At 46.7% G+C, this 71,413-nt stretch overlaps 1 protein-coding gene across 3 annotated transcripts; it reads left to right on the top strand.

The window, feature by feature from the left end:
• The first annotated feature begins 12,382 nt into the window (after window positions 1-12,382).
• LOC115643877 (antigen WC1.1-like) lies at window positions 12,383-54,087 on the top strand. Of its 3 annotated transcripts, XM_030547867.1 has the most exons (16): window positions 12,383-12,466; window positions 19,696-20,010; window positions 30,564-30,878; window positions 31,303-31,608; window positions 36,457-36,774; window positions 36,854-37,168; window positions 42,029-42,343; window positions 42,892-42,954; window positions 43,038-43,352; window positions 43,766-43,801; window positions 44,183-44,320; window positions 47,832-47,927; window positions 49,302-49,385; window positions 50,379-50,468; window positions 51,445-51,582; window positions 53,630-54,087. In XM_030547867.1, the coding sequence occupies exons 1-16, from the start codon at window positions 12,403-12,405 to the stop codon at window positions 53,755-53,757; spliced, it is 3,036 nt and encodes a 1,011-aa protein (XP_030403727.1). In that variant the 5' UTR covers window positions 12,383-12,402; the 3' UTR covers window positions 53,758-54,087. The 3 variants fall into 3 exon arrangements, with proteins under 3 accessions (XP_030403727.1, XP_030403729.1, XP_030403728.1); XM_030547869.1 differs by lacking the exon at window positions 19,696-20,010; XM_030547868.1 differs by lacking the exon at window positions 50,379-50,468.
• The last annotated feature ends 17,326 nt before the right edge of the window (window positions 54,088-71,413 follow it).

Genomic DNA, 71,413 nt, shown 5'->3' with positions numbered 1-71,413 from the left:
AAAAAACATAGGTATTGAATTTATTTCTACCACTTTAAAAACAAAACAAAACAACAACAGCAACAACCCACAAACATTATTAAAATCACATCTCATTTTGCAGAATAAAACCAAATTGCTTTAAAAACCAACTTTTAAAATCCATTTTAAAACACAATTTTGCAAAGAAACCCCTATTCGTTTGAAACATACCAAACCAACAGTGTGCAGCCATATACTTTTTTTAAAAAAAACCAAAAAAACCCCACCTATGTTTTGCGCGCGCGCGCACGCGCACACACACACACACACACACACACCCCAGTTTAAAACACCAAACAAACAATTTGCAACAAAATACTTTTTAAAACACCCACATTTCTCTCTAGCTTACGCCCCTGAATCACTAACAATTTAAACATTAAAGCCAACTCTTTTAAGAGGACAAATAACCTCTTTAAAAAAATCTATTTTTTTCTTGCAGAATAAAAACCAAACTGCTTTTAAAAATTGTTTAAAAACCATTTTGCACAGAAAATGTTAGTTTGAAACACACCATACCATCACTTTGCAGCCATAAAACTCCAGCAGTTTAAAACCAACAGTTTGCAACAAAATACTTTTCAATAAACCCACATGCATTTAAAAGCCAATTGCAGAAAGTTACCTTCTACCACAGGATATAGGGTTGCTGGCACATAGCTGTTTTGTTTCCCCCCATGTGTGTTTGGGCCTCTAGGTTAAAGAACAAGCAAAAAAAAATAGTTAGCATTAGTCCCTAAATTGATCAAACTCCTATACAATCTGTATGATATCTGACTTTTTTTTATTTTATTTTAACAGTATTAAGCACAGATATAGTTTAAAATGGGTTTTGGTTTTTACCTTGGCCTGGTGGTGAAATGCAGCTTAAAGATACTGGTTCCTTGCTAAATAGATCACAATGCAAGGAAGAGAGGTACCATTATTTAGTAAAGACAGCATGGCCAAAGGGTGACATTACATAACATGTATTTTCAGAGTTGAAAACAGGGAGCATATCTCCTCTTGCAGTCCAGCAGCAATTCAATTCAAGATCGTTTCTGTTGAAAGAGGATTGTGTCCAAAAAAACTGAGGTTTTTATACCATCCTGTTGGTGTCACTAGGCATAAATTAGGCCTCAGTGAACCAAAGCTTCTCCATGTTGAACTCTACTTGATCTAGAAAGCTAGCAGCTGAGAAATTAAATGTGTAACAGTAAGTTATCAGTTGCAGCACAGCTAAAACCGGTCTAAAGCAGTAGTGATAAGGCCTGTGCACCTTTAGCAGAAGGACAAGATAACTTGCAGAAGAAAAACTTACTAATGAGCTGCCGGGGCCAAGATTTCTTAATGCACCTGCTCTTACGTAACTGCTACAGGGGATGGAAGGAGGAAGAGAGGGGAAGAAAAAAACGTATAAAAAGGGAAAAGCCGCTTGTGTAGGGGTGCATGATTTGAGGCGTTAGTCTCCTTGCACCGCTTTGAGATCTCAAATAAACTTTGTTTGCTTCTCCACCCTGGTGTGTGTTCATTGGCGCTTCACACTCTGGGCAACGAACCACTGTTTCTTGCTTCGGGCACCTTCTGTGTCGGCAACAGTTCTTGGCGTCCCTGGGTGGGCTCGAGGCTAAAATTAGCCTTGCCCGGATCCCTCCTGGTGGTCAACGGATCGTAGCGACGAACGATTCTCAGTGCACACCAGTGACTTCACCAGGGGCGTTGGCAGAGATGCAGTTCGACCGACCTCGGAGGGCACAACGGTGCAACTGTGCAATGGTGAGGAACCAGTCCCTTGGATAAGGTAGGAACACTCCGGTTGTCTGGACTTTCTCTGTTAGGACCTGGGGACACCCAGTGTCTTCCTGCGGCATGGGCAGGGACAGAGCAAGGTGGGGAAGGCACGCTGTACCCCCCATGAATGCATTCTAGAAAACTGGAAGGTGTTTGGATCTGATCCGATGACCAAAAGTAGGTTACAAAGGTTTTGTACAGTAGACTGGCCTCAGTACCAATTAGAGGGTCAGGAAAGGTGGCCACCTGAAGGAGGATCATACTCTAATTTACTGATCCAATTACTCCTGTTTTGTCAGTGAACGGGTAGCTTCTGAAGCTGTTTGTATGGAGAGCTCTTGTAAAAATCCCCCACCATGGCTCCTGTTCTTCCCCCTGTCTGGCAGAGTGCAAGGATTCAAAAGCAGGTTAGGGATAGCGCAGGGACAAAGGAGGGACCTGTCTAGAAAGGGGAGACCTTGTGTCCTAGTACACTCTCTCCCTCTTGTAGCCAAAAAGCAAGATCAGATGCAGAATGGTACTGGGGGCCAGTGTGAGTGACTGTTACTGGAAGACACCCAGAGTACCCTGTGAAGCAAAAGCTCATGACCAGGACTACTCTAATGCAAGCCTGGTAACTAGAGGATCTTTAAGAGGTCCGACCCATGGTGGGCTGACTTGGCCTGGCATCATCCGATGAGGAAGCTACCTGAGTCTAGGAGAGTGTGTACCATCTTTCCCTCCTCCTTTCCTTTCTGTGTGGGCTACTGACAGTCTGATCATCTCACTGGATGCAATCAGAGTAAGCGGCACCGTTTCCCAGAGACTAACTGACGCTCTTTGCTGAAGGGAGGTGTAGGAGGGTCGTGGCCATCCTCGTTAGCCTTTCCTGTGTGAGTACCCTGTAGGGAAAAATCCTTAGTTTATGAGCCACTAGTGCGGACAGGGCACCCTCCCTGTGTGTGTAAGTGGAAAATGGGTGGGGGAACAGTCTAAACATTCCACCTCACCCCCTAAGGGTACCCCCGCATATTACATGTACGTACATTATGGTTCAACAACCTGCAGGGATTTAGAAAATTGAAATATTTACATGCGTGAAAATCCATCTAAACAATGCCCACTAGAAGGTACTTCAATCTAGATAAGATCATACATCTAAGAGGAGCGTTTAATCACCAAAAAGCCCTGACACAGCATGAGCAAATTTGTCTATTGAGGAAAGGAACGGGTTAATTTGAAATTCAGCTTGGCCCAGGGATAAAAAGAAAGTTGCTCTGCATTCAAGGTCAAGAATCAAAGCAGACTATGCTAAGTACAAAGAAAAACTGCTTTCGGCCCCAGCTGGCTGTGGAAAAAGGAAAATTGACAGAGGCAAACCAAAGGCAATATAAGTTACAGAAGTGAGATTACATTTGCAAAGCTTAACTGTCCAGTAAGATCCAACAGTGTGCCTTTGTGACCCCGGAGCCGGTGTGGCTTGGTAACACCAAAGAAGCCACAGGCAGCCGACCTGGACTGGAATCTCTGAAAGAGACGCCGCAGGAGATTCCAGGCTGTAAAAGAACAGCCCTCCCAAGAGCGGAAGCATGTTGGAAATTCTGGACAATCTGTATACAGGATAATCTCCCGTCCACCTCTCCCCCTTCTCTGAACATTATACACAGAAGTGGCCAGTCTGGACGTATGTGTGTAAGTACGAAATGGGTTTGGGGCATTAATGTTTTCCTGAGTGATGTGGGAGCTTTCCCAACATTTTCCGTTGTTGTTTTATTATTTTATTAATGGAGCTTTAAAAATTCAATTATATCTTCCCCCAATGATTCTGTAGTGTCAGCCTGATCACCTGACACAAGGGATAGATTGGTAACAGAAATTTGTCACAGTTTGGTGAACAATTAAAAAGGGGGGAGCCCTGCAGAATTTACACCATCTATTTGTTTTACCCTTGTTATTTTATGTTTGCTTTGCTTGGTACTATTGGTGTTATATGTTGAGAACTGCATGAGTAAAAGTGAGCCCTAATAGGATAAGGAAACGCTATCTGGTTCTGGTTCTGTTCTGATTAACCGGTTACTGTTGTTTTTCTGCTCTGTTCATTTGGGCGTTAGCAGTGTGCGCGGAACTGAACTTCTCGTTCATAATTCCTCAGAGTGGAAGCCATGCGTGCAAGGAAGCTCTGAGGTCAAAGTGAAATCCTTCTGTCCCGTCCTCTGTAGCGGTCAGTGTATAGAAGTGGGAAAGCCTGGCTTAGACTGTAAGTTCCTCTGCTCTGTGTAATTCTCTTTTCTGTTTAAGTGTCAGCAGACAGATGGATGGGTCTCTGGGTAAACCCTCTAAAGGGGGGTTGGATTATATGTTAACTAAATGGCCTTTGCCCAATGGACCATGTGTTTTTGTCCAGGTGACAAGCCTCATGAGGGAGGACTCGGATAGTCTTGTGAGTAAGAATGTTTAAGGGAAAAGACCAGGAGGGGTGGGGGCTAGTTGAGAAGCCCACCCTCCTAGCTAAACTGGTAGTGAAACAAGTTGGTGCCTGTGGGAGGGACGGTTCGGCAAGAAAAGCAGGATCGGGCCCAGGCGGGCAGGCAACAGACAGAGATTGCAAAACAGATTGGAAAACTTTAAGGGTGTAGTGGAAGGAAGGAATCAGTAAGTGTAAGCATGGGGATTTCAGATACCCAGGACTTACTTGAAATGGTGAGTTAAGTTGATAAAAGTGGCTGTTGGGAGACAAGCAAGTGATTTAAGGGAGAGTAAGAAGTTAACTCTGTAGTTGCTGGAGGGAACAGCAGTTGAACTTTGTAAAAATGCTAAAGAAGAAAGTTCTTGGTGTCTGTAAAATGTCTGTAAATAAATTCAGGCAAAGAAATTATTGGATTGCAATCATTTGGTTTGGCTATGAACAATTTAGTTAAATTAGCTGAAGAATGTATACAGTGTTATGTAATTGAAAACCTGGGCTGCCTATGAAACAAATTCAAGAAAAAATATGGGATAATTCCTCTGTTTTGCCTGAAGTCAACAAGTGTATTTGTATATTTTAAGCAATGATTGTCTGCCCAGAAGGGGTAAACTTCTGTTTTTTTATGTCTTTCAGATAACCAGAGAATACCGATGCCAGCTGAACAGCATTCAACGTTCCATGCATTTACTGGCAGAATAGAAATTATGTTTTGTGTTCTATGTTCTGTCTTGTGGTGTTTGTCTTGTGGCCGGAATTGTTGTGTTTAATATTTTTATAGAATAGTCTAGTTTAAAATCAAACAAAAAGGTTAAATTAAATGCAGATACTTGTCTTGTTCAACTTTAAATACAAAGTGTTTGGATAAATCAGGAGAATGTGATATACTAAAGTCTAATGCATTTCCTTAAGTAAGAAAAAGAAACTTCATTGGCCAAATTGTTAATTGCAAAAATTGTTGTTAAAATTTGCATACCAACAGTCTTTGAAAGCAAAGACATGAAAAGTTAACCCACTCCCCATATTGTACATGGGATCTTTCTGGCTACCTCAGATTTCTAGCCAGGGGGCTGGGGATGGTGGAAAGCTGTTGGACTAGAGGTTGAATTAAATGAACTCCTCAAAGGGGGTGTGCTTGTTCTAGCTTGTTGCTTCAAAGTTCTGTAATAAGGTTATTTTAGTAAAAGGGTATGTGTGGCATATATTAAATAATAAGACTAATGTACTGTATAATGACAATGTTTATGTGTTCATTGTTGGGAGAAAGGTGTATAAGTGAAAAGTGGAAGTTTCCTTTGCAGGTTAAAAGACGCCAAGAAGGGGAAAAGGACAAAGAACAGAATGAGTTAATGAAAAAAAAATTAGCTAGCAAACTCAGGCTATAAATAAGACACTGACTCCATTCAAGGACACTGCTCACAGCTAAAACAACCAGGAAAAGGAGGGCTTAAATTTGCCTACGCAGCTATAAGGTTTGTAAAACACTGCCAGGCACTAATGAAATGTGTTAGGTTTCTTTTCTCACAGGTAAGAAAGTGCTACCCAAAGACCCTAGCAGCCCTGCCACTCCTTGGAACCAGGAAACTGGATTGATGTAAAGGTCCACCAACAAAAGACTGCTTTGGTTCCATGCTGAAAAGGCCCTTATTAAGCCCTGCTAACTACCAACACCGCTGTGAAGTGCCAAAGGCTGACTGCTTGGACCCATGATTCTCACTGCAAAAAGACCCCTCCACCTCGGAAGAATTCTCCTATTAATGCTTAGCCTATTTCTCCTTCTAGCTCCACTGTGCCTTCTGGACAATGGGGAAAAAGTACAAGGTAAAGTGCTAGTAACCTCTCCCTTGTCCACTAACAAATCTACTGTGCCTTTGAATTTTTCTAGAAAAATCAAAACCATTACAGGGTAACGTGCTGGTAACCTCTCCCCTGTAGAATGCTGAACCGCGACTGTTTCGGGGAAAAAGAAGAAACACTCAGAAATTGCCAAAGTCCAGGAATTTCTGACTAAAAAGGACATTAAAAACTGACCCTGGTGAAAAAACAAAAAATTATACACTGGCGGGAGGACATTTGTGGGACCTGTGCTTGGGAATGTTGTATTAATTGAAGCTTGGGGTTTATTCTACAGGCTGCACCCTGTGTCCTGGAAAGTGACTAATAATGTAACCCCCCCTCCTATGCTATTAATGTCGATGCCTTTTAAAGTACCTGAAAATAGTTAAATAACAGGTGTATTATAGTACTACACCAAAAAAAGATAGTACTGAATATCACTGAGGCTGGAAAGGCATTGCAGTGGGATCTAATATGTTTAGGAATTCGAGATTTCCTGAAGGACCAGCTAATGGCCATTCGGAGTGATCTTAAGTACCAAACTTGGCCCACTGCCCTTACAGATGCATCAAAAATAACATCTGATCTGTGATCATGGAGACATACGTGGACACTTCCTGAGTGGAAGTGTGGCTTCCTAGGGCGGGGTGTGCGTCCTTATAGGGAATAAATGCTGTACTTATGTCCCAAAAAATGCACAGGATATTAACAAGCACATCTTGTCAGCCAAACAGGCTTTTGAACAGTGGAAGGCCTAAAAAGGGGAACCCACTATTTTCGTTTCCCTCTGGGACTGGTTACCCAACCTGGGGGGACTAGGGGGAGGCATTGTTCGCCTCCTGCCTACTGGTGTGGTGTTGTGTATCATTACTCTCCTTTTGTTTGCTTTCTGTAAAGCACTCCTACATAGAATTTGTACCTCCCATTCCCCAGGAAATCCTGCTATACTCCCTCATTAATAACCCCAGCTCCCTAGCGCTTAATCACTTTTGGTCCTCAAAGTATGAGAAAACTCAGCCAAAAGTTTGAGTAGTCTCAAAGGAGGGAGTTGTTGGTGTCACTAGGCATAAATCTAGGCCTCAGTGAACCAAAGCTCCTCCATGTTGAACTCTACTTGATCTAGAAAGCTAGCAGCTGTGAAATTAAATGTGTAACAGTAAGTTATCAGTTGCAGCACAGCTAAAACCGGTCTAAAGCAGTGGTGATAAGGCCTGTGCACCTTTAGCAGAAGGACAAGTTAACTTGCAGAATAAAAACTTACTAATGAGCTGCTGCGGCCAAGATTTCTTAATGCACCTGCGCTTACGTAACTGCTACAGGGGGAGGAAGGATGAGGAGTGAGGGGGAAGAAAAAAAACGTATAAAAAGGGAAAAGCCGCTTGTGTAGGGGTGCATGATTTGAGGCGTTCGTCTCCTTGCACCGCTTTGAGATCTCAAATAAACTTTGTTTGCTTCTCCACCCTGGTGTGTGTTCATTGGGCAACGAATCACTGTTGCTTGCCTCGGGCAACCTCTGTGTCAGCAACAATCCTTACTCTTTGTTTCAAGCAGACTTAAAAATGCGCTGTAACTTTGGAAATGTACACGTAACCTCAGTTTCAAACAGACTTCAAAAGTCTGTAGTTACCAGGTTGATTCAATCACCACAACTCTGAATTAATAGATACTTAAGGACTTTAGGCACCTCTCCCCTAACATTGCCTTTTGTGAGCTGGGATGGCGGAATTAAGTTGTCTGCACAACTTGGCTGCTTTTGTCTAATTTTTTTCTTTTAGTTAAAATACAGATTTTTATTTCAATGAAAAAACAGTAACTCACGATACACAACAATTCTTAATGTTCCCGTACCCCCATTCCCAAGTGGGGGCACCTTGCAGATATCAATGAATGTTTGAGGCATATTTGTTTGTTTGTTAAGCATGTTTCTTTCATGCTTAAAGTTTGAGAGTTGTTTTTGAAATAAAATGGGTGTAACACAACCATAGTAAGCACTCTACAAATACCCAGAACTTTTAAATTTTTGATTGTCTTTGGAGCAAATGCTTGTTCTAAAGTCTGGCCAAGGTTTGTAAACCCTTGAAAATTTCAGTTTTGGGTTAGACCCTTGTTTATTTTTGTAAATATATTACTGTAATGACTTTGAGTTGCTAGAAAGAATGATCCCTAGTGTTCAACCTACTCCTGGGTTACATTTAAACTATCCAATAGCATTCAGCCAACTCCTGGGTTACATTTAAACTGTCCAATAGAGTTCTACCAACTCCTGTGGTTGTATTTAAACTGTTCAATAGCATCTGTGAGCTCACAGATTCATGAATTCTAGATTCATAGATTCTAGGACTGGAAAAGACCTCGAGAGGTCATTGAGTCCAGTCCCCTGCCCTCATGGCAGGACTAAATACTGTATAGACCATCCCAGATAGACATTTATCTAATCTACTCTTAAATATCTCCAGAGATGGAGATTCCACAACCTCTCTAGGCAATTTATTCCAGTATTTAACCATCCTGAAAGTTAGGAACTTTTTCCTAATGTCCAACCTAAACCTCCCTTGCTGCAGTTTAAGCCCATTGCTTCTTGTTCTATCCTTAGAGGCTAAGGTGAACAAGCTTTCTCCCTCCTCCTTATGACACTCTCTTAGATACCTGAAAACTGCTATCATGTCTCCTCTCAGTCTTCTGTTTTCCAAACTAAACAAACCCAATTCTTTCAGCCTTCATTCATAGGTCATGTTCTCAAGACCATTAATCATTCTTGTTGCTCTTCTCTGAATCTTCTCCTATTTCTCCACACATTTCTTGAAATGTAGTGCCCAGAACTGGACATAATACTCCAGTTGAGGCCTAACCAGCGCAGAGTAGAGTGAAGAATGACTTATCGTGTCTTGCTCACAACACACTTGTTAATGCATCCCAGAATCATATTTGCTTTTTTTGCAACAGCATCACACTGTTGACTCATATTTAGCTTGTGGTCCACTATAACCCCTAGATCCCTTTCTGCTGTACTCCTTCTTAGACAGTCTCTTCCCATTTTGTATGTGTGAAACTGATTTTTCCTTCCTTAGTGGAGCACTTTGCACTTGTCTTTGTTAAACTTCATCCTGTTTACCCCAGACCATTTCTCCAATTTGTCCAGATCATTTTGAATTATGACCCTGTCCTCCAAAGCAGTTGCAATCCCTCCAAGTTTGGTATTATCTGCAAACTTAATACCTGTATTTTCTATGCCAATATCAAAGTCGTTGATGAAGATATTGAACAGAGCCGGTCCCAAAACAGACCCCTGCGGAACCCCACTTGTTATACCTTTCCAGCAGGATTGGGAACCATTAATAACTACTCTCTGAGTACGGTCATCCAGCCAGTTATGCACCCACCTTATAGTAGCCCCATCTAAATTGTATTTGCCTAGTTTATCAATAAGAATATCATGCAAGACTGTATCAAATGCCTTACTTAAGTCTAGGTATACCACATTCGTCGCTTCTCCCTTATCCACAAGACTCATTATCATATCAAAGAAAGTTAGCAGATTTGTTTGACACGATTTGTTCTTTACAAATCCATGCTGGCTATTCCCTATCATCTTACCACCTTCCAAGTGTTTGCAGATGATTTCCTTAATTACTTGCTCCATTATCTTCCCTGGCACAGAAGTTAAACTAACTGCTCTGTAGTTTCCTGGATTGTTTTTATTTCCTTTTTTATAGATGGGCACTATATTTGCCCTTTTCCAGTCTTCTGAAATCTCTTCTGTCTCCCATGATTTTCCAAAGATAATAGCTAGAAGCTCAGATATCTCCTCTATTAGCTCCTTCAGTATTCTAGGATACACACACACACACACACACACACACACACACACAGTCTAATGTTACTTCTAAATCGTTTATTTACCTGAGTAACATCTTTTCTGTTCACCTTGTCGGCGGTGACTCCCCTGCGCTGCATTCTCCTTCCTCCTCCTGGGGGAGTGGAGGACGAGAGGTCGGCATGCTCATTGTAGTGTCTCATGAGCAATTGGGTTTCGGGGTTGGGTTCCAGCTTATCCATCAACAGCTGGGCCAAAGGGCTCCCCATAGCCACTCCCTCCTCTTCCTTGGAACTGTCGTTGATGTAGCGATTTCCATGCGAATTGTTGAAGTCCCTCAGGGCTAAACAAAGTCTTAAGTTTTCATGGGGAGTTGAAGGAGTCCATGTTTCCTCTCAGCATTTCCACAATTTCTAAACATGCGTTCTTGGTCAGAGATGGCTTCTTCTGCCCAGAGCTGGGACTTATGGGGTGGTGGTGCTCCACTCTGATTGGGATCACATCACCCTTTTCTGAGCAGTTCATCCTGCCCCAGAAACTGCCCTATTTTGGTCAAATATGTTCTCAGGGCAGTCCTCTTTGGCCAAAATCTATCCCAATTAGTAGAGGATATTAAGAGGAGTTCTTAGAGGGGTCACATGAATCACTTCCGGATGGGTCACCCCACCTCAGAACTCCCCCAATAGTCAGATATCCTCTCCGGGGTGGTCCCCAGCAGTTGAAACCCCTCCTGATTGATAGCGGGTGGTGGGAGGAGTTGTTAGAGTGGTCACATGACTCACTTCCGGACAGGTCAGCCTGTCCTGGAACTCCCCACGATTGGTCAAATCAACTCTCGGGGAAGTCCTACTGCGGCAAAATCCATCCTAATTGGTAGAGGGCAGTGGGAGGAGTTATTAAAGGGGGTCACATGACACACCTTGCTTCCGGTCATGTGTCTGGCTTGAACCTGGAAGTAATACCACCAGGGGCGGGACTTTCGGTGACAGGTGGACAGTGCTTAATGGCTAAAGGGGCAGGGTTAATGTTTGATTGATGGAGGGGCCTTTATATTACATTAGTGCAATTTCCTGTTTTGTCTTTACTGTTTGTTTAAGTAATGGAAGGGCAGAGTGAGAGGGAATGGCAGGATTGGGGCAAAGAGATTGGTAAAATTAAGGCGTGGGTAGGAAGGGAAAGAGGCACAGCCACACCTCCTCCCCTGCCAACCTAGTCACTCACTGTCAAGTGCTTTCTTCTGGAATCACAACAGAGCAGAGTCTCAAGGAGGGATTCAAAGGAGGATCAGATGTGGGTTGCACAGATTTTCTCAGAGAATTTTCTCCATACAGAAAAGGCAGCATAGGAGAAAATGCAAAGGTAAAGAGTTAAAGACGTTTCCCTTAATCCAAGTACTTGTAACAGTTCTCTTGAGGAAGAGCAGGAAGTAGGTGTGGTGCCAGCCAGTCATTGTTCTGTGCTGTATGCCCCTTGCCTTGTGCCTGTTCCTTGAATTGTCTGTGTCCCATGAATCAAGTAAACTTGTTTCCAAGGAGCCCTCTTCCTGCTGACAGCACTGATGGGCATAGTGTGTGCAGCACATCCTATTACTACAAGAGAGGGTCATGACCTACTCAGGAAGCCGTAAGCTCTGCCTGTATCACTAAGAATCATGGTCTCGACAGGAACTCCAAGGCTGGGGTGAAAGTAACATTAAGCACTTACCAGTACAAGGGCCTGACTCTGTTCCCCTGGAAGGGACAGGGCCTTGTCCAGAAGGGGCTAAGGGTTAGCAGCCGGGGAGGAGAGAGGAAATGATGTTAGCAGTATGGCAGCACTTTAACATCGGCTGTGTATGGGCCAGGACTGGCAGCCACTTTTTACCACTACATCGTACCGGTCCACTTTCACCTCTGCCTCAAGGTCTATTAGTAGAAGAATTGTTAATATTTCAGATTCTGCTGAGTAATTCTTCTCCTATAAAGCTGATCTGAGTGACACAACCTGGTTCTAGTGCATTGTCCTTGTCTACAGTTGAGCATGTCCTATACTGGGAATTGATCTTGTAATGATCACCTTTGCACAAGGGATTTCTTTCTTTCTTTGTAAAATAACCAGCTTCTAATGTCTCCCAGTTCATGTTTAATATGATATAGAATCTATCAGGGTGAGAAACAGCACAGATATAGTTTGTACAGAACTTTTCCTTCCATCTCTGGAGATTGGGGGTTACCCGATGATCTGAGGCTGTGGTAAACCTGACATCAGGAGGGGACTCATCACTCATATATGGTGATTTTTGTTGCTTTCAAGTTTTATTGGCTGTTTTAGCTGCATAAAGTCACAGATAAAACCACTGATAAGAACTAAAAAGGCAGAAGGGTTTTCTATTGGTTCCTTCCCACAGCTGATGCCAGCCTCTGAATCTATATATTTCCCTTCAACTGCTTTGTTGTCACTTGTCAGACACAGAGAAGCCCTGGCAGGTGCTTAGGTGCAGCCAGTGCAGTGAGAGGAGGGACAGCAAGTCAGGCTGGCAATGAAGGGACATCTCTCCACTCTGGTGCTGTGGCTTCTTCTCCTCACAATTCAGGACATAACAGGTAAGTCTCCTCTGTGTTTCATCAGGGGAACTGGGTTAACTGGAAGTAGGGTGGTAACTTCTGCAGTCAGCTTTTTAGCATCCGTGCCTGGCTAGGAGTTTGTGACTTTTCCTTTTGGGATTGGACCTTGCCACTGTTACTGAGGCTTTTGTTACCTTGAGACTGGTCTATTCAAATGACCCTAATGTGGGGCTGCACCTTAGAACCATTCAGAGAATAGAGCTGGTGCAAATGGCAGCGACTCACTAATCAGCATATCTTGCTGGGAGCTTGTTAGAGCTGTGCTGCAGGGTCCGCACTGGCTCCCCATCTCTGCCACAGCTGTGGTTAGCAGTGGAGCCTGAGTTGGTTCTCCCTTTTTCTAAAGGAGAGGAGTGGCTGGCAGGGTGTTCTCTGTGAGGCCTCCAGGACTCTGAAACTTCTTGCCCTGTTTGGGCCAAAATAGCCCAAATATGGTTATCTTCTGGGCACACAGCAAAAGACACTTGGTTGGGGATGGGGTTGAGGGTGGGAAGGACCCAGGCTGTGTGTCACATAATGAGAAATTGGTGGAAAGGAGTTTGTGTAGGTGGCTGGCTGGCGGAGTTCCTGTTGAAATGGTCACTTGATGCTGCAGGGATTTGAGTGTGTTATCAATGTCGTCCAGGTGCCAACAGTCTTGGCTGGGCATCGCTTTAGTGATTTAAATCCCAATAAATACATCAATAATTTGGGATCTAACAGAAATGTCTGTTTGGTCCAGAATCCAACAGCTCCAAGGGCCAAGTCCTGGCTCCTCACTCCCCCAGTCACTCACTGAAGCATGTAGAAGTTTTGCAAGTTTGAAGTGAGCAGGATTTATCCAAATAAACCCAGAGCTGATTCCTCCCTGAGAAAGGATGTGTGCATGTGTTGAGGTGCAGTGTGCAATGCCCTGTGCCCATGAGGTACCGGACGCTCTGCCAGCAGGAAGATTTATCCTGCAGGAGCCCTTCCTCCCTCTCTTAGAGTTTCTGCTGGAGCAGAGAAACTTTGAATCCTAGCTGGAGTCTAGAGAAGCCCAGCCAGCAAAAGCTGTATCAGTGCATCTCACGGCCACATTGGTTCCATTCCCTCAAGGCCGCCCCTGCCCAGTTTGAGGGCTGCTCTCATTCCTCCAGCACAGAGGAGGCTGCAGGCTCCTTGCCATGCAGTGTCCCAACTCCAGGCAGACTTAACAGCAATGATGTGGGGGGACGGAGACCATGAGATACATCAGCAAGTGCTGGTGCATCTTAGAGAGTTAATCTGGCCCAAAGATTCCAAAACTGCTTAAAAATAGGATAAAAATTGAATGTGGGTCTCAGATATGATTCAAATAATACAATGTTTGGAATCTGTTGGACTGGTGTTAGCAGCATGATAATGATCCATGTGACTGGCAGGGCAGTTAACTCCATAGCAATAGCTGGTTCATGGGACCCCGATGTGCTGCTGCACTAGCCTGAGAAACTGACCCTGAAGATGATAATCAGAAATGTCAGTCTAAGTCAAGGGTTGGCAACGTTTCAGAAGTGGTGTGCCAAGTTCACCGTAATTTAAGGTTTTGCGTGTCAGTAATACATTTTAATGTTTTTAGAAGGTCTCTTTCTATAAATCTATATTATATAAATAAACTATTGTTGTATTTAAAGTAAATACGGTTTTTAAAATATTTAAGAAACTTCATTTAAAATGAAATTAAAATGCAGATCTTATCCGTTTAGTGTGATCCTTGCCCTCGCTTTTCCTTGCTGAGTTTTCCAATGTGGGCTACAGCAGGGGATGACTGAAGAGCGCTGGGTCGAGGCCAGGAACAGAACCCTGGGCTGGCTGCTGGTACCCCAGGCTGGCAGTGGGCTGAGTGGGGCCAGTGGTCAGAACTTCAGATCAGCAGCAGGATGAGCAGCCCGGCCCACTGCTGGCTCTGCTCAGTCCGCTGCTGGTCTGGGGTTCTAGCAGGGGTGAAAGTAACTTTAATTTCTTACAGATCCTGTCATATTGCAATCCCCCTTGTGGGGAGAAGCTCAGGGGCTGGGGATGTGTGGGTGTGGGGGGAGAACTCAGGACAGGGGTTGGGATGCGAGGGGCTCAGGGCAGGGGTTGGGGATGTGGATGGTGTAGGAGTCAGGGCTGGAAGCATGGGGGGGTGCAGGAGTCAGGGCTGGGTGGCATGAGGGGCTCACGGCAGGGGGTAGGGTTGTGTGTGTAGAGGGGAAGTCCTGGGGGTGCAGGGGTGCAGGGCTGGCCTGGGATAGTCCTGGTTGCAGCCAGGTTACCTGAATGGGTCCCTGTCCCACACTGTTCCTGTTCCTGCCAAGGGAGTTGTGGCCTAGCTGTGTAGGGGCACTGCATCTACAGACAAATGGGGGGCGGTGGCAGAAAAACCCCTGGCCTGCCCCTCCCTTCCTCTTGCCCCCAGGGGCCACAGCTGTCCACGCCACAGGGATGGCATGTGCCTGCAGTGCCCTGGTATCCAGGCACAGTGGCAAGAGAGAGGCAGCAGGAGAGGCTGGGATGCGAACACCTCCACCACACCTCCCTCCGGCCCCTTTTACTTGCCTGACTGCCTGCTGCTTAGTCCGGTGCATGGGGCCACCAGTGCCAGCCTGCTGGAGAGTTCTGGCAGCCAGCAGGACCCCAGCTGAGAACACGCCATGCCCAGTGCCTCCAGCTACAGCAGAGCGTGCCAGCATCATCTGGCTCCGAGCGTGCACGCTCTGCCTTACTTTCACTTCTAGGTTCTGACTGCTGGCCCCTTGCCAGTTGGGGTCCTAGTGGCCAGGACCCCAGCTGGCAAGGAGCTGGTAGCCAAAAACCCAGAGGAGTGGTGGGCTGAGTGGGTCCAGTGGCCGGGACCCTAAAGTGGCACCTGGCTGAGCGGCTCGGCCCACTGCTGGTCTGGAGTTCCATCCACTGGCTCCTGCCAACCGAGATTCCAGCCGCTGTCCCCACTCAACCCGATGCCGGCCCAGGGTTTCATCCATCCAGGTCAGCAGTGGGCTGAGTGGGACCTCAGCATGCCATTAAAAATTGCATGCTGTAGGTTGCCGACCCCTGGTCTAAATTATTGTCTTAGAATAAAACATGCTCTAATGTATATTTCACAGCTCAGTAACTGTGGTGAGTAGGGGGCTGGTACCCAGAAAATCCTGATAAAACCAAACTGTATAGCAGGTTACTTGGAGTTTATATTTCAGATTCCCAAGAAGTTCAAATATAACGTGCTAGGGTTAGAGCCCTTGACACAGCTGTACATTACCAAAAAGCAGGGAATTCGATGGTGACTTCTGGGCAATCAGACTGATGTTATATGGGATGGACAATTATTATCACATGAGGGATAAATTACTGCATGATTGTGAGATGTCATGCAGTGATGCCAAGCAGATGTTCAGCTCAGTGTATTTTTGTTGGATTTATGAGCAAATGTTTATAGCCCCTGAATATTTATTATTTTCCATGAGAAATTTGACTGCTTCACATGATGCAGACACAATGATGTGAGGGAGCATAAAATATTCTCCAGTTATTTGTGGGATAGCGTCATACAGTGATGCCAAGCACATACTCAGCTCAATGTATTTTTGTTGGATTGATGAAGAATTGTGCATCATTCCTTTGATATTTTTTTATTTTCTATGGGAAATTTGAGTTTGCTTCATATGACACAAACACAGTGACATGAGAGAGTTTAAAATATAGGGGATATCACCGTGTAGCTACTTTTCCCTTTCCTTCAGTGCCCCAATTCTCCTCCCTGAGTAGACGCCAGGTCAGTCTTTGCCAGAAGATCATGTTTCACAATTATTGACCTATTTATATTGTGCAGGAAAACAAATTTGTAAAATAATGTGGGGTCCAGGCAAACAAATGAGAAAATATCAGGGGTGGATCAAAGCTGCAGGTTTCACTCCCGGACCCAGATCTGAACTTCCCCAACTTTTAGAGTGCTGGGTGGGGTCATTATTCCAAGTTGGGTCACAGAAGTGGAGCCAGCATATGATAGATAAATATGATTGTTGTCCTGAAAGGTGCTGATGGCTGCCATCCAGGAATCTTTGGTCCTAAGACAATCACAGACCTCATGAAAGCCACTGGCAGGGCGAGAACTCTCTTTTAGGCTCAAAAGATGGAGCAATCAAAATCCTTTATGGAGTAAAAACATCTGCAGACAGTGGGGACTACTGCCAAAGGCACTAGGCATGTGGTCAAGGCAGAGCTAAGCCAGGGGGTTCCACTGTTGCCAATGCAGGGGCCAGGATACTGGCGTCAGACTGTGTCTGTTGGAGGGAGAAGCCAGGAGAAGGAGCTGTGACCAGAGTCTTGGAAGAAGAAAAGAAACAAAGCCAGTTGGAGCTCACTGGAGGGGCAGGCTGGGGGATTTCTGAACAAGGAAACTGCCGGCTGTTCTTAGTTTCTACTGTGTGCAGGAAAACAGAACTGTGTGTGCACTTAGCTAGAGCAGTGTTACAGCCTTGGGTCCTGCCATGACTGAACACCACTGAGTTAACTCCACTTTAAAAAAGCTCCTGTTTTTCTTAGCGCAGATCATGCCCCATGGCTTGGCTGTGGGACTGCACTGAAGTGAGCCGTACCTGAAAAAATGACCCTGTGGATTGCACCAAAGTGGCATTTTATATTTGCTTGGCATTAAAGGAGCAGCATGGTCTGACCATGTACTGGTGTGAACTGCATTGTCCCTGAGCTCCACGGAGGATCCATAAACATGCCGTCCCCGGCTCAGCCATCCACTGCTGCAACCAGCCTTTTCCAGGGGTCATAGTTGAACTCTGTATGTAACCGTAACTCATGGGCATTGTAATGATGCCCGTACTTACTCCCAGTGTCAGGGACAGTCCTGGCTTTTCACACCCTGTCCTGGGGGCCAGTTCTCCCAGGCAATATCCAAGGACTCTGTGGCAGGCAGTGGCCACTCCTCACATTCTCTGTGAACTGCCTCTCTCCCAGCAGCAGCTTTGTCTCTCCACAACCCCCAGAAATGCAAACAGCTGTAGAAACAAGTGGGGGTAGGGAGTGGAATTCAGAGCTACTGGAAGAAGAGTAGCTCTCAGAGAGTGGGGGCAGAGTCTGCTCCTCATCTGGGGAAGAAGCAGCTTGTACATGCAGGGCAGAGAAGTCAAGTAGAAAGGGGAGAAAAGGAGAGGGAACCAGCCAGGAGAGGAGGGTGGGAGACCGGTGGGAGACCAGTGGAAGAGGGAAATGTGTGGGGCAAGTGGGAAGAGGAAACTCCTGTGGGGAGCACAAGGCTGTAGTACCAAGTGCCACAGAACAAAAATTACAAAGTTATAAAAACCATCCAGTAATGTTATTCAGTCTGTCTACGGACTTTAGAACCCCCTTCTACTCTTCTGCCAGAGTAGGAGTGAGAATCACAGGCTGAAAAGTGACCGTTTAGTGCACCCAAATGGCATGACAGCCCCTGGCTGCTCAGCTGGAGACTGTGCTTACCCTCCCCTCACCCCTGAGACAGGAACTGCCGCCCATTGCCCAGCACTGCCTTCGCTCTCCCCTCTTGGGTCAGTTCCTCTGACAGACAAAGGGCTGGCTGGGAGCTAGCTTGACAACCACTGAGCTAATCAATGCAGCATGGTTCACACTCACACACAGAAATTTTATTATTGTTGGGAGGTGAGTTACAGACAGAGACACTGGAGATGTTCACTGTAATCTGATATTAACCATTTACAGAAATTATGTCACCATCACAAGACAGGTTTGGTTTAGCCTTTTGCAAACAACAACACTTCTCTGACTTCCTCCTCCCCACACTGCCCCTGCATCTTCTCCACCTGAGACTGGGAAACACTGCCCCTGTTCTAAAATCTCCTTCACCTTCCTCTCCATCTCTCCTTCCCTGCTGCCCCCTCCCAAAACTTCCTTCTGTCCCCCTGCTCCAGAAACCTTCCCCTACCTCCTGTCCACTGGCACCAGACCCCCTACTCCATCCCCACTTCTCCATCCTCCCCAATACTCCCTCATGTGCCCTTGCTCCAGGCTACCTCCCCTTCCTCCCATCCTCTTTTCCACACACCTCCCCTCCTCACCCTCTTGCTGCCCTGCTGCAGGCCCCCTCACTCCTTCCCCACAAGTTCACCCTTCCTCACCTCTCCCTCCTCCTTCCCCACTTATAAGACACCTCTTCTCCCCATGTCTCCTTCTGCCCCCTCTACTCTTTCCTCCTTCTCATCTCTCTCCTGCCTGGTTTCTCGCTTCTTACTCCTGTCCTCCACCCCAGGCCCCCTCCTCTCTCCATGCAGACCCCCTTCTCTAAATCCCCATTCCCACTCCCTGCTGCTCCCTTCTCAATAACCCCCTCCAGCCCCATGCTCCCTGCTCCCCCACCCAGACCACCCTGTGCTCCATCTCCACTCCTCCCTCCTGCCCCAATTTCAAATCCCTGTTCCCTCCTCTCCCTTCTGACTCTCTCTCCTGCCTCCCTGTTAACCCCCACTGCAGATACTCATCCCCTTCCCACTTCTCCTTCCTGCCCCCTCTTTCCAACCTCCTTCCCACCTCATTTCCAGACCCACCTCCCCTCTGTCCCTCCTGCTTCCTGCTACAGACTCTCCCTTCCCCACCCTCTTTCCCCCCCCTTGCTCCAGAAGCTCCCCTCACCTCTCCCTCTGGCCGACTCATCATATTTACGCCATTCCCTTGCAGGCCTTGAATCTGCCTCCTGTCCTCCGAGGGTCCTGCTCCCCTCACTCTCCCCATCCTCCTTTCACTGGGTCTCTGCTGCCCATCATGGTCTCGGGGTCCTCTCCAGCCCCCTCAACTACACAGAGACAGCCATGTTCCCCACAGGTTTTAGTGGAAGTGGCAGCCATTTTTATTCAGGGCGGCCACACGCCCACCTGCCGACAGACTGTAGGGAGGTGGTGGCATCTCGCCGGCTTCAGCCCCAGTGACAGTGACAGGAGATGGCGCCTTTTGGAATAAGGGAAACTCCGTGAGTTGGTGCCTTTCATCATGTTCTCATGAGACAGGTAAAAACGCCCCAAATCGCCAGAGCGGAGATAAAATGGCGAGAGCTGGAGCACTGACAGCCCTGAGATGTGAGAAGGTGGAGCCTTGAGGCAGCTCTGGGCATGTCCTATTCTCCTGGCTCTGGGCGTGGATCCCCTGCTGCTGGGCGCAGACTCTGCTGTGATAGTGCTGGGGAGAGGGCTCCCTACTCGCTCTGACTTGCTCTGTGTCTCTCTTTGAAGGTGCCGAGGAGCTGAGGCTGGCAGATGGAGGCAGCCCCTGTGCTGGGAGAGTGGAAGTTAAACACCAGGATCAGTGGGGGACAGTGTGTAGCAATGAGTGGGACAAGGCAGATGCTGGAGTTATCTGTAAGCAGTTGGGATGTGGAGCTGCTGTCAGTGCCCCCCGCTGGGGTCATTTTGGACCAGGATCTGGACCAATTTGGCTGGATAGAGTTGCCTGCGTTGGTACTGAGTCTGCTCTTTGGCACTGCAGGAACAGAGGATGGAATGTGCATGACTGTTATCATGGGTGGGATGCTGGAGTGACCTGTTCAGGTAAGAATCAGTCACCTCTGTCCTGAAAGGCAAATCCCCTGAGACAAAAGGGCTTGAACTCAGGGGACGTCATGTGCCTGTGACCCTAACCAGACATGAACAAAAACCAGAGCAAGTCCTGTAATGATTGTAATTACTGAGCTGTAATTATTACTGTTCATGTCACTGGCCACTGAGGATCCCCCAGTGTGACTGTGAAGCGTTTTCATTTCCAGTTGTTTCAGTGCCACGTCTTCCCTTTCTTTTTCCACCTGAATGTGTCTAAAAATGCAGACAGGCGAGAAAATGGAAAAGGAAAATGTCACTGAGGCTCCTAAGTTGCTGAGTCACTTTTGAAAATGTTACACTCATGCCAAAATCCAGGTGCAGACACTCAACCACAGAGGTACAGAGGGTGGGGTATTTGTGTAGCCCCTTTGCCATCCTCACAGAGTTACCGAGGAATGGGCAGATTCTCTCAGCTTGGCCACAATTAGATTTAGCCAAGAGTACTCCTCTCCCTGTTCTGCTATTTCTCAGATTTTGGACCAACCAATAATAGAAAATTTCAAAATCTCGCATGCCCTGTAGATCTAACATAGCATAGAGAGCTCAGACAAAAACATACTTCAACCCTACACAGCACAGGAATATCATATTATGGAGGCCCATGAGGACAGTGTGGCTGTACACTCAGGCCTTGTCTACACTACTGCTTAAGTTGATGTAAGTTACATTGCTCAGGGCTGTGGAAACATCCCCCGCAACACCAAGCAATGTAACTTATATTGACTTAAACCAGTGTCTGTATCACACTATGTCAGTGGGAGATGCTCTCCTGCCAGCAGAGCTTCTGCCTCTCAATGAGGTGGACTAATTATGTAGACAAGAGAGCTCTCTCCCATTGACGTCATGTGTCTTCACCTGAATGGGGGTTCCAAAGAGGATGGAGCTAGGCTGTTCTCTATGGTGGTAGATGTCAGAATAAGAAGCAATGGTCTCAAGTTGCAGTGAGGGAGTTCTAGGTTGGATATTAGGAAACACTATTTCACTAGGAGAGTGGTGAAGCAGTGGAATGGGTTACCTAGGGAGGTGGTAGAATCTCCATCTTTATAGGTTTTTAAGACTTGGCTTGACAAAGCCCTAGCTGAGATGATTTAGTTGGTGTTGGTCCTGCTTTGAGCAGGGGGTTGGACTAGATGACCTCCTGAGATCTCTTCCAACCCTAATATTCTATGATTCTATGACTAATTATGCGGACAGGAGAGCACTCTCCCATCAACGTCTTGCATCTTCATTAGACATGTTAACTCGGCGCCGCTACATCAATACAGTGGCACTGATTTAGTGTGGTAGCAAAGAGAAGCCCTAATAGTTCCCTTGTGTGCATTGATCTATCCCATTTCCAAGCACTAGGGAAATGTTAGTGCACAGCAGCAGGCTTCACACGGACACTCAGTGTGCAGCAGGCTAGTGTGAGGTAAATTTACACCCCAGTTTGCCACAAACTAAGTGTGTGTAGAGAGAAACCCTGAGACTGGATGAGGCATCTAGGGAGGGACACTGGGGCTTGGGACAGACAGGACAACTTAAGGCAAAGGTAAGTGTGAGAAACAGATCAGCTGAGGACCCCAGAGGAGAGGGACAGCACAGAAAACCGGGGGGAATTCGGACTTGGCTGGGGAAGCCAGATGTGAAGTCTAGGACTGGCTTGGCAAGGAGATTGGGACTGGGGAAGAGAAGCTTGAGGAGTGGAGTGTGGAACGAGGTAGACAAGGAGAATGGGACTGGGACACCGAGCAAAGGATGGGGAAGAGAGAGGAGTTAGGCTTGGGAGATCAGAGGAAGAAGGATCTGTCATTACCCGAGCATACATCTCTCCAGAGCCTGGAATGGTACCCAGTATCCCTGAGTTTTGCCATTCCCCTGCTGTCAGCAAATATCTGTCAAACCCTCCAACATAATTTTCTGATCTCCCTCTAGTGCTGGTCCACAAAAAGGATGACAACTGTGATAGGGCAAGGCCAGATGGCCTTGGTAAAGTAGTGGGGAACAGGTATGTTTGCCACAGGCTAAACAAATCCCTGGTACCATGGTAACCAAATGGCAGTTGCTCCAGGTTAATCAAGACACTTGGGGCGGCCAATTAAGATCTTTCTAGAAGGCAGTGGAGATAGATACATTGATTGAGACACCTGAAGCCGATCAAAGGCTGTCTGTAACTAGTTTAAAGCCTCCCAGTTAGTCAGTGAGGTATGCATGTGAGAAGCTGGGAGCAAGAGGTGTAAGAAGCTGAGAGTGAGAGGGTGTGATGCTGGAGGACCGAGGAGTACAAGTGTTATCAGACACCAGTAGGAAGGTCCTGTGGTGAGGAGAAGGTGTTTGGAGGAGGCCATGGGGAAGTAGCCCAGGGAGTTGTAGCAGTCATGCAGCTGTTACAAGAGGCTCTATAGACAGCTGCAATCCACTCGGAGTAGAGGGCGGGCCTGGGTTCCCCCCAAACCTCCCAACTCCTGATCAGACACAGGAGGAGTTGACCCAGACTGTGGGTTCCTCCAGAAGGGAAGATCACTGAGGTGAACAAATCAGCCAAAAAGTGCAAGACTCACCAAGGTAGAGGAGGAACTTTGTCACACAACCTACTACTACTGTCATTTACTCTATTAGCTCAAGTGGTTTCTGTGGTGGATCTAAAAGTTCCATTCCTGCTGATGAGTTGCCATCTTTCTAATGGCTGGTAGTCAGATTCTCAAGGCTTTACCCCTTGCTCTGCCTCTTCTTCCAAAGGCCTCACTCTTCTCCACCTCTTCCCTCAAGGCCCTACTTCTCCTCCACCTCTTTCCTTCACCCTCCAGCTTCTTTGTCTCTTTCCCTCCCCTCATCACTCTCCGGATCTTCTCAAGGAGCCTGCCTGCAGGTACGAAGTGGCCCTGGCTGAGCAGGGGCTGGCAAAGATTTATGACCTGGTGCCTCCCACACCCTGTGAAAACCAGACTTTTGGTTCAGGTGCCATTTAGGTCCTTTTTTAACTGGACTTTCCAGTAGAAAACCAGGCACTTGGCAACCCTAAATGGCACCCAGACACAGAAGCCAAAAAACAGACTGTCAGGGTAAAACCGAGATGGGAGGCAACCCGAGAGTGGCAACATGATTCTGCATCTTGGAACTTCTGACTTTTCAGTTTGCTTTTTTAAAAACCTGGGAAATTATGCACAAAGCTTTACTTATGAGGTACATTAAGTTTGCAAAGTTGAGCAGTAAAAAAACAAGGAAATGGCAGAATTAAAGTTGTCTTTGTAACTTTATTTTGGCCCACTTGTACGTATGCGTAAGATACCATCTTTAATTACATGATAACAAGGTATGTTCTCCATGAGACCCCTGCCTCAGTGCACAGGATAGACAGCATGGGCATAGTTTGGGAGGGTGCAGGGGGGCATTGGCAGAGGCAAGGTGGGGGGATGTGGGGTGGGGGGATGTGGGGTTGGTGCAGAGAGCAGAGGGGGAGGGATGGAGCCGCTTTTCCAGAGGCTGAGACTAGCTGCTCTGGGTTGCCACCTCTGCAGCTGGACACTGCTTCCTGGGTCCTAGTGCCTTCCCATTTCCTGTAGAAGGCTGAGTGCCTGCACCGGGGCAAGGGACAGTGGGAAAGGGGGATGGGAGGGGCAAGAGACAATGGGGAGAGGAAGGGGGAGGTGATGGGGCATGGAGCAGTGAGAAGGGGGATGGGATGGGAAAGAGAAGGAGATACAAGAATGGGAGCCGGGAGCCAGGAGCAGGAGCCTGGCATGTGGTGCCCCCTCCGCAGCAGCATCCCCAGCAGGGAGACGGCTGCAACAGCCCTGGGAGGTACCAGAGCAGCAACATCTCTGAAACAGCCCATGTAGAGTGTCTGCAGCTCCCAAGCTCAGGTTACTGCAGCAGACAGCAGAAGCTGGGGCTCATCCATTAAGCCATCCTTCCTCTCTCCCCACCGCACCAGTAGCCCAGGGACCACTCCAGGCACAGGGAGAGAGTCAGTGAACCAAGGGAACTGGCTTCAGCATGTGTGTGTGCTCTATCCCCCATAGCCCAAGTATAGCAGTCACACTAGGCCAATGCTAGACATTGCTCTGAATCAGAGTTGTGACATGAAGGAGGCTGTTCTGTGTGGGCCCCTGCCTCACTGGTTGCAGAAACTGTGAAGTGTGCAGTGTGTGAAGCAGGGGGTCGCAGAAAGAGAAAGGAGGGTCTCTTGTTAAGGCAGTTGAATGCTGCCCTAGAGAATTGGATTCTATCCCTACCTCTGCTACAGAGTTCCTATGTGATGCTTGGCAAGTCAATTAAACCAAAAGTTTCACAGGTGGCCATTAATTGTGTGTTCCTCATTCCTGGCCCATTTTTAACAGTGAGGGTCTGGTCTGAAGAAGTGCTGAGCGCTCACTGCTGTAAATGGAAGACAGTAAGTGCTGTGCTCTGAACGTACTAAGTGCTGTAAATGCTAAGGACTCTGAAAAATCAGGACTTGGTGTCTCAAGTTGGGCACCCAAAATCAGTCGACACTTTTGATCATTTTGTCCATAGTGTTCCTGGGCTTCAGTTCCCCATGTGTAAAATGGAGATAACAAAACTTCCCTGCCTCCCAGGGTGTTGTGAAGAGAAATTCTTTAATGTTTGTGAAGCACTCAGCAACTATAGAAATGAGCTCCATAGAAAAGCCCATGAGAAATGAACAATTCTGTTTTGGGAGTTCAGCTTGGATGATGTGCAGTACAGAACGGCTGGGGCCACACACTGAACAGGAAGTATAAAAAGAACTATTGACCATCCACCTATTCAGTCAGCACCACGTGTCCTGTACGCTGAATGAGGCAAGGGTCCTGATGCAAATATTTGGTGATATATTTAAAGACTGTATCGCAATGCAAATACAAAAGGGACTAATTAAAGTTACAGAGAACAGTACGAGTGTGGCATTCTGAATGTTTGAGTGCTCAACTTTACAAATTTAACTTCCCTTTAGATATAGAGCTTTATAGATTTTAAGGGCCGAAGGAAGCATTAGATCATATAGTCTGGCCTCCTGGGTAACAGGCTACAGAATTTAATAAAGTTATTCCTGAACTGAAGCCAATATTTTTTGTTTGGCTAAAGCACATCTTCTAGAAAGGCATCCAGTCTTCAGGAGGTGAATAATCGTCTGCGTCCCTTTTAGTTTGTTCCAATGGTTAATCACCCTCACTATGAAAAATGTGTGGCTTACTTCTAATATGAATTTATCTGGCTTTAACTTCCAGCCATTTGTTCTTGTTTTGCCTTTCTCCACTAGAATAAAGAGGCCTCTACTTACCAGAGTTTTGTCCCTGCGCAAGTACTTATGCACTTGTGACATTGCACTCTATATGATTGTAGGAAAATATGCTAATGAGTGTGAATATAAGGTAACTAGAATATGCTTCATGCAAAAGGTATCATTACAAAGCTTATAATCTACTGCAGGGGTTGGCAACCTTTCAGAAGCGGTGTGCTGAGTCTTCATTTATTCACTCGAATTTAAGGTTTTGCATGCCAGTCATACATTTTAACATTTTTAGAAGGTCTCTTTCTATGTCTATACTATATAACTATTGTTGTATGTAAAATAAACAAGGCTTTTAAAATGTTTAAGAAGCTTCATTTAAAATTACATTAAAATGCAGAGCCCCCCGGACTGGTGGCCAGGACCCGGGCAGTGTGAGTGTCACTGAAAATCAGCTTGAGTGCAGCCTTCGGCATCCATGCCATAGGTTGCCTACCCCTGATCCACTGAGTGTGGTCATCCTATTTGTATAAATGTATCACTCTTGTATCTGAAACTAGAAATATGAAAAATAATTCTGAGGGCCTATTGTAATTATGGAAAGCGGGGTCATTAATGGTGGTTTGGAATCTTGATAGGTTTCAGAGTAGCAGCCATGTTAGTCTATATCTGCAAAAGAACAGGAGAACATGTGGCACCTTAGAGACAAACAAATTTATCTGAGCATAAGCATTCATTGGTTGCAGCCCATTTCATCAGATGCATAGAATGGAAGAGTGGTAGAGACAGGAACACTTCTTAAGCTGCTTTCGGTTAAGCCTGCAGTTTGTGGGATGTGGGTCAGACCTGGATGTGTGTTTGCAGCTGGCAAGCGTGTCTGGCTCAAACAGGAAAGGTACTAGAGTCCCAAGCTGGCAGGGAAAGCAGAGGCAGAAGTAGTCTCAACACATCACTTGGCAGCTCCCAAGGGGTTTCTGTGATCCAACCCATCACAACACTATAATCACATCTTCTTTTTTAAAAACAAACGGTTGGAGCTCGGGGAATCTTTCACTGCAAGACACATTTACAACTCCTCAAATCATCTTTGTGGCTTTTCTCTGCACCCTTTCTATTTTTTTTAATATCCTTCTTAAACTGTGGACAGCACAGCTGGATGCAGTATCACTCTCACCATGCTGTATACAGAGATAAAATCATGTCCCTGGTCAGAAATTATCCAACGAAATGGAGCTTCATTGGAAAATGCTGGTTTGTTGAACTTGACATTTCCCATGAAAGTGAGTTGGGTGCAACGAACTTTCTCCAGACCACAGGCAGGGTTGTGGCAGAAACCTGCATGGTTTAAGTACCAGCTTGTTTTGGGGGGGGGGGACGGGCGGGCTACCCCAGTCTTCTCAGGCCAGCTACTCTGGGATAGCTGCACCATGTAGACTGCCCCAGCACCAGAAACTCTGGTGTTCTATAGTCTGCAGCTCCAGGGCAACCCTGCCACGGAGACTGGAGTCCCAGCTTTAACCAGGGCTCAGCTCCCAGGTCCACAGCAGAGAATTTAGAAATCTTGGGATGGGATCCTGATTCCCAGGATCTGTGGCTCTTGGGCAGCCCTGCATTGCAGACTGCTCCAGACCGGGGACCTCAGAGCTTTGAGAATCCCAGGCCAACTGGCTATTTGGGACATCAGCTGGCCCAGGAGTCTGGAAGCCCAGAGGTCCCCAGCCCAAGGCAGTCTGCATGGCAAGACTCTGGGATCCCCAGCAGCTGCTGAGAGAAATTGACATTTTTGGTTTTCTCTTAGCACTGGTGAAACTGACAAGAATGTCAGTGTCACTCAGCATCTGCAGGTGTCCCTGGGAGCAAATTTCATGTTGAACACTCCATGTGTTGGTGTTTCCAGAACAAATTGTTGAGGGGATTTCTGGTTCACAGGAAGTTGTTTTGAAATAGCCAAATTTCCCGTGAGCTGGAAATACTGCGTTCCAGCCAGATCCTCACTGCTCCCCTGTTTAACCCTCCAAGGATCACCTCAGCCTTTTCATGGTACCTCCCTGGGAGCTCTAATTCAGTTACTTGTCAACTATGACCCATGTGAAGACCATGGGAGAGATCTGTATATTATGTGTTACCTCTGTTTCTTTTATTGCTATTTTGCCATTTCCTACCAGGGTTCAAAGAGTAACTCCTGCTGGAGCTCCCCACATGTGCCAGCAAGGCAGACAGTGGCTACAGAGACCTCAGTCACTGGTACTTAATTGACAATACAGGGGTCAAGGCTGTCAAGGTTCCTCCCCCACTCTGAACTCTAGTACTTGGAGAAGGATTGTTAGGGCTGACTAGTAAATTCTGCTTAGCCCTTGCTAATTCCAGTTCATGCTTTCTCTCTCTTTCTCTCTCCTCCATCTCTTTTTTTTTTGTGTCCATCTCTTTTTCTTTTGCCTCCATAGCTCTTTTGTGGGCAGTTTCTTCCCTGGTTATTTCTAATTGTTTTAGTTCTATCAGTCTCTTAGGTTCGTTTTCTTTCTCTGTTGCTTCCAGCCTAGCCGGTTCTAGTTTGTTGGCTGCTCCACTGGTAGTCATTTTCCTGCTTTCTTGTGCTGGGCCACATCCCTCTGCAGTTCACTGAAACTGGGATGCACTCAGCTCAGGGCTGCTTGGTTAACAGAGACTTTCTAAATAGCTATACCCGAGAGATAGAAAGAAAGAAAAAACAATTCAGCTTGTAAATTCCTTTTGCTGGCTGCTTGCTCACAGCTTGAAGCCTTCTCTTAACAAAGACCCTTGTTAAAAAAAACTTAACACCTCTGTCTTCAGGCTGCTTTCTAAGCAGCTAGAAAGGAGAAAAAAAATCCTACTGGCTTTTGGTTTAAAATGATCCCACCGCTCTGCCACCATGTCAAGGTTCCTCCCCACTCTGAACTTTGGGGTACAGATGTGGGGACCTGCATAAACACCTCTAAGATTTCTCAGTGTCTGGAACACCCTCTTTCCTCCCAAAACCTTCCCCTCCCTGGGTAGCCTTGAGAGACTTCTTCACCAAGTACCTGGTGAACATCAATCCAACCCTTTGGATCTTAATACAAGGAGAACTTAACCATCCCCCCTCCTTTCCCCCACCAATTCCTGGTGAGTCCAGATCCAATCCCCTTGGATCTTAAAACAAGGAAAAATCAATCAGGTTCTTAAAAAGAAGGCTTTTAATTAAAGAAAGAAGGGTAAAAATCATCTCTGTAAAATCAAGATGGAAAATACTTTACAGGGTATTCAGATTCATATAGCCCAGAGGAATCCCCTCTAGCCTTAGGTTCAAAGTGACATCAAACAGAGGTAAAATCCTCTCAGCAAAAAGGAACATTTACAAGTTGAGAAAACAAAGATAAAACTAACATGCTTTGCCTGGCTGTTACTTACAAGTTTGAAATATGAGATACTGGTTCAGAAAGATTTAGAGAGCCTGGATTGATGTCTGGTTCCTCTTAGTCCCAAGAGCGAACAAGCCCCAAAACAAAGAGCACAAACAAAAGCCTTCCCTCCACCAAGATTTCAAAGTATCTTGTCCCCTTATTGGTCCTTTGGGTCAGGTGTCAGCCAGGTTACCTGAGCTTCTTAACCCTTTACAGGTAAAAGGATTTTGGTGTCTCTGGCCTTGCGGGATTTTATAGTATTGTACACAGGAGGGCTGTTCCCTTCCCTTTCAGCTTTTGCCTCTGAGCAAGCTGGTTACAACCCCTCCCCCTAGTTTAGGAGAGGGGAGAGGCCCTTCAAGTGGGAAAATTAAACAAAGGATTTGGGAACTATAAAAGGAAGCCCTGATGAACAGAGAGGGAGAGGCAGGGTCTGTAGGGAAGGAGAATGAACCCAGTCCCCAGACGCAGGGGTACCTGGGATAGGTTGGGCCAGCCCAGGTTTTGAGGGAAATGCTGAGGATTAGGTAAGACATATGCCAGTTGGCTTTAGTTGCTTTTCTCTCTGGTCACTGTGTTCCAATGGATACATAAATAATATCACTCTCCTGGGCCTGATACTATTCAATATTTTCATTAATGATTTGGATGATGGAGTAGAGAATAAACTCATAAAATGTGTGGATGACACAAACCTGGGAGGGGTCAAAAGCTCTTTTTGGATGAGAATATTAGAATTCATAATGACCCAGATATAGTGGAGAATTGGTTTGAAATCAGTAAGTTAAAATTCAGTAAAGACTAGCACAAAGTATCAGACTTAGGAAGGAAAAATCAAATGCAGAAAATCCAAAATGGGGGATAACTGACTAGGCAGCAGTTCTGCAGAAGATGTTCTAGGGTTATATTGGATCAGAGACTGAAATGTGTGATGCTGTTTTGAAAACAGAAAATGTCATTCTGGGTTGTATTAACAGGAATGTCATATGTAAAACAGAGGAGATAATTGTCCCGCTGTACACAGCACTGGTGTGGCCTCAGCTGGATCACTGTGTCCAAATTTGGGCTCTCTGACTATGATGGGTAGGACAAGAAGTAATCCACTTAGATTGCAGCAAGGGAGAGTCAGGTCAGATATTTGGAAAATCTTTCTAACTAGAAGGATAGTTAAGTACTAGAACAAGGTACCAAGGGAGGTTGTGGAATCACCATCATTGGTGGCTTTTAAGAACAAGTTAGACAAACATCTATCAGGGATGGCCTAGGTATACTTAAACCTGTCTTGGTGTTGGGAGATGGACTAGCTGACTTTGCGAGGTTTCTTGCAGTCCTACATTTCTACTTATTCCAAGATTTAATAAGCTATTCAGGTCTGCTGACTTATTTTAAAAAAGTTTATCCCTAGTAGATATTGTTTAACATCCTCTTTAGTTACCAACAGAAAGCAGAATAGTTCATCCTCTTCACACAGTATGAATACACATCCTGCTTCTATCCAAAGCTAGAAATATTTATAAACTATTTTGCCATTCCGTTTGTGTTGGGCCTACACCATTGTTACAATTCATTTGTTTGTTTTTAGTCCTAACATACTTGAAAATATTCTCATTATTGTTCTTAGCCCTGCCAAACATGGAGTTTTCCTTGATAGATTTAGCTTCCCTTATAAATTTTCTACATCTTATAATTTCCAATGTATATCAATTGCTTTGAATTCTCCTCCTTCCATTTGTTGTACTTTTTATTATTATTATTATTATTATTATTATTATTATTTCTAATTGCCTGCACCTCCCCACTGCACCCGGATGGACTTTTGGCCAAAGTTCTAGGCCAGTGGAACACCTAACTCCCTAAGGCTCCTTTGTAATATTCATCCTTCATTGGCTTTCTAGGACACATTGAGCTCCATCTTGTTGGAGGGGACAATGCCTGCTCAGGACGTGTGGAAGTAAGACATAAAGACAACTGGGCTACAATCTGTGATGCACACTTTGATCTCAAAGCTGCCAGTGTTATCTGTAATGCACTACAGTGTGGAATTGCTGTATCTATCCCAGAAGGAGCTCACTTCAGAAAAGGACATGGACCAATCTGGACTGAGGAATTCCAGTGCGTAGGGAATGAGTCACACCACGTGTACTGTCCCAGGGTATCACACGGGAGTCAGATGTGCTCACATGCAAATGATGCCAGTGTCATATGCTCACGTAAGAATTTTACACAATGTCTCTAAAATCCCAGTGTTGCATATTCTAGAATAGGGTGCAGCAATAAAATTATATCTCTCTGTAGGGAGCTGGGATAATAGAGCTACTACCAGCTTCTAGTAAAACCTAAATAATCCAATATAATGGGGATGGGCTCAATCCCCCTGACTTTCCTTTTCTCTGGGGAGAGGGATAGCACAGTGGTTTGAGCATTGGTCTGCTAAACCCAGGCTTGTGAGGTCAATCCTTGAGGGGGCCATTTAGGGATCTGGGGCAAAAATCTGTCCGGGGATTGGTCCTGCTTTGAGCAGGAGGTTGAACTAGATGACCTTCTGGTCACTTCCAACCCTGATGTTCTATGAATATTTGGTATAAAATACCTGAAATGCTCCCTCTCTAAACACCTTCTCCCCTGGGCACACAGGTTTCCGGCTGGTGAACGGCAGCACAGCGTGCTCAGGGAGGGTGGAGATCCAGGTTCTTGGTGCCTGGGGAACCCTCTGTGACTCACACTGGGATTTACCAGATGCCAACGTTCTCTGTCATCAGCTTGACTGTGGGTTCGCTGTATCAGCCCCAGGAGAAGCACATTTTGGGAAGGGAAATGGCTCTGTCTGGACAGACACATTTCACTGTAAAGGGAATGAGCCTCATTTACGACATTGCCCTGTTACTGCCCTGGGTGCCTCTCAGTGCTCACACGACAATGACGCCAGTGTGGTTTGCTCAGGTAAGTGCAGGAGAATGGCTGGATTAATGACACCTGCCCCTCAGTGTGTGATACTAGCCACAGAGCAGGGGAACCTCAGGACACAGCAAGGGGAAGCGGAGCTAGATCCTAAACCGCATATAATAATAATTAAAATATTACAAGTAAAAGTAAAATAAATATTATCACAAAAGAATAGTTAGGACCAGTAGTGAGCTGGAGCCGGTTCGCATCAGTTCTCACAAACCAGTTGTTAAATTTTGAAGCAGTTTTAGAATAAGTTGTTAACCCACTTCCCTGCAAGGGGGCGCTGCGGCTTTGATGGGCTCTTGCTCGGAAGTGATGTAATTCCTCCTTTGGCCGTCGGGGGTGCGTGCTGTGCTTTGAGAGCCATGTGGGTTATTGCAGCCTGGCCCTGGGCACGGGCCCTGCTGCTGCTTCCCTGGTCCGACGGCTCCCGCTGCTGCCTGGTGGATCCCCAACAGCTCTGCTGGGCCTGGGTTGTGTCCTGCTGCCCGGGCTGCTCCGAACCACAATCCCGATGAGTACCCGCCTCTCTGCTCGCAGCCAGACCCTGTCTCCAGCCAGCCCTGCACTCACTGCCCTGCTCGCAGCCAGCCTCTGCCGTGTCCCCTGCCCTGCCCACACCAGCCCCACACCCCCTGCCGGCAGTCAACCCCTGCTGCACTCCCCTTCCTGAAGCCAGCGAGCCAGCCCTGCACTCCTGTCTCCAGCCAACCCCTGCCATGCCTCAGTGTGACCCTGCCCAAAGACAGCCCCACACTCCTGTGTCTCCAGTCTTCACTGCAGCACCATGCCCTGCCTGCAGCCAGCCCTGCACCCTCTACCCACAGCCGGCCCCTGCTACATCCCCTGCCCTGTCTCCAGCCAACCCCTGCTGCACCCCTTGCAGCCCTGCCCAAAGCCAGCCAGCCCCACACTGCCCTGCCCTGCCTCAGGCCAGCCCCCTCCCCATCTCCAGCCAACCCTGCACCCCTTTGCCTCAAGCTAGCCCTGCCCCACGTCCCTGTCTGTAGTCAGACCCACGTCCACTGGTGTCCTTCAGTTCCCAGGACAGTAACCCTGCACGCCTGCTTCAATGGGGTGGGGGCAGGGAGAAGTTGGGACCCACACATGTGCACACCTTAGGGTGACCAGACAGGAAGTGTGAAAAATCGGGACAGGAATGGGGGATAATAGGAACCTATATAAGAAAGACCCCAAAATTGGAACTGTCCCTATAAAATCAGGACATCTGGTCACACTAGCACACCCCTAGGGAGTGACGGGGATCCACACATGTGAAATGGAGCTTATTTTTAGTTCAGGCCCATCTTTTTAAAAAAGAACTTTAGGTACAGTTAACTTGTATGCATATTTTCCCTGTTGGTACAAAAAATACATATTGTGGCTCATCTCTAAAATCAGAACTTTTTATTGGGAACCAGTTAAGATTTTGGTGGCTCATCACTGGTTATGACCAGAGAAAACCCTGGATTCTCCAGGAAGAGCTTCAGCAAAGATGTGCTTATGCAAGGCAGTAAAGCAGGGACAGAATTTGTCTTTAGAGTTTCATAAATGTCACCAACTCACTGTCCCTCTCCTTCTTCAAATCATTACTCTGGTAGTTACAGGGGGACCAGCTCCCATATGAAGGTTGCTTACACTCTCTATTATAAAATATTCTCTCCACCTTCTGGAGAAACTCTCATGCCTTCATTGCTGGATGCAATTCAGCAATCAGTCAGTACTGGGGCCAGGAAAGTGCCTCCCTTATTTAAATGAAACTCCTTCCATTTTGGCTGCATAATAAACTGCTGAAAATAATAATTTTCCTTCTGTCACGTGAGTTCCTGAGGATATTTTTGGTAGCACGCCACAAAGAAAATAGCACTTTCTGGTACTTGTTTAAAAACAATTGTATCACCTTTTCAGTTGAAAAAGGACACTACGTGTTTTTCTGGTTTCCTGATACTTTTTTCCTTCAATTTTTTTTACAATGTGTGTATGGGGGGGAAGGGGTAAAAATAAAAAGGAAGAGAAGATGGGGAGAATCTGTAAACTGTAAAACGGAAATGGAAAACTGATTTTTTGTTTGCCAAAATTGAAATGAAACAACATTTTAATTAAAATCTAGATAATAATCATTCCATTTTCAAAGGTCAAAATCTTGATTCTGTTTCAAAAAATCAAGAGGAAAACTGAAATATTGCATTTGAAATACTTCATGGGGAAAAAAAGTGGGGTTTTCAACCAGCTCTAATATTTACCTTACATATAAAAAAAAAGATAATGTTATTTAGTGAAAATCATATACTCAAAATTTAGGAAATACCAGCCGTAACTTTGTCTGTGCATTGCCAGTTCTCCCTTCCCCCTCATGCATATACATTATGATAGTCTAATTGCAGGCACAAATACTATTTGTTCCATACACCTCCTCCATCATTCATTGCACTGAGTGGATGTGCCCATGGCAACATTTTCAAAAGCACCAAGTAATTTAGGGACTTAACTTCCATTTTCATAAGTAACTTAGGAGGCCCAGTACCGTGGAGACTACAGCATCTTTTTGCCTTAGTCCCATTTGCAAAAGGGACTTGGGCTCCTGGTCATTTAGGCGTTTTTGAAAGTTTTACCTCTAGTGACAAAAGCCAAATTTTCCAAAGTCTCCATTAACTTGGGGTGATTGGACACCAACCTGAGCCCCCCATGACCTGATTCTTCAGAGCACTCACCATTTCTGTAGCAATTGGTGTGTTCAAAGTACTGTCCAGACATCAGCTGATCCTCGCAAAGCTCCTGGGCAGTAGTTGGGTATTATCATCTCCTTCTATGGATGGTGAAAGTGAGGGTATGTGAGGCCTTGCTCAGGTCACTCAGAACTGTCAGACACGGTTACTGCTCTGCCTCAGCAGGTGAGAGCTTTGCTGCTGCTCAGCTATCGTCAGCTCCCTGCCACACCAGCTCACTTGCCCGGTTAGCAACTCCTCAGGATTCTGTCATTCCAAACAGCACCTTATTGGGAACCATAAGTGAACCCCAGTGCCCAAGTTCCCCAGAGACATCATTCAGCCACGGTCAGTCCGTCTCACTGGGTACGCACAGCGGTATCAAGTGCACTGCCTCCAAAGAGACACCAGCCTGCCGGCTGGACTGAGAATTTTATCCTTCAGTTTTATACAGAGCATTGGGATGGTTTTGTAATAAAACTAGAGTGAGTCTATTAATAAAGAACAGATATTTAAGGGATAGTAATTAAGAATGGAAGACACAGGAGTTGCAAAACAAGTAAACAAAACAAATATCCTTTCTAGTTATTAAAATTTAACTTCAGCAAGTTACAGTCTCTAAGTAGATTTCTCCCCTAGAGTCAATTCCAGCTACTCTTGGTTTACAGGCCAAGAAGATTCACTTATCATGAGCTCAAAGGGTGCTGCTCCCACTTTGTCCCTTAGGCAATAGATAACAAAATGGCCTTTTGCCTCTGCTCCAATCTTCCCAAACTTCATTCACTCTGTTTGAAGAGGCAGAAAGGCTTCCTGGGGATACAGCCTCCATCCTCCATCGAGATTATTAAGGGCTCATCGTCCCCCACTTGAGTGCCTGATGGCTTTGTTTACCTTGCATGTAAATAGACATTTCTTTGTCTTTGGTCTCACCTTGATTAATTTACATTGGAGACACAGTCAAGCCACAGAAACAAGAGCCCTTAGTTTAGGACAGCTGGGTTTAGGCACATGTTTTAGGAACTTATTTCCAGCACACATCTATCGTTCTTTAAACCTTACTCGTTCATATATCACCCAACAATATGAATGACCAGTGTGATGCCCGTTTGCATGCAGGGCTGCTAGGTGTCCGGTTTTCAACTGCAACACCCTGTTGAAAAGGGACCCTGGTTGCTCCATTCAACACTGCTGACCAGGCTGTTTAAAGTGTGGTCATTGGTGCAGCAGGGCTAAAACGGGCTTCCTGCCTGCTGTGGCTCAACATGGCCTCCGGAAGCAGCAGCATATCCCCACTCTGATTCCTACATGTAGGGGCAGCCAGTGGCTCAGCAGGCTGCCCCCACCCCAATGCGCCGGTTTCCTGGCCCCATCTCAGAGCCCACACCCCCAACTGGAGCCCTCACCCCCTCGCACATCCCAGCTCACTGCCTCAGCTCAGAGCTCCCGCCAGCACCCTGAACTAATTTCTGGCCCCATCCCAGAGCCCGCACTCCAGCCGGAGCCCTCACCCCCTCCTGCACCCCAACCCCCTGAGCCAGCTTGGTGAAAATGAGTGAGTGAGGGTAGGGAGAGTGAGCAATGGGGGGGTGGAGGAATGAAGTGAGTGGGGCCAGAGCCTTAGAGCAGGAGTGGGGCAGGGGGCAAGAAAAGGGTGTTAGGTTTTGTGCAAGTAGGAAGTTGGAAACCCTATTTGTATAACACCTTACACAACAACAGTAAATGGGACAATGAATGTGTCAGGCCAGAGGAGAGCTGTGGTATGGAGTGCATCTGAAGGTTGACACTGAGGGACTCCCTAGGACAGTGGTATGTTTACTCTTCATGCTGGGCATGTAATTCTTAGATCAAAGAGACTGGCAGGCTAAAGATAGAGTGTATCTGTGATCTCAGCATCTCCCAGGATATGCTAAGAAGCCCTTCTGTCCAGTTGTGTGTTACAGTCCTTCTAGTACCCTGCACTCAGAGATAAAAAAAACCAAACTGCAGAGGTTACTCCTTTTAACGCTGTGTTACACATTTATCACTGTGTTGTATCCTCTGAGTTATAAAAAAAAAGGTGATTCCTTTCTTACTGTACATTATTTCTAATGTATAACTGGCAGTGTTATTCAGTGTATTTTCTATCTCCTGAGCCCAGGTCTCTCTGAATCACTCAGACTGCTGAATGGAGAGAGCTGGTGTGATGGGAGAGTTGAAATTTCCCTCCGTGGTGTGTGGAGCAGAGTGCTGGATGACCAGTGGGACATGAATGATGCCAGAGTGGTGTGCAGGCAGCTCCAGTGCGGAGTCGCTGAGAAAGCTTATAACCCCCCTAAGTCTGAGCGAGGAACAGGCCCTGTGGGGCTGAGAAGGGTCCAATGTGAAGGAAATGAGACTCGTCTGACTCTCTGTGACAACTCTACCTCTGAGACATCCCAGGCAGGAATTACTGAGGACGTCGGTGTTGTTTGCTCAGGTGATTCATTTCCAAATCTCATAGACATTTTCTGTTCAGTAGGAAAATACATATTAACAGTTGGGATCTATCCCTGCAGGGAGCAAGCAGATCAGACTGGTGAATGGGACAGGTCGCTGTGCTGGGAGAGTGGAGATTTATTACAATGGTAGCTGGGGGACAGTCTGTGATGATTTCTGGGACCTACTGGACTCCAATGTTGTTTGCAAACAACTGGGATGTGGACATGCCATCAATGCAACTGTCTCTGGTCATTATGGGCAAGGATCTGGGCAGATCTGGCTGGATGATGTGAACTGCTCTGGAAATGAATCAGATCTCTGGGCATGTCCTTCCAGGAGCTGGGGCCAGCACAACTGCAGACACAAAGAGGATGCCGGAGTTCTCTGCTCAGGTCTGTTCTGTGAATGCTTTTGTGAGCCTGGTTACCAGGAGGTTTAATGGAGGGGCAGATGTTTAAGGAGATTGCTGAGAATAATACTTTCCCTGACTGCCTCTCTTTCCTTTGTGTATCTACTATCAGGGTCACCATTAGGGTTTGGTTATACTTGCAAGTGTGCAGTGCTGGGAGTTACAGCTGTCTTCGTACAGCTGTGTAGGGAAAGTGCTGCAATGTGGCCACACTGACAGCTACCAGTGCTGCAGTGTGGCCACATTTGCAGCATTTGCCGTGGTGTTGGGAGTGGTGCATTATGGGCAGCTATCCCATAGAGCACCTCATCCCATTTTGGAGCCATGGGTTGTGGGAAGAGGGCGGAGGGTGTGGGTCATTCTGCTTCCTGTCCCAACACCCCGTGATGCATCGCTTCACATCCCAGCAATCACTGTTTTTCCGTCCACGTTTGGCGCCATCTTGACTCTCTTAACAGTTTCTGTGCAGCTCAATGTCTGTGGGAAATGGAGCTCGAACTGCTGAGGAATATGCTGATGACTCTCGCCAGCACATCACATTTGGCAGTTGAGCTATTCCTACGATCCAAAGTGATGAGGAGTGCGACTATGATAGCAAGTCGCCTGACGCGTATGACACTAAATTGCTTCTGACATTCACGGAAATGCTCAGCACCGTGGAACGCCACTTTTGGACTTGGGAAACAAGCACTGAGTGGTGGGATCACATCATCATGGAAGTCTGGGATGAAGAGCAGTGGCTGCAGAACTTTCGGGTGAGAAAAGCCACTTTTGTGGGACTGTGTGAGGAGCTCGCCCCCACCCTGTGGCGCAAGGACACGATGTTGACAACTGCCCTGCCGGTGAAGAAGTGGGTGGCTATTAAAGTCTGGAAGCTGGCAACTCCAGACAGCTACCGATTGGTCGAGAACCAGTTTGGAATGAGAAAGTCGACCCTTGGAATCGTGTTGGTGCAAGTTTGCAGGGCCATTAATCACATCCTGCTAAGAAGAACTGTGACTCTGGGGAACGTGCAGGACATTGTGGATGGCTTTGCACAAATGGGTTTCCCTAACTGTGGAGGGGCGATAGATGGGACGCATATTCCTATTCTGGCACCACCCCACCTAGCATCCGAGTACATTAATCGGAAGGGGTATTTCTCTATGGTTCTCCAGGTGCTTGTGGATCACCATGAGCATATCGTTGACATTAACGCAGGCTGGCCTGGAAAGGTGCATGATGCACGCATCTTTCGGAACACTGGCCTGTTCAGGAAGCTGCAGGCAGGGACTTTTTTCCCAGACCGGAATATCACAGTAGGGGACTTTGAAATGCCCATTGTGATCCTTGGAGACCCCGCTTACTCTTTAATGCCTTGGCTCGTAAAACCGTATACAGGGAAGCTTGACAGGAGCAAGGACCAATTCAACTACAGGCTGAGCTGGTGCCGAATGACTGTGGAGTGTGCTTTTGGCCGTTTAAAGGGGTGCTGGCGATCTCTGTATGGGAAGCTAGACTTGGGGGAAAGCAGCATCCCTGCGGTTATATCCACATGCTGTACCCTCCATAATATTTGTGAAGGGAAGGGTGAAAGATTCAGTCAGGCATGGACCTCTGAGGTTCAACGCCTGGAGGCTGAATTTGCACAGCCAGAGAGCAGGGCTACTAGAGAGGCCCAGCACAGGTCTGTATGGATTAGGGATGCCTTGAGGGAGGAATTTGAGGCTGAAAACCAACAGTAATGTTTGGTGCCTTGCACAGGAGTGAAGTGCAGTGGTTACAAAGTTAGTAGGAATCTGTTTTTCCTAAGCTGATTTGCAGTGCCTGTTTCTTTCCTAGGCTAAGGTATCTTTGACTTTCTGCAATAATAAAGCCTGTTTTCAAAGCCAAGAATTCATTTATTGAAAAGAAAATAACTTTATTGACAGACACACAACATTTTGGGAACCTAAAAGGGCAGAGGGTTGGGGTGGGAAACTGTACAGTCACAGGTTTGAATATGTCCTGTCTGGAGTGCTGTGCAATGACTGCTGCACTTCAGGATGCCTATACTGCATGGTTATGGGGGTTGAGTGCAGAGGGTAAGAGTTGTAGTTCTCAGGGCTGGTTGGTGAATGTACAGGTGTTGGAGGCAGCTGGTGTTGGTAAGAACCTGGATGCTGGGGAAGGGGGTTTTGAGCTGACATTGGGGCACAAGGGAAAGAGCTTTGGGATGAGGGGAGGGTGGCGTGGTAGTGCTCTGCCTGCATGGCTATGAGCGCCTGGATAGAGTCTGGTTGGTGCGCCAGGATGCTTATCAGCTGCTTTGTGCTTTTCTTCCTGGCCGCTGCGTTTTTCTGGGGGATCTTGCTTTCCCTTTCCTTTCAGTCCTGCACTTTTTGATTCTCTGTGACAGAGTGATCCATAACTGCTTGCAGCATGTCTTCTTTGCTTTTTCGCGGCTTCCTCTGGAGGTTTTGGAGTCTTTGAGTTGTTGATAACACGGGCAGCTGAGATCTCAAGCTTGCTTGTGGAAAGGCAAAAAAGGCAACACTTAACAGAGACAGCGTTGTTTATATCAGACAGTTATTCCCACACAGTGAAGGAGTTTACAGTCTTCACAATAGCATAATTTTCCCATACCAAAGAGAGCACACATAACCCACAGAAGCCCCAAAATGGTGAGTAAGGGGGACTGACTACTTCAGGGCTGTACTGTCCTCGGGGTTTCTGTGCTTTGGAGAAAGCAAACAGCTGCGGGGAAGATCTCTCACTACTGCGGGTCACCTGGGAAGAGCGGGAGGGTCTTCTACAGCAATGCAGATTCTGCCCTGGCCCCTATGTAGCTTGCCTGTGTCTTGCAATGATCCCTCCATCCCTAGCGGCACAGTGTCATGGACGTGTTAGCCTGACTGGGACAAGGAGCACAATGGCTCTCCCAATAAACTTGCGCAAGCTCATTGCCCATGCTCTGGCTGAAACTTTTGAAGAGATTACCGAGACCGATTTCCATGACGTGATAGACCATATCAATGCACTATTCCACATCTAGGCATGCAGGCATGCAGCCTTAACCCTTCCTCCTCTCCTGAAAAATTTCCATCCTGAAAATAAAAGCCGCTTACCGGGAACCCACTCCTCTTTTTGTCCTCCACCAAGTACTGGCTGCTGTGACTGGCTACCTTCCTCCTGGCTTGAGAAGAGCTCCTGGCTGCATGCCTCCAGGGACTCCAAGGTGTCTCCTCCCACCCCAGTGCCCTCACTCTTGGTTTTCTCCTCCCCCCTCCTCCTACTCTTCCCCCTCTGAAGTGTCCATCGTGGTCCTTGGATTGGCAGTGGGGTCACCCCCAAGTATCGCATCCAGCTCTTTGTAAAAACGACAGTCATGGGGGCAGCGCCGGAGCGGCGGTTTCCCTCGCGGACTTTGCAGTAGGCACTCCACAGCTCCTTCACTTTTACCCTGCACTGCAGCGCGTCCTGGTCATGGCCCCTTTCCAGCATGGCCCTTGATATCTGCCCATAGGTATCATAATTCCTACGGCTGGAGCGCAGCTGGGACTGCACAGCTTCCTTCCCCCAAATGCTGATGAGGTCCAGCAACTTGCCATTGCTCCATGCTGGGGCTCGTTTGGTACATAGAGGCATGGTCACCTGGAAAGATTCACTGATTGCACTCCACACCTGACTGAGCAAACAGGAAGGGGATTTTTTAAATTCTTGGGGCATTTAAAGGTTGGGTCACCTGAGGCCAGGGCAGTAGAGTTCGAACTGATGAGCAGAGTGGCTGAACAGACATTCTGGGATACCTTCGAATACCTCTGGAGGCCAATAACAGCGCTTTTGGTGGCCGCACTGGCAGAGCAGCGCTGCAGCACCAGTGCTGCAGTCATTATTCCCCAGGCCGAGGTGGAGTACAGCCAGCGCTGTAGTCAGGGAGATACAGCACTGTATGTGCCTTGCAAGCTTGGACGGTGAGTGAGCTGCAGCGCTGTAAAGCCACCACCAGCGCTGCAACTCTCCAGTGTAGCCAAGCCCTTAGAAAGCTGTCAGCTCGGAGGTATTGGAGATATTGCAAGATTTCCCTAACCCATTGGGGGTCTATGGCTTCAGTTTGGTGCCTCTAGCCCTGTCATACTTCAAATAGCCAAAAGGATGAAAATTCTTCACATTTTTATTTTTATCGCCTCTTCCAGCCTTCAAAGTGATTGGAGGAGGCCTTCTGCATGTGCTGCTCCCTGGGTGTGATAAGGCCATTAACCAATCCTTTATATTGTGATGATCCTTGATGGCCCATCTGATTTTGAAAGTCCTTGGGCATGGTGGTAGGGGGAAAGATGATTCTCGTGCCTGAGCTCACAAGTTCAGAGCCAACATTTTCAAACTTTATAAAGCAAAATTTACATATTTTCTTATAGCATGGACCACAGACATTACAAGTGAGATTAATGCCTGCAGCAATGAACCACCATTTCATAGAGTCTCAACACAAAACACATTCTTACAAGACTAATATCTAGTTTGAGCAAAGCTAACAAGCAGGTGACCTGGCCTGGTCTCCAGCTATGAGGTCATCAGTTCTTAGCTAAAGCCTGCAGCCTGGGCAAGAGTTGGCGTCTGACCTGCCAATGTCAAAATCCTTTCTGGTCTTTATCTAGTACAGTCTGTAGGTAGCTGCTGGTGGCCTTCCAGAGACGCCCACTGTTTTTCTAAGGTGCCCATGGTGTCTAAAGGTGTCTCTGATTCTTGGAGTGATTCTATCTGACACTTGCTCCTGCAGAACGATGCACAGAATCATTAGCAATCGTTGGGATTTCACTCTTCAGACCCCAGTTCATTTTAGAATCAGGTGATTTAAATCCCCCCTTTGTGCATTTCCTTCTAGAGTTCACAGATCTGAGGCTGGTGAGCAACAGTGACTGTGCTGGACGGCTGGAGGTTTTCTACAATGGGACGTGGGGCAGTGTTTGCGCCAATCAGATGTCTGGAGTCACGCCAGAAATTGTCTGCAAACAGCTGAACTGTGGAGATGGAGGGCAGATTGCAAGAGACTTTGAATATGGAGCAGGTTCTGGTCCCACATGGCTGGACCATGTTACATGCAGTGATCAGCACAGCTCCCTCTGGCAGTGCCCGTCAGAGCCCTGGAATCGAAAGTCATGTGATAACCGAGCAGAAGAGACTCATATTTCTTGCACTGGTAATTCTGAAACTACATGTACACAATGTGTTTAATTAATTGAAGGGTTAGGACAGAACTTTTCTTGTTGTTCACATCTCAGTGTAGGCAAATTTAAGTTCTCAGCACAAGATACAAACATATTTTCATGATCTTTTATTGGTATAAGCATTTGTCTGATTAACAGTAAATATGCAAGTTAATCAATTAATTATAAAAGAGACCAGTGTTACACAGTGCACTAAGGTAGTGTGAGAGCTAAGAAAAGCCTCTCCCTAGAGACTGTCATTAGGCAGCTCTGTGGTTATTAATCATTTTGGGATGAACAATCAGAGATGGGCCCAGACTGTGAAGTTTGAGTCGAGACTGGAATCCCCCACAACTCTGGGTGCATGTCGGCTTGTGTGTCTGAGTAACAGCTGAATAGCGAATTAATTAGCTATTAAATGACCCAGAGTTCACATTTCAGTTCATACAGTGCTGAAATTATGGGTTTAAAATACAGAAAAATTCTACTCTCACGTCAAGCGCACAGCCCAGGGCATTCACCTCGTTTTTTTTCTCCATAGGAGAAAAAGCAAAACCAATTCAAAACCCGTTCACCGAGTGTCCGAACTCTACGAGCTGCACAGGTATTTCTACTTCTTACTGTCTCACTCTTGGTCCCTAAGGACTTTCCCAGCACCCCAGTAACGTGAGGTTTCTGCATTTCCAGACCAGGAGAAGTTACGTGTCATGGGAGGAGAGGACGGATGCTCAGGGAGAGTGGAGGTTTGGTACCAAGGCTCCTGGGGAACAGTTTGTGATGACTCCTGGGACATGGCAGATGCTAACGTTGTGTGTAAACTACTGGGCTGTGGATCTGCTATATCTGCCCTGGACAAGGCTGCATTTGGCGAGGGGACTGGTCCCATCTGGGTGGAGAAATTGAATTGCCGAGGGACAGAGTCATCTCTCTGGGACTGTCCTGCCAAGCCCTGGGGTGAGAGCAACTGTGACCATAAGGAAGATGTTGCTGTGAATTGCTCAGGTGAGTGACAGGAGATGTTTCTGCTACATGCTGTAATTTTCACAAAGGAGGATGGATCAGACCACGCCCCACTTGGTCCCAGACCAAGCCTTCTCATCTCCTGTGTGCAGGAGCATCATGGATGCTGTGGGGTGGGACCTTTGTGGGGTCATATTGGCTCAGGCATCAGCCCAGGTAGCCTCTGCATCCATCACAGGACACAGTGTGCTGGTTTGTTACTAGTGTTCTCATTGTTGCACAGAGCTCAAGGGACTTGGGCCTTAAATCACTAACAAACAGTCCCTGTGCTGCTGTGAGGGAGTTTGCAGAGGTGACAACAACCAGGGACTCTCAGAGGTGAGGTTCCCCCCTGGAACAAACACATCACCTCCCCCTTGCTCCAGGCTCCAACTCTCCTCCCTTTCCCTTTGCAGGTCTGACAGAGAGGACAGATTCTCTGAATACCCCAGGTAAACCATCCCCCTCCTCCCATAAAGGGTTAAATTTCCCTGGTGCTGGGTCACAGCGGATGAGCTGCAAGCTGCAGCCTGAGGGAAGGAGCTCCTTTCCATGGCTTGTGACATCTGAGGGCGAAAGACACCCGAGTGGGAGCTGCAGGCCCTGCTGAACAGGATGATTTCTGTCTGTTGGCTCCAGCTGACCGGGCAAGGGCCCATGATTTAAACAGCAGCCTGTGAGCTGCCGACATGGCACATAGATTGTCCCAGTCCATTACCCTGTTGTCCTGGGCCATGCAATAAGTGACTGGGGAGCTCCATGCTCCCCCTCTTCCCACCCCCTCCCGACTCTCACAGGATAATCTCTCCTATTGCATGTTCATTTCCATCCAGCTCCCTCACGCCGCCTTCCAACTGACAGTGGGAGAGTCACGGTGCCTGTGATCATCTGCATTATCCTGGGGGCCCTGCTCTGCCTGGTCTTAATCATCCTGGGGGCGCAAGTGCAAAGTGCCAGGGCACAGCGCAGAGGTGGGTCCTGATTGGTATCACTGTGTGAAATGCCCCTGTAACAGCAGGGGGACTGCAGGATGTCAGAGTGAGGGGTGATACAGGGCTGAGTGGGGTGGCCGAGGGTGCCTGTTAACTCATCTCTCATTTAATATTTCATTAACTGTCTGGCAGTGGAACAGCCCAGCCATGAAATCTGGAGATGATACTAACTAGGGAGTGTCACAGTTTCAGGGAAGCTGCATCTGTATGTAGGGGTCCCCTTACTAACATTAAGTGGGGGTGGTTTGGTTGGCTAGCTCCTGGTCTAATAGAATGGGGAGAGGCCAGTGCTCCAGGTCAGCCTGATTGATAGGGCAGGCAGGCTAATCAGGGAGCCAGGAGGCCAGGGTGGGCCCTGACATCCACATGAGCTGGAGCTGCCTGGTCAGACAGAGTGGGGCTGAGCTAACTAGAAAGCACGAGCCCAAGCTGATCTGGAGAGCAGAGCTGTGCCAGATCCAGAGGGAGGGCGGCTCCAGGCACCAGCGCAGCAAGCAGCTGCCTGGGGCAGCCAACAGAAAGGGGCGGCACATCCGGCTCTTCGGTGGAAATCTCTCACTCCCTCATGGAGTGAAGACCTGCCTCCGAATTGCCACTGAAGAATGAAGCCGATCATGGCTTTTTTTTTTCCGCTGCTTGGAGCGGCAAAAATGCTGGAGCCAGCCCTGTCCAGAGGGCCCAGAAAAGCAGCCCAGAGAGAGCAGACCCTGTGCTGGGAGCAGAGCTGCAGCCCCAAAGCCAGAAGCACAGCCCAGAAAGAGTAGACTTGCGCTGGGAGGAGAGCAATAGCAACCAGAGCTAGAGGGGCCAGTGAAGCAGCCCAGGGAGCTGGAGGAAGAGCAGTAGCTGCAGCTGTCTGAGGTAGAGTGGAGCTGGAGCTGAGACAGTGGCGGAGCTGGGGCTGCAGCAGTTCGGAGGTGGGTGCAGTGAGCAGCTGGGGAGAGTGATTGGGATCGACAGGGTGGGGGCAACAATGGAAAGAAAGGTCTGGTCACTTAGAGCCTGAGAGCATGTGGCCACCACCAGAGCAAGTGTCCAACCCGCAGCATCCCTGCAGCACAGCCAGGGCCTGAGAAGGAGGTCTGGGAGCTACAAGGAACAGACTGGGAACTGCCCTGACATTCCAGAGACACTGTTTGTGATGTTCCCTGCCACAGAGCAGGGTGATGTTTTCCTTTAACCTTTCTCATTTTTCCTTATTCTTTTTTAAATTAATTGCGGATTAAATAAATCGTATTTGCTTTAAACCTTATGTAATGTTCAGTAGGTCGGGGAAGCATCCAGTGCCGAGACAGCACCCCGGAATGGGGACACCCTAGCCCCTGGCCTAGGTGACCACAGCAAGGTTGGAGGTCAACCCCCCAGGAATCCTGGGCCCAGCCTTGTTGGGGTTACGAGGACTCTGCAGACAGGAGAGTCTTCAAGAGCAGGGAGGCATTTGCGTAAAAGAAATGGGAGCAAGGACTCAGATCTTTCCCCTATCCCACTTCATCAGGGTAGTGCAGAAGTCAGGAAAGTTCCCCACGATAGGGGGACCATTCCTCCACTTACATGTATCCCCACAGTGATCCATTCCAAGAATGCTCAGTCAGGCCTGAAGCCTCCAGCCATCACCTATCTCTGGGCAGGATCCATCTGTTCCACCTCCTTCTGACCAGGGGGGTTTAAGGCTGCACAGCCCCCTGCCTTCCACTGTGATGCCCCCAGCAAACCAGTCTGTGTACAGGCCAGCCTTCATGCCGTGCATTCTCCCCAAGGGCTATGAGCAGTGTATTGCCAGCAGTTACAAGTCATCACTCAGCTCTCTCTCAGCAGCATCACAGAGAAAACAATAAAAATTCCTCCACACTTACTGAACGTACCAGAAATCACTTGTCTTTGTCGTGGGCAGCCCGGCAGACCAACCACGAACCATTCAGTGTTGGAATTCCCGTGGACAGAAGGTCCTGTCCTTTTTCTGAATGAAAATGAAGACTCTGAGTATGTTTAAACTCAGCCTTTCATATCATAATTCTTTCTTTGTCTCTTGGTCTCTGGGAACCTAGTTTATACTAGTGTGTGTAAATGACCCCAAAGGCTGTTACCTTTCTGGAGTTGTTTATAATCTTGGTGATTCACCTTAATCATCACTGACTGTTTTTTAATTCCTGGAGGAGCTGTGGTAACCCTCCCACGCGCAGCAGAACACAATACATAAACCATTCACAGATTTAATGCAGTGGTTCCATACTGCATGGGGTTGCAGAATCTGCCACAGGGAGAGATTCTGAATATCACTGAGGAGAGATATAATGGAGAAGAACCTAGAGAGATTGTAATTATTGTCAGGGGGAAAAATATATAAAAATAGAGCTGTGGTAAATAGTTGTTATCAGAGTTATCCAATAAAAAGTGCATACTTAGAAAGGAACATTATACTGTATAATAACTATATGTGGTACTTATCAAGGATTTTACATCTATAACGCACTGTACAAACATTAGCTACCAGCTCTATGGAAAGAAGGCAGAGAATGGGATTGCCATCAACATACACGTAACATTCACTACTTTGCAGTAAGACAATGACTATAATCAGATCTCATGCTTCAGGGCTTCAGCCAGTCACCTGCAGGGATCAGGGAAGAATTCTGAGAAGCCCTTATATTTGTTGTTTGGTTTTTGCCCTCCTGTGGAGCATCAGACATTAGCTAGAGATGGAGCTGTGACACTGGATGGGCTGGACCAGTCCTCTGAGGTGGTACAGAGAAACCTCTTTCTAAGATGTCTTGCTGGTGTGTCTTTTTCAGCTGCTCAGGATCAAACCGACTGCTAGATTGGAGTCAGGAAAGAATTTTCCCCAGGTCAGACTGGGAAAAAGGGACATTTGGGGATTTTCATCTTTCTCTGAACCATGGAGCATGGATCACCTGCCAGGATTATCTAGGCATTTCTCACCTAGTCAGTTCCCTGCTATTGCAGGAGCCTGGGACATTGGTGGTACCTTATTCCCTCCTGCTTTCTGCCTATGGCACACAGTAGCTTATTCTCGGTTCAAACATGGGGGTATCTGGGTGAAATGCAGTTGCCTGTGTTATACAGGAGGTCACATTGGATGTTCTAATGGTCCCGTCTGGCCTTAAAGTCTATGGAAAAAAAGTATCACAATTTTCAGATGGGTGTAAACACCAGTATAGGGGAAGAATTATTTAAACTGCTCCAAAGGGGAATAGCCAGGAATACTGGGATGAGATAAAAAAGGGAACATTTAAGATGAATGTAAGGAAGCTTCCTGACAGAGAACTAGCCCTGCGAACCATCATCAAAGGGCTTTTGTGGAAAGGGACGTCTCCGTCACCTGGCTCATTTAAATCCAGCCTGGACAGAGCAGTGGGAATGTGCTGTAGGGTTCAGGCTTGCACAGGGCCCAGGGGGAGAGGCTGGATGATCCCATCATGTTTCCAATCTTTGGTTTCAATGACCCTGTGCAAACCCTGCCCTTTGTTTTCAGGTTCCAGAAGACCCTTGGATCCCTTCTCTGAGGCCGTGTACGAGGAGATTGATTATAACCTGATGAGAGAGAAGCAGGAGCTGTTCAGTCGCTCAGGTCTGTGTGTCTCACTCCTATCTAATGCCCTTTCCATCTGAGGCCCTGACCCAGCGTTAAATCACTGCAGCTTCAGCCCTATCAGCTTGTCATTGGAGCTGGGCAGAAATCTTCATTTCAAAATGATTTGGGGAAAAATGCAGATTTAGAGACACTGAAGCATTTCACAAATTCTTGTCAGTTTCACGCACTTGTTCCAAAAACAGACAAAAGTTCATTTCATTTCAATATTTTCTAAAGAGTTTTTTAAAATTTGATATTAATTTTCAATTAGAAATTTTCTTTAATTTTATCTATAAAATATTTTTAAAATAAGAAATGTCCAAAAGAACATCAAAAGGTTTCATCAACATGAAACTTTTTGTTTTACTTTTGCATTTGCCAAAAATTTCAAAAAAGCCATTTTTGGCTCAGTCCAAACATTTTTATTTAGTTAGTTATACAATGGCCAGAGAATGAAACCATATTTTTTTTGGCCAAGCTCTAGCTGTAGGGGCTGGGTCTGTGGTGGGGCCAGCAGTTACTCATGTAGACTGAGGGAGATGGGCTCCCTTCCCACCATACACTGAATGTCCCAGTTCTAGGGACAGTTAATGTCCCATCTGCCCATTCTGTGACCTTGGTGTGTAACCAGTGAGGGGTCAGGAAAGCGACTTTCTGGGACCAGGCTAAACTATCATTTGAAAATTCTCTGGAGCTTTGGAGCAGAGGATGTTCTGTGCCTCCTCCCACCACAGCCACTGGACAGCTGGGTCGGCTCCCTGCTGCCCCTAGAACAGAGAGATCAGCCAGGAAAGCCTCATGACTTTGAGTCACGGCCCTTTTATCCTTTGTGCCATTTTGTCTTAATGTCTGATGGGAACATCCTACCCAAGGGCTGTGCTGTGGTGGGACCCTGGGAACATGCTCAGGGCATCCTCCAGCACCACTGACAAAATGGTTACAGTGAATCACAGACTCTGCTCTGGGCCTGTCTTGGCCTAATCTGGAAAGACCACGGAGATCTGATTGACTAATTCATGTGGGAGGTGGGTATTTACCCTGAAGAAGGAGGAGTCCCCTCTGTGGCTGAGGAGGCCAGGACTATTGTGGAACTTCCCTGGACCAGCCGCCAGAGACGTGCCCTTCACTCACTCCAGCATCTTTCAGGTCAGATTGTAGCATCCCTCAGCCACATTTACCTCAATAACATAGAGATTTCTCTTGGAGAGTCTGTGTCAGCCTCTCCCCGCTCAGAGTCGCTCTGAGTCACCATCTCCTGCAGAAGAAGGAACAGATTGAGACTGGAAATCCCGCTCCAGGCCCTGGATGTGTTCCCAGTCCCACAGTTCTGCTGTTCTCACTGTGATGAATTTCTGGTTCTCGTCTCTCCAGTCTCCTATTCAGATGACTCAGTGATGAAGCTGCAGTATTACACCGGGGACAGCGAGGGGGAAAACGAACCTGGATCAGAACAAGGTAATGGGGGAGGGGTAGACTCAGGCCAAGAGACTCAAATCTGGGCAGAGAACAGAATTTCTATGACACTTTCTGCAATCGCAGCCATTTCCCCTCACATGGTTCCAATTTTACACAGTTGGGTCTAATCCCATTGAACAGGATTTCTGTCAGAATCTCAGGATGGGAACATGTGACCATCTCCTGAGCACACACCCCTGGGAGTGGCTCCCAGTGACCTCCCCAGGTGAAGAGCTGGGGGAGATGAGTCAGTCTCTTTGCGTGGAAGGCATCATTGCCCAGCAGGGCTCCTCTCTCATCCCTGAGACAGAGAAAGGGGGAAGATTGTACTATGTTATAATCACAGATGGGCTCAACCCAAATCACTGATCCAAACCCACCAGAATTTTAGGGGAGGAGAATTTGCTGATTCTGACTCAACTCTGGATCTCAGTTTTGGGGCTAACACCTGTCACTGTACCAGGCTAAAGCAAAATCCTGAACTTCTTGGCCTGACCCCATCTCTAATTATAAATGGGGTGGCATTCCTACCACAGCTGTTCTCAAGGGAGTCCATGAATTTGGGCCCTTTGGGAGTTTAGCTTGTGGCTGGGGGAGGAGACACTGAGCAGATGAGTCAGTTCTGCTGAGAAGCTGGAGCACTGCCACACTCAGCCCTGGACTGCCTGAGAGGCTAGTGGAGAGCAGGAGCTCACAAAGGATCAGAACAGGATCCCCTCCCCTGTGTCCCAACCTGTTATCTCAGCACAGCCCAGATCCTGCTCCCACTGAAACACAAACAAGAGTTGGTGTTGGATTCTGCAGGGACAAGGTTGGCCCCTAGTTATTTCTGTGACTTCAGTTTTACTGTAGTTCTCTGACTTGTGCCCTCTCATCATGGGCCTGCTACGACTTCCCTCATGTGCCATGATACACAGCTCTAGCTATAAGGGCCACCTGCGCTGAAGAGACGCTGCTGATGTCAGGGGTTGAGTGTGGTGTTTGCTGTTTCAGAGGGAGCTTCCCCAGGGGGGTCTCAGCTGGATTACGATAACGTGGAGGAGCCTGCCTTGAACGACGTCCCCCAGACTCCAGACAGCCGAGGTGAGCACTGAATCTGCCTCCTGGAAGCAATGTCACCCTAATGAAAAACTAACTGTATTTCCCAGTAGGGACAATAGTGGTTTGTTAAGAAAACCACAAAGTTCACCCACCAGTATTGTCTATTGGTATAACACTGGGGGCGCTGAGCAGGTGCATTACAAGAGCTGTGTGGAGGCCCAGGGGTAGGGAAGCATGTGAGATCCTAGGTCATGACAGAGGCCCATTACAGGGATGGAAGGAGCAGTTTGCTCATGAGCTGCCCACGCGGTACTTGGCTCAGGTCACTGATCTGTGACCCACACTGCCGTGAGCACTAGGGTTACTCACTATTTGTAAAAATAATGCATCACAACAGAGACCTTTACATAGTGGCAATGTTCCCTGCCAGCCATTCCTGGCATGCAACTATGGCAGCTTATATACACCTGTGTCAGACATGCTGTGACAGGGGGGACATAGAGATTTTATACCCGAGGGCCCATGTCCCACCCTTATTAGTTGGCTTAGCTCCCACTGGTGTTAATGCATTGGAGACTGATGGCAGTTTATGGGGTAAACTTTATCAGGAGAACGCATTGAAAAGACATTTTAAAAATAATGTCAAGTTTAGGGAGCCGGAGACAAACTCTGAACAATTCCAAGTTACTTACATTTATAATTATTGTAACCAAATGCCTCATGGAGCAATCCCTCTGGACTAGATCCCAGTCACCACTTTCTAGAACTCCCCCTTCCCCTCGTCATCTGGGAGCTCTAGGATCCACTCAACCAGCTACTGAAATGTATCAAATCAATCTCATCTGTAAATTCCCTCAATCTGAGGGTGCCAGAGGAGGGCTTGTTTTACATCCCTGAGGGTGGAAGTTAAGTCGCTGAGAGATCCCCAGGGACCAATGAGGCTGGCGCATCTGCAACTTGTAGTTTATTTTATCTTCACTGTGAATATTCTCTTAATTACTTCACATCTTCACATCAGATGCCCCTGCCGTGCCTGGAGATGTCCTAGGGAATGGTTATGATGATGCCAGAGAAGTGTCTAACACTGAAGGTGACCCTCATTGGGGGCAGAATAATGAGAAAGGCACTGGAGCGAATGACAAGGATTCACAGACAGGTGAGTGGAGAACTGTTTGCACTTCACAGTGTCTCTGCAGAGTGGAAGGGCTGGAAATGTGGGGTACGCAGCAAGGGAACAGCTCTGGCCAACCCAACGCTTGTGAGACAAACTCTCCTTCTCTCATCTCTCCATTCCCTCAAAGAAGAGGCTTCAGTGCCTGCCATGGGGAGAGGAACAACAGGGTCCCTGCTGGGTAGTACTTCGTGGTCAAACCAGCAAGATACCTGGGACCCTTCTGCCTCTAGATTCCAAATCTTGTGTTGCTGCCACACCCTGGATGTGCTCGATTCCCACCAGTTCACTGTGCATGTATCTTTTGGCAGAATCCTAAACACCAAAGTTCTGTTACTGCTGCACCAGTGTTAAAGAGCCCATGACATGTCCTGTAAAATCTGGGATGGGCTTTGCCCATTGCCCTTGGCCAATATCTCTCCTCTCTTCCCCATTGTGTCATGAGCAGAGACACCCTCAGCTACCCCAGAGGAGGTGCAGTGGGGATGAAATTTGTATTGATTAATACTTGATAAGAATAACATGCTAATGTTCATTACTGGGCAGAGTGAAAGTTATAAGGTTCTTAACTGAGCGCTTCTTGCTGGTAAGTGCTCGGGTTTTGTACATGGAGTTACAAGTAGCTGCAGCTGGCACTTGGCAACTTTACGTGGTCTGGAAACCAAAGGTTTTACTCTCCAGACTATGTATAGAGATGATGGATTAGAACTTGGCATAGACCCAAGACTGAAGGGGGAACAATTCCCATCTGTACTGTAGAACAGAGGTTCTCGGACTGGGCAGCACAGAATATATTCTGGGTCAGCATAAGAAGCCAGAGCAGAGGCTTCTGTCTGGGTGCCCAGTTTTTAAGGCAGCTGTCATAAACAGACAGTTAAGGGTTAACTCTTCTTTTACCTCTAAAGGGTTAAGAAGCTCACATAACCTAGCTGACACCTGACCAAAAGGACCAATAAAAAGATAAGATATAAAAAAGAGGGAGAAGGGAAATCAGACTTTTGTCTGTTTAGTAAGTTTGTGCCGGCGTGGAAAGATCCAGGAATCAGCCAGCTAACATTTCTTAAAAGTAGTGAGTATTAGAGAAGAAATCTCTTAGATTAATTTTATTTTCTTTTGTGACTTCTTCTTGCATAAGAGGAAGAATCAAATTTGTGTAACTAAGGTTTTTCCCAGAGGGACGTCCTCTGTGTTTTAAATCTTATTTAAAACACAGAGGATGTCCATCTGGGAAAAGAAAACTTTTAATTAAAGAAAAAGGGTGAAAGGGATACCTCTGTGAGATTAGCATGCAAGGAAATCTCACAGAGGTATCCCTTTCACCCTTTTTCTTTAATTAAAAGTTTTCTTTTTAAAACCTGATTGATTTTCCCTTGTTTTAAGATCCAGGGGTTTTTGGATCAGTGTTCACCAGAGAATTGGTGAAGAAGTCTCTCCAGTCTACCCAGGGAAGGGTTATAGGAACTTGGGATGGAGATATTTTGGGGGAAGAGGAACTCCAAATGATCCTTTCCTTGATTACTGTTTAAATAATTTGGTGGTGGCAGAGGAGTACCAGGTTTTAACCTAAGCTGTTAAATAAGCTTAGGGGTTATCTCATGCAGGTCCCCACATCTCTACACTAAAGTTCAGAGTGGGGGTGACACCTTGACAGTAGCATTGCCACCGGCAACAGCACAGAAGTAAGGATGTTATGGTCTGGTGTTGCTGCTGTTACTTCTCCTCTGCTGCTGGCAGCAGTGCTGCCTTTGAGCTGGGTGGCTGGAGAGTTATATGCTTAAATGGCTCTTTTTGACTCAATGCCCTACTGCTTTTCCTATTTAGTGAGAGTTACCTGTTGATTTTTTTTAAAAATTGGTACATGTACTCATGTGGCGAGGAGGGGAGGTGTCAGCTACTGTGGATACATGGAAAGGGGCCACAATCAAATAAGTTTGAGAATCACTGCTGTAAAGTGCACTCCACCTTGCTCTGCAGTCGCACATAACCATAGAATGGATCCACTGACTGTATGTCTCCCCCTTGGTATTTTCAGGTTGGAGTCGGCACTCGCTAAGGAGTGAAGTTGTCTCTGGGATGGAGAAGGACTCCCCATCCCTGCCTCCTGGAGACACAGGTTATGATGATGTGGGACATGGTGACTCTGGGGGTTCAATATCATAACAATTTGATTGGACAAAATATCCTCGTGATGATGTAAACGCTTCACCTCTTTCTCTCAGAAATGAAGCCCAGAGAAAGTCTCTGCCTGGTAGATAGACAAAGCAGGTGTTTTTGTAGGATTTGTGTGAATTTGCAGGAAATACAAGAGTGAGTGGGGAAAGTGTCATAAGCTTTCTTTGTATAATTTCCCATTGTTTGGAGGGGGTGGAAGTGTCCTGCTTTTTTATGCCTATAATTTCTTCAGCTTGACTTTGTGCCTTTTTCATATTAAATCCTTTCTGAAAATCTTCCCCTTAGTGGATGTTTTTATTGCCAGATGAATTGTGCAGTTTCCAGGGCTCACCACAAGGAGAGGCTGAAATTAAACAAACCAAGAGACGAGGGAAGGCCACCTCTGGGTATGGCCGGCTGTTTGATAGCAGGCCGGGTTTACACATCAGGCATGTGTTAAAAGTGAGAAACCAGGTAGAGACATTCTGAGATGAACAACGTGGTTGTTCCTGGGCAGAAGTGAATTCAGATTTGAAACTTTCATTGAATCCAAGGAAATAAATGCAAAAATTCTCCCTGAGTAATTCACACCTGAAATTAAACAAACTGTGAAAATATTTCCCAATTAGCAATAAATGCAGAGGATGAATATTTCTGCTAGGACAATAATTTTATAGAAAATTATGACAAGAGGAGGGTTAATAAGAATCTGGATTTCCACTGAACCAATAAGGTTACAACAAGTAACAAGTCACTGAGTTGTTATTTAAAACCCCAGTAAAACTGATCGTGTTCTCACAGTGGTATGTTTATTTCTGTGACAATCTGCAAATATAGTTTAAAATCGATGCTGAGCTGAGTACTGAACCCTCAGTGAAATCAATACCAGAACGCATCCAGAGGACATCGCTATTTCACAGAAATGTCTATCTTTCCTTTATCACAAATCCTGCATTCAGTTGGGTCACTTCATCTCTAGAAGGATAGATTGGAAATACAAATGGTGAGAGAAGGTGCATCCAATCATCTGCATTCAGTAGGGCCAGGAGTCATGTGAAGAGACAGAAATACAACAATTTACTTTTGAAAGGAGAAAAATAAACATCTTCCTAATGTCTTTTTAATACGGCATAGTGATCCTAGGAGACTGAAGGTGGATAAGGGTATGTCTACACTATGAAATTAGGTCGAGTTTATAGAAGTCGATATTTTAGAAATTGATTTTATGCAGTCGATTGTGTGTGTTCTCACTAAGAGCATTAAGTCAGCAGTGTGCATCCACAGTACCGAGGCTAGTGTCAACTTTCAGAGTGTTGCACTTTGAGTAGCTATCCCACAATTCCTGCAGTCTCCACCGCTCATTGGAATTCTTTGTTGAGCTCCCAGTGCCTGATGGGGCAAAAAAAATTGTCGTGGCTGGTTTTGGTTACATGTCATCAGGCCCCGCTTCCTCCATGAAACAATGACAAACAATCGTTTCTCGCCTTTTTTCCTGGGTTACCCATGCAGACAACATACCACGGAAAGCATGGAGCCCACTCAGATCATTACGGCAGTTATGAGCACTGTAAACACCACTCACATTATCCTACAGTATATGCAGCACCAGAAACTTCAAAAGCAGGCGAGGAGGCGACAGCAGTGCGGTGACGAGAGCGATGAGGACATGGACACAGACTTCTCTCAAAGCACAGACCCCGGCAATGTGGACATCATGGTGCTAATAGGGCAGGTTCATGTCATGGAATGCCGATTCTGGGCCCGGGAAACAAGCACAGACTGGTGGGACCGCATAATGTTGCATGTCTGGGACGATTCCCCGTGGCTGTGAAACTTTCACATGCATAAGGGCACTTTCATGGAACTTTGTGGCTTGCTTTCCCCTGCCCTGAAGCGCAAGAATACCAAGATGAGAGCAGCCCTCACAGTTGAGAAGCGAGTGGCGATAGCCCTGTGGAATCTTGCAACGCCAGACAGCTACCGGTCAGTCGGACATCAATTTGGAGTGGGCAAATCTACTGTGGGGTCTGCTGTGATCGAAGCAGCTAATGCTATTACTGAGCTGCTGCTATCAAGGGTAGTGACTCTGGGAAATGCACAGGTCATAGTGGGTGGCTTTGCTGCAGTGGGATTTCCTAACTGTGGTGGGGCAATAGACGGAACCCATATCCCTATCTTGGGACCAGAGCACCAAGGCTGCCAGTAAAGGGGTACTTTTCAATGGTGCTGCAAGCACTGGTGTGTCACAAGGGATGTTTCACCAAGATCAATGTGGGATGGCCGGGAAAGGTACATGACGATTGCATCTTTAGGAACTCTGGTCTGTTTCAAAAGCTGCAGCAAGGGACTTACTTTCCAGATCAGTAAATAACCATTGGGGATGTTGAAATGCCTATAGTTATCCTTGGGGATCGAGCCTACCCCTTTATGCCATGGTTCATGAAGCCATACACAGGCACTCTGGACTCAGGAGCTGTTCAACTATAGGCTGAGCAAGTACAGAATGGTGGTAGAATGTGCATCTGGATGTTTAAAAATGTGCTGGCGCAGTTTACTGACTTGGTTAGACCTCAGCGAAACCAATATTCCCGTTGTTATTACTGCTTGCTGTGTGTGCCACAATATCTGTGAGAGCAAGGGAGAAATGTTTATGACAGGGTGGAAGGTTGAGCAAATTGCCTGGCCACTGATTACGCGCAGCAAGACATCAGGGCAGTTAGAAGAACACAACAGGGTGCATTGTGCATCAGAGAAGCTTTGAAAACCAGTTTCATGACTGCCCATGCTACAGTGTGAAAGTTCTGTTTGTTTCTCCTTCATGAAAACCACCTCTTTGGTTCATTCTACTTCCCTGTAAGCAAACCGTTCTCCGCTCCGCCTTTGATCACCTCTTGCAGAGGCAATAAAGTCATCGTTGTTTCAAATTCATGCATTCTTTATTAATACATCACACAAATGGGGGAATAGACTGGGAGGGGTGGGGGAGGAGGGAAGCACTGGGTGGGGTGGTGGAGGAGGGGAGGAAAGGAGGAGGGAAGGACAAGGCCACACTGCACTTCAAAACTTATTAAATGCCAGCTTTCTGTTGCTTGGGCAGTATCATAGAATCATAGAATATCAGGGTTGGAAGGGACCTCAGGAGGTCATCTAGTCCAACACCCTACTCAAAGCAGGACCAATTCCCAACTAAATCATCCCAGCCAGGGCCTTGTCACGCCTGACCTTAAAAACCTCTAAGGAAGGGGATTCCACAACCTCCCTAGGTAACCCATTTCAGTACTTCACCACTCTCCGAGTGAAAAAGTTTTCCTAATATCCTAAACCTCCCTCACTGCAACTTGAGACCATTACTCCTTGTTCTGTCATCAAGTACCACTGAGAACAGTTTAGATCCATCCTCTTTGGAACCCCCTTTCAGACAGTTGAAAGCAGCTATCAAATCCACCCTCATTCTTCTCTTCTACAGACTAAACAATCCCAGTTCCCTCAGCCTCTCCTCATAAGTCATGTGCTCCAGCCCGCTAATCATTTTTGTTGCCCTCCACTGGATTTTTTCCAATTTTTCCACATCCTTCTTGCAGTGTGGGGTCCAAAACTGGACACAGTACTCCAGATGAGGCCTCACCAATGTCGAATAGCGGGGAATGATCACATCCCTCGATCTGCTGGCAATGCCCCTACTTATACAGACCAAAATGTTGTTAGCCTTCTTGGCAACAAGGGCACACTGTTGACTCATATCCAGCTTCTCATCCACTGTAACCCCTAGGTCCTTTTCTGCAGAACTGCTTCCTAACCATTCGGTCCCTAGTTTGTAACAGTGAATGGGATTCTTCTGTCCTGAGTGCAGGACTCTGCACTTGTCCTTGTTGAACATCATCAGGTTTCTTTTGGCCCAGTCCTCTAATTTGTCTACGTCCCTCTGTGTCCTATCCCTACCCTCCAGCTTATCTACCACTCCTCCCAGTTTAGTGTCATCTGCAAACTTGCTGAGAGTGCAGTCCACACCATCCTCCAGATCATTAATGAAAATATTGAACAAAACCGGTCCACGGACCAACCCTTGGGGCACTCCACTTGAAACCAACTGCCAACTAGACATGGAGCCATTGATCACTACCCGTTGAGCCCGATGATCAAGCCAGCTTTCTATCCACATTATAGTCCAATCATCCAGCCCATACTTCTTTAACTTGCTGGCAAGAACACTGTGGGAGACCGTATCAAAAGCTTTGCTAAAGTCAAGGAATAACACATCCACTGCTTTCCCCTCATCCACAGACCCAGTTATGTCCTCATCGAAGGCAATTAGGTTAGTACGCTGGGGTGAAGTGGTTGGGTGCCCGGAGGACCCCTCACCGCGATCTTGGGTGTCTAGGTGAGGAGGCTATGGAACTTGGGGAGGAGGGTGGCTGGTTACACAGGGGCTGCAGTGGCGATCTGTGCACCTGCTGCCTTTTCTGCACCTCAGCCATAAGCCGGAGTTTATCCGTTTGATCCTCCAGTAGCCTCAGCATTGCTTCCTGCCTCCTCTCATCACACTGATGCCACCTATCATCTTGCTCCCATCTCCTCTCCTCTTGCTCCCACCACACATCCTCTCCTGTGTCCCTCCTGTCCTTGTATTCATTTTCTGCTTCCCTGCACTCTGACACTGTCTGTCTCCACACATTCTGCTGGGCTCTTTCAGTGTGGGATGACTGCATGAGCTCAGAGAACATTTCATTGCAAGTGTGTTTTTTTCACCTTCTTATCTGCACTAGCTTCTGGAATGGAGATGATGGGGGAGCACTGAAACATTTGCAGCTGCGGGAGGAAAAAAGGGAGAGTAGTATTTAAAAAGACACATTTTAGAGAACAGTGGGTAGACTATTTCATGGTGAATTAAGCTGTTAACATTACATAGCATGATGCTTTCTTTACAAGGTCGCATTTTGCCCTTATATTGAGAGCCTACCAATTTGGTGTGAGAGATCACACACACAGTGCTGGCAGGCAACAGAATTCGGCTTGCAGGCAGCCATGGTAAACCACAGTCTTTTGGCTTCTTTAACCTTCATAACATGTGGGAATGGTTTCAAACAGCAGCGCCCTCATTTCCTATACCAAGCACCCATTGAGTTGGCCATTAAAAAGGAGGAGCTGTGGTTTTCAGGTTAACGTGCAGCACAAACCCAACTAACTCCCCTCCCCGCCCCACAATTCCCTGGGATGATCGCTTCACCCCTCTCACCACCATGTGGTTAACAGTGGAGAACATTTCTGTTCAGCCACAGGCAAACAGCCCAGCAGGAACAGGCACCTCTGAATGTCCCCTTAATAAAATTCCCCTATTTCAACCAGGTGACCATGAATGATATCACTCTCCCGAGGATAACACAGAGAGATAAAGAACAGATATTGCCTGAATGTCAGCAAACACTGGGACCATACGTTGCCATGCTTTTTTATGCAGTGATGTCAGACTACATGCTACTTTCCTGGCGTGGTAAAGTGTCCTACCATGGAGGACGAAATAAGGCTGCTCTTCCCAGAAACCTTTTGCAAAGGCTTTGGGAGTACATCCAGGAGAGCTTCACTGAGATGTCCCTGGAGGATTTCCGCTCCATCCCCAGACATATTTACAGACTGTTTCAGTAGCTATTCTGGCCCCAAATGCATCCCAGGTCTTTAGGGCAAATTAATCATTAAACATGCTTGCTTTTAAACCATGTACAATATTTACAAAGGTGCACTCACCAGAGGTCCCTTCTCCGCCTTCAAGGTCTGTGAGCCTGCCTTGGATGGGTTGGGAGGGTACTGGTTCCAGGTTGATAAAGAGTTCCTGGCTGTCGGGGAAAACAGTTTTTCCACCTGCTTGCTGTATGCTATCTTCAACCTCCTTCCTATCATCATCTTCCTTGTCTCCAAAATCTGCATCCCTGTGGCGTGAGAATCTATTGACAGAGTCCACACACAGGGGTGAGGTATTTATAGGGGCACCCCCTAGAATAGCATGCAGCTCATCATAGAAGCGGCATGTCTGGGGCTCTGACCCAGAGCAGTCGTTTGCCTCTCTGGTTCTTTGGTAGACTTGCCTGAGCTCCTTAAATTTCACACGACACTGCTGTGGGTCCTTTATAGCCTCTGTCCTTCATGCCCTTGAAGATTTTTTCATTTTGTCTTTTGGAACGGAGTTCTGATAGCATGTATTCCTCTCCCCAAACAGTGATCAGATCTGGTACCTCCCGTTCGGGCCAGGCTGGAGCTCTTTTGCAATTCTGGGACTCCATGGTCACCTGTGCTGATGAGCTCTGCATGGTCACCTGTGCTGGTCAGCTTGCCAGTGTGGTCAAAATGAAATTCAAAAGTTCCTGGGGCTTTTCCGGTCTACCTGGCTAGTGCATCTGAGTTGAGAGTGTTGTCCAGAGCGGTCACAATGGATCACTCGGGGATAGCTCCCAGAGGCCAATACTATCAAATTGCATCTACGCTACCCCAAATTCAACCCAGCAAGGTCGATTACAGAGCTAATCCTCTTGTCAGGGAGGAGTACAGAAATCAATTTTAAGAGCCCTTTAAGTTGACAAACATGGCTTCATCATTTGGACGGATGTAGGGTAAAATTGATCTAACACTGCTAAATTCGACCTAAACTTGTAGGGTAGACCAGGGCTGAGAGGCTGTACCCACCTGTTCCAAAGGTTGTGTCCTCAAAATAGATTTGTGGGACAAAGAAAATGACCACAGAGAGAGGAAGTGGGCCCATTGTGGGTGTTTGTGCTTTGGCAGGGAACCCAGGCTGCTGATGCTGGCTAGGGCCCGGGACTGGAGCATTATAAAGGGAGCGGATGAAGGCTCCTCTCTTCTTTCACGTCGAAGGAATCCTGGCAAATGTTCCTGGGTTTGGCCAGTCTTTCCAGGGGGGTCACATCACTCACAGGCAGAAAGAGGAGGAGCACTCCCCCCAGAATGACACACCTGTCCCAGTTTCCCCACTTTCTTTTTAAAATTCATATGTTCTGCCATCCCTTACTGGCAATTCAGTGGGATCAAATTTCATCAAACTCTATGGGGATTTGCACTGAGGGAATAAGGGAGTTCCCTAGCTCATGTTAGATTGCGATTGTGATTCCTACAGAGGACAGCTTGCTTACTTACCAGATCAACGGTCATGGGTCACTGCTGTGGTTAGAGGTTGATCGATGTTTGGCTGCATCTGTTTGTCCTCTCCATGTGCTGCCCCAGCCCCGTGCAAACAGCTGGCATGGCAGACCTCGAACAAACTGCCAAATGATCATAGAATCATAGAAGATTAGAGTTGCAAGACAACTCAAGAGGGCATCTAGTCCAACCCCCTGCTTAAAGCAGGACCTAATCCCCAACTAAATCATCCCAGCCAGGGCTTTGTCAAGCCTGACCTTAAAAACCTCTAAGCAAGGAGATTCCACCACCACCCTAGGTAGCCCATTCTAGTGCTTCACCACCCTCATAGTGAAAAAGTTTTTCCTAATATACAACCTAAACCTCCCCAATTTCGACGTGACATCATTACTCCTTGTTCTGTCATCTGGTACCACTGAAAACAGCTGAGCTCCACCCTCTTTGGAACCCCCTTTCAGGTAATTGAAAGCAGCTATCAAATCCTTCCTCATTCTTCTCTTCTGCAGACTAAACAATCCCAGTTCCCTCAACCTCTCCTCAAAAGTCAATAATTTTTGTTGCTCTCTGCTGGACTCTTTCCAATTTTTCCACATCCTTCTTGTAGTGTGGGGCCCGAAACTGCACACAGTACCCCAGATGAGGCCTCACCAATGTTGAATAGAGGGAAATGATCACGTCCCTCGATCTGCTGGCAATGCTCCTACTTATACAGCCCAAAATGCCGTTAGCCTTCTTGGCAACAAGGGCACACTGTCAACTCATATCCAGCTTCTCGTCTACCATAACCACTAGATCTTTTCATGCAGAACTGCTGCCTAGCCATTCGATCCCTAGTCTGTAACAGTGAATGGAATTCTTCCTTCCTAAGTGAAGAACTCTGCACTTTCCTTGTTGAACCTCATCAAGTTTCTTTTGGCCCAGTCCTCTAATTTGTCTAGGTCACTCTGTATCCTATCCCTACCTTCCAGTGTATCTACCACTCCTCCCAGTTTAGTGGCATCTGCAAACTTGCTGAGGGTGTAATCCACACCATCTTCCAGATCATTAATGGAGATATTGAACAAAACTGGCCCAAGACCGACCCTTGGGGCACTCCACTTGATACCGGCTGCCAGCTAGACATGGAGCCATTGACCACTACCCATTGAGCCTGACGATCTAGCTGGCTTTCTATCCAAATTATAGTCCGTTCATCCAGCCCATAGTTCTTTAACTTACTGTCAAGAATACTGTGGGAGACCGTATCAAAAGCTTTGGTAAAGTCAAGGAATAACATGTCCACTGCTTTCCCCTCATCCACAGAGCCAGTTATTTCATCATAAAGGCAATTAGGTTAGTCAGCCATGACTTACCCATTGTAAATCCATGCTGACTGTTCCTAATCGCTTTCCTCTTCTCGGAGTGCTTCAAAATTGATTCCTTGAGGACTTGCACCATGATTTTTCAAGGGACTGAGGTTAGGCTGACTGACCTCTAGTTCCCCAGATCCTCCTCCTTCGCTTTTTAAAAGATGGACACTACATTTGTCTTTTTCCAGTCATCCGGGAAAGAGAGAGAAATTACCAACTGGACTTGCTAGAGAAGCCGAGCCTCTATGCTTCAGTGAGTCCCACCTCTCCAAAAATCCACAAATGGGAACAGCTGTGTCCTACATACAGTGAGACAGGGGACATTGCTGAATATGTCATCACCTTTGAGATGCTGTGTGTATTTCACCAGATTCCCAAGGACCAAAAGATGCCCACTTTGGTTGCCAAGGTGACTGGTATAGTTCTGGATATATTCAATGGGATGCCAATTGAGAATGATTCATATTATGGTAAATTCAAAGAAATAGTTTTGAAACAGATTCAGATTATACCTGAAACATCTAAAGTAAAATTTAGAAGCCATAAGAGCGGTATTGGGATGGGTAATGTGGCATATGTAAACCAGATGAAAGATTTGATGGATAAGCCGGTAAAAGGAAAAGGTGTTACAAGCTTTGAGGGAATGTGTGACCTCATTGCTCAGTAACATTTCCTGAGTATATGTAAAGATGAGGTAAAACAGTGTTTATGGGACTAAAAGGTGAAAACTGTGGACAAACTGGCTACTGTAGCTGATCAGTTTGAGCAAACTCAAGAATCTATTGCAAAGAAACCACAGGCAGAGCAGTTTAAACCTGGTGGGAAGCAGGGTTACTATTTTACCCCTGGGAAGAAAGAGGGTGGTTGGGAGGCTAGACACTCACCTCCCAAATCCATCCCACTTTTCTTCATCCCAAATTTCCTGTAAAAACAGAGGAGCCCAGAAGATGCTTTCACTGTCATTCCACTGAGCACCTGATGAATAAATGCCCTGTGCTGGGGATCGGGAAGGGGCAGAAACAGGCAGCAAGCAACTCATGGGAATGCTGCTACCCTGAGCACAGAGGCACCTCGGGCAATTGTCACTTATCATTCAGAGTTTGTAAAAGTAACTTCTGCCCAGCCAGACATGAAGCACATAAAGGCTGTCAGGATTAGTGGCAGAGAACACCTGGGGTGGGAAGACACAGGGGCAGAAATTTCTGTGTTTAGAAGGAGATTTGTCCAGGAAAGTGACTTACGACCAGGACAGATGGCAGAGCTTTTATTAGTGAGAGGTCACAAAATCCTTGTGCCTTTGGCTAAAGTGCATATAGAACGTGAGGATTTGGGAACTGTACTCTCTGTGGTGGTGGTAAATGTTAACCCAATTGCTTTGTTACTGAGGAATGATTTCTTCTGTGTAGCTTGGGCTTTCAAGGAGAAATTTTATGCTGGAACCCCAGTGGGAAAGGGTGAAGTTCAAGGAACTGCTGAAGGAGGGGGGAGTGTCTCTAATTCCTCTGCAGCAGTGGGAAGCAGTATGCTTCCAGGGGTGGGTGTGGTTGAGACCAGCTCCTGCCCACTAGCTAAAGGCAGTGTCTCCTCCGGGAGGCAGGGGAGTGTGTTCCCTGTCAGTGATGAAACTTTCCAGATTGCTGGCTGCCAGCAGGTTGCAGTTAAGTGAGGGACAGACCTCACTCTAGAGGGCATAGGGAGATGTGTCCTAGAGGGAAGCGCAGAGGAGGGTAATGGAATCCTAGAGACCACTGAGGTGAGTGACGGATCCATGGACTCTGTAGCTGGCAGCAAACCCAACTCAGAGAAGGAGGAGGGTGTAGTGCTTGCCAGTGAAAGAACTGTTCCAGCTGTTAGCTGTGAGCACTTCACAGCTGAACAGGGGAAAGATCCCACTGTAGAGAGCATAGGGATGTGTGTCTTAGATGGGGGGTCCAAAGGAGGAAACTGAGACAGAATTGGTGGGAGTACAGGAATGTCTCCTAACTGATTACATGGATGGTGGGGCCCATGACAGAATTTCTGGGTCAGTGTCTGTGCTCCCAGGCACCCCACCTGTGACTCGAGTTTTAAGAGGGAAGTGTATAAATGTCCTCCTGGAAGGGAGCAGCCATACAGCTGACCTCTTGCAGATAGAGAGAGGGGTGACAGAGGGTATCCCAATCCATGTCCTGCTTTTGCAAAATGCTGTTCCTGGTGTAGCTGTGAAAACTAAGTGTGTCTCTTTAAGACAGGATGGGAAACCTATTAAAGACTTGAGTGTCAGTGAAAATGCTAATGACCCACCTGTGAAAGGGGAGGAGGAAGCAATTTCCTGGGTGGGTAAGATACAGCAAACAGCTAAGGAAAAGCTGTTGGAAGATCAAAGCCCTTTAGGGAAAAGGGGTGGGGAAAGTTCCAGTGCTGGGTGTGAAAATCACAAGGAAACCCTGGGGGAATGGACTGTGTACAAGCATAGCCCTGGGTTTGTAACACAGCCCCACAGAGGGCTGGCCACCATGCAAGGTCCCCTCACATCCTTACCTTTCCAAAATCTCAAAGAGCTACATAAACTGAGAACCTTTACTGAAGGGGACTGTCATAACTTTCCTACTCAGATCTGAACCTTAGTGTTCAGAACATGAGAAGCTAGCATGAAACCTCCAAACTTAATTAGCAGCTTGGATCTGATATCGCTGCCACCAGCCAGAAGATTCCAGTGTCTGGCTCACTGTGGTCTCCCCAAAACCTTCCCTGAGGGACCCCAAGACTTAGATTCCTTGAGTCTCACAACAAAGGGGAATAAACCCTTTCCCTTCCCCCTCCTCCCCTCCAGGTGTTCCCTCCCTGGGTTCCTGGAGAGATATACAGATTCAAGCTCCGTGAATCTAAACAAAGGGATTCCACCCTCTTTACCTCCTCCCAGATTTCCCCACCTGGGTACTCTAGCAGATTCCCTGCTTCAAACACCTTGAAACACCACACTGAGAAATCAAATATTTCTCTCCCCTCACCCAGAGGTTATGCAAATTCAGGCTTAGTAAATCTAACACAAAGAGATTCTCTCTTCCCTTCTGTCTTCTTCCTCCCACCAATTCCCTGGTGAGCTGCAGACTCAATCCCCTTGAGCCCCCACTAAAAAAAAATCTAACAGGTCTTAAAAAGAAAGCTTTATATAAAAAGAAGGAAAAAGACATAAAATGGTCTCTGTATCAAGGTGACAATATACAGGGTCAATTGCTTAAAAGAAAAAAATGAATAAACAGCCTTATCCAAAAAGAATACAATTTAAAACATTCCAGCAACTACACACATGTAAATACAAAAAAACAATATAAACCTATTGTCTTACTATCCTTGTACTTACAACTTGGAAACAGAAAATTAAAAAACTTGGAGATAGAGAGACCACTCCCAGAGCTGAGAGGATCACCGAACCGAGACAAAGAACTCACACCCAAAACTTCCCTCCACCCAGATTTGAAAAAGTCTTGTTTTCTGATTGGTCCTCTGGTCAGGAGTTTCAGATCACTGTTTGTTAACCCTTTTATAGGTGAAAGAGACATTAACCCTTAGCTATCTGTTTATGACAGGGACACTGGGCAAAACATTAACGGGGAAAAAAGACCAGCATTTGAACACATGCTATGGGTCAGGGAGGAGATGAAAAACTAAGTGAGCATTAGACAAACCAGACTGTCTAAACCAAACGTGTGGTGTGATGAAAATACTTGGAAACACCTACCTGTAATAAAAGATTTGCTGGTACTGTTAATTCTCACGATGCAAAGTTTCTTGTTAATGGTTAAGATTATAACAAAGAATTTGGTACTGATGGTAAATCCTTTGAAAAGCTGTAAGATGCATAACTTTAGGAAAAGCTTTTAAATAAGCTAGGAGTGGTGTCAAGGAAGCCCTATAAAAATATTGCTTCTCAGCTAATACCTGTAAGCAGGCCTAGAGCTTGGCACAGCAGGGTAAGCATAACAAACCTACTCTTCTGTGTGGAAGGGGAAACTGAGGCACACTACTTTATGGCACTGGTGGCTAAATTACAAGACCCCTGCATTCTAAAAAATATTGATATATGCATTATGTTAACAATGCTCCACACAAAAATGTTTTCAGGCAACCAGAAAAAAAAGGAACACAGAACTTTTCAAGAACACCTGTGAGTGACACTACAATGTGGTACTGCTTGGAAGTTGTATGGCCAAAACCTAAAGAGAGCGTTGGGCGCACAGCCCTCACATTAGTCAGTGACTAACACTCCTGCAGTAAACTAAGGAGGGAGGTGTGACACCTTGGAACCTCATTATTCAGCACCGTCACATAATTAGGATAAGTTTTGCACAAAGTATGCCTTGTGAGATATCATTCTAAAAGTCTTGACCTGTGAGACATTAGTATCTCATTGGATTGTATGTGCTATCAACGTATATGAAGTTCAGCTATGAAAGTGTTACTGAAACATGTTGTGAGGTTGAAAACACCCACAAGCAGCCTTTCAGGTACAACAGTAACAAGGTTATTCAATGGTAATGGTTTATTGAGGAAATGCACATAAACACAGAGATTACCGCAGGAACTGTATACAGTAAGAAACCTCTCAGTGCTAGCACTACAGAGTGGGAACTGTTTAACCCAGGTCACAGCAAAAGAGCTTTCCAGCAAGTGTGAAGAAGATATAAAAGAGGAAAATGACATCATGGTGGTACCTCAGTCTCCCTACAACAAGACACCTGGAAACACCTAAGGAACAAAGACAGAACTGGGAGAAGTGATGGTCCCAGGCTAAAGGGATTTCTAGCCTGTGTATGAAAATCTGAAAAACCCATCTGCAAAGCAAAGGCAGCTTGTGCCTTAAGAATCTACTAGCCTGTCTATCACTCAGGGTGAGAATTTGCTAATTCATATCCTACCCAGGGCAGTCCCTACCTATACTCAAAGTACACAGGTGCATAGGGCACCACATGCTGCTTCAGCCCCTGTCTTGCCTCTTCCTACCCCTGCTCCACCCGAGCTACACCCCTTCCCCAAAGCCTCTGCCTGCTCTCCATCCCAGCCCAGCCCTGCCCAGCCCTCACTCACTCCTTCCCCAAAGCCTCCGCCTCTGCCTCTTCCTGCCCCTGCTTCTCCCTCATTTCCTTGAGGACTGCAGTAGGGCCACACCTACACTTCCCAGCAGCAGGAAGTGCAACAACCTAGCCCCAGCCATGCTGCCAATGAATTCTAGGGGGTGTTTCCTCCATACCTCCCAGGCCAGCCCCTCCAACTCCTGCAGAGAGTTGGGGTTCCATGCATCTCCTCCTCCCCACGGGGGGGCTGCATATGGCCCTAGAATAGCAAGGGATGGCCCTGATCCTACCTAGCTAATATGTTACGCTTAGTTTGCATTTTTGTTTATTTACTAGGTAATCTGCTTTGATCTGTTTGCTATCACTTATAGTCACTATAAATGTATCTTTTTATAGTTGTTAAACTTGTTTTATGTTTTAATCCAAACCAGTGTGTGTTTGATTAAGGTATCTGGAGAGAATTTCAGCTTGGTTACCACAAGTCTGCATGGTCTTCTTCACATTGAGGGAGAGGCGGACCAGAGTATTAAACCCATACACTGGCCAGATTTGATCAGAGCAGGATAGTACTGCTCTGGGGTCCTAGGCTGGGAAGCTGGGGGTTAGAGAGCCTGCCTGTGTGCTCCTACCTGTATGAATGCTGGTGAAAGTGCCGGCTGGAGGGCTTTGCACCTTTTCACAGCAGCATAGTGTGAGAAGGAGCCCAGGCTGGTGCGTTAGGGGGCTCGGTGGTACCCCAGTTCCAGGTGGCACCCTGGGAGAACCTGTCAGAACCCCATCACAGGGTCTCATACAGAGCTGATTGGAAGTCTTTTACATTTAGCCAGGAAGTCCCTGATAGAAGTCTTTTACATTTAGCCAGGCTGCTTTGTCAAAATTGAAACATTCTGCAGAGACGGTTCCGGCCAGCTCGCCCGTCTGGCTCCCCAACAGCTCATCTGGTGGGCTGACAGGGAGCTGGGAACATGGAAGTTCTGGGAACACCATTTCCCAAGTTCCTAGTCTCATGGCTCATTGTAGCCTGATCTTCCAGGGGTTCCAGGATCTGCAGCTCCATGGCAGCCACCCATACAAACTGCCCCTGAACCGGGGACCCTGCAGCTTCCAGGTCTGCAGCTCTAGGACTGCCAATCAGGCAGACTGCCCCTGAGTCAAGGATCCAGGGGCTTTCCCTTTCATAGAAAAATTTAAAATGTTGGGTTTTCATTCCATATCATACAGAAACCAAACCACAAAATATCAAAATCCTCCAGGAAATGGAATGACCTTTTTCTGCACAGCTCTAGTCACATGCATTGTGAGCCTGATTCTCTTTTAATGTACACAGGTGGAAATCAGGAGTAACTCCATGGAACTCAGTGGAGCAACCCCAATTTACAACACTTCAGGCTCTTTCTATTGACTTCAGTGAAATTACTTCTGATTCTCATCTGCGTGAGAAGAGAATAAGGCCCATAGGCTACACAACCCATTATTTTTCCTGTAACAAAATGGTGATTTATATAGGTTTATGTATAGATTTAAATTAAAACTGGGTGAATAACTGGTTTTTCTGGTTTACTGGCTCTTCCTGAAAATAAACAAAAATTCAGTTTGAGTTGGACCAAAAATAATGTTTGTTGGGTTTTTTTTAGAACTTCTGGCAAATGAATATATTCATTTATTTGTTTTATGTATTCATTGGCATAAGGACTGGAACTCAGGCGTCCCTCCTCCTAAGTGCCCTACCATCTGCTTAGAAAGTCCAATCTCTTTTCTTTTTTTACTCTATCTCTCTGGCCCAAGGAATATAGACATGTTTATACACAGTGGATCAGCTTCTAGAGGTGAGACTGAGGGAGCACTATCCTTACCTAGCTAATAGTCTGGGGTTTAGGGCCCTCACTTGGAATGCAGAAGACCCACATTCAGATCCCTGTTCTGGGAGCAGAGAGTTGATCCTAGTTGCCACTACTGCTGAGTACCCTAATAAGTGGGTTATGGGTGTATGGGGGGAACCCCCACCCCAACCTCTGGGATTTTGTGAATGGCGCCTAAATTCTCTGGTGAACTTATCCCCCAAAATCAAAAAGTTTCACTTTGACATTATCCAAACAAAGCATTTGAATATTGCCAGTTTATTTGTTTGTAACTGAACAATTTGCTGAAATCAACACAATTCACTGTTTGGCAACAAATGGCTACATTTTTTTGTTGAAGCAAATTTGCATCTTCACCAACCTGTAATTTAAATACAGCTGGTGCAATAGCTGTTGCTGTTTAAGTCTGTTTATATAGGGCTCATAGCTGTCAATTGTAGCATTATATACATGTAGAATCACATATTCTTATATATATGTGTGTGTGTGTGTGTATATACAATGTATAAACACTCCCCAGGGAATTTCATTGTAAGTAAACGTGCTCTCATAGGGAGATGAACTCCTCATAAAAGGGAATCAAAAAATTTTCCCCTTGGTCTGTGATAAACTTCATGTCCTGGAGATTGTATGAACCAAAGAAAGGAGCAGGGTGGGGAGAAAAATCTATCCATTTGTTTTCCATTTTTGAACAAAACTGTTTTCTTTATAACCGCAGCCATAGAAGAAAGCAGGATGAGTGGGCAGCAAATATACTGGGTCTGAGTCTCCTATCACCTGTGGGGGTGTTAAACTGGAATAACCCTTCTGAAATAAATGGAGTTTTACCTTAGTGAAAAACTGGTATAAGCGAGATCAAGACTGAGCTTGGTGAGGCTGAAGGGATCATGAGCTCTCAGGTCTCCTGTCCCCCGACTCTGCAAATATATTTGGAAATGGCTGACACTGTAGTGGAATGTGGCCTATTCCAAAGGTAAAAACATGGTTTTCAATAGTATTTCTGAGCCTCAAGGGAAAGTCATCTCTGGTAAGACAGGTTTAGCAACAGCCAGAGACAGGATGACCTCTTCCACCAAAGCAGTCAGCATTCCAGAGAACGTGGATTTAATTGGAATGTACCAATGAGAAGAATGGTCTTGTAACTAAAAGTATCATGAGATGTGGGCTCTGCCTCTGCCTGCTACAAATTATCCAGCTGACCTTGGCCAAGACACTTAGGCTGAATTTTTTGAAATCTGGGAACTTAAAGAAGCAAGTCTTAAAAGCATGCCGCTTGTTCATATTCTTCATTTTATGCTCCCCACAGTCAGAAACAAAAGCCTAGAACTATTGGGAATCCAGGGGTTATCGGGTGCATCCCTGCCCACAGCTGAAGACTCCTCCCCCAGCCTAAGGGGAGGAGCTACTGAACACAGGCTCAAGCAAATACAGAGGAGAAGTAGTAAGAAAACAGGGACAGCAGGAAGGGTTACAGTTTCAAAAGCAGGGATCCAGATGGGGACACTGAGCACAGAACCCCAGACAGCACCCACTGCTCCTCAGAGGTGTCTAGGGAGTCAGCAAACATGGCCCAGAGAAACTCTGCCTGGATATGTAATTGAAGGGAGGAGTGGAAATAGGCCCACAGTCGCAGAGCACCTTCCCATCCAGAGACAGACACGAGGGTGAGGAAATGAAAATATGGAGCACAAGCATGTACAGCTGTTCCCTAGGCACAGTTCAAAAATGAACCTGCTGCAAGTCACACAGCCAGCTTGGGTTATGAGGAGGGAGGCCAGGGGGGCAGGGGACCTTGAGGAGCAGGGGACCAATGAAAAGGTCTAGAGGGTAAGGGGTGAGAGGCAGGCTGGGAGCACCCTCCACAAGACCTCCTCAAGGAATACCCAAGAGGTGGGCAGTAAGGCAGCCCTCACCTTCTGGAGTATGTGCCATGGGGTTTGAGGGGTGGAAAGCCCCATGTGCTTGCCAAATGCCAGTGGATCCACCCAGTCCCTCTGGTCGTAGTCCAGGAGACCTCCGATTCTGGTGATACCTGCCAGGACCAACCTCCAGCACACTGATGGGGATTCAACCAAAGCCTGCACTTCGTCAGTTCTGGGAGAAGGGCAGGCACAAGTCCACCCATATCTGACATCTGAAGGCCTGTCCCCTAGCCTAAGGAGATGAACGACTAAATCCGAGGTTCAAGTGATTTTTGGGGACAACTAATAAGAAAACAGAGTCAGAGTGAGATCATAGAATCATAAGCTGGGAGCTAGAG

Source organism: Gopherus evgoodei, unplaced genomic scaffold (genome assembly GCF_007399415.2).
Source record: "Gopherus evgoodei ecotype Sinaloan lineage unplaced genomic scaffold, rGopEvg1_v1.p scaffold_75_arrow_ctg1, whole genome shotgun sequence".
Lineage (NCBI taxonomy): Eukaryota > Metazoa > Chordata > Testudines > Testudinidae > Gopherus > Gopherus evgoodei.
This window is presented reverse-complemented; position numbering and strand designations above follow the sequence as displayed.

Excerpts from the sequence above, each read along its gene's own strand:
- LOC115643877 (XM_030547867.1), top strand. The coding sequence starts at position 12,403 with ATGAAGGGACATCTCTCCACTCTGGTGCTGTGGCTTCTTCTCCTCACA. Across the intron at positions 20,011-30,563 it reads TGCTGGAGTGACCTGTTCAG|GACACATTGAGCTCCATCTT; the intron begins GTAAGAATCAGT and ends TTGGCTTTCTAG. Across the intron at positions 42,955-43,037 it reads GAACTCTACGAGCTGCACAG|ACCAGGAGAAGTTACGTGTC; the intron begins GTATTTCTACTT and ends CTGCATTTCCAG.